The 72,089-nt window shown below is 38.9% G+C and overlaps 2 protein-coding genes, 1 long non-coding RNA gene and 1 pseudogene across 3 annotated transcripts; 1 reads left to right on the top strand and 3 right to left on the bottom strand.

Annotated features, from left to right (window-relative positions):
- Positions 1–16,140: 16,140 nt before the first annotated feature.
- LOC143887797 (uncharacterized) lies at positions 16,141–20,912 on the bottom strand. The gene is made up of 2 exons (XM_077391980.1): positions 20,265–20,912; positions 16,141–19,883 (listed from the first exon to the last, which is right to left on the bottom strand). Exon 2 carries the CDS (start codon positions 18,630–18,632, stop codon positions 17,427–17,429), a length of 1,206 nt encoding a protein of 401 aa, XP_077248095.1. The 5' UTR covers positions 18,633–19,883; positions 20,265–20,912; the 3' UTR covers positions 16,141–17,426.
- A 6,679-nt stretch (positions 20,913–27,591) lies between these two features.
- LOC143888701 (uncharacterized) lies at positions 27,592–44,294 on the bottom strand (annotated as a pseudogene).
- A 6,959-nt stretch (positions 44,295–51,253) lies between these two features.
- Positions 51,254–53,113, top strand: LOC143888700 (protein FAR1-RELATED SEQUENCE 5-like). Its single transcript, XM_077393128.1, has one exon. It carries the CDS (start codon positions 51,254–51,256, stop codon positions 53,111–53,113), a length of 1,860 nt encoding a protein of 619 aa, XP_077249243.1.
- Positions 53,114–55,303: 2,190 nt separating this feature from the next.
- LOC143887164 (uncharacterized) lies at positions 55,304–56,454 on the bottom strand. The gene is made up of 3 exons (XR_013254087.1): positions 56,128–56,454; positions 55,850–56,010; positions 55,304–55,769 (listed from the first exon to the last, which is right to left on the bottom strand). It is a non-coding gene; the product is annotated as an uncharacterized LOC143887164 (long non-coding RNA).
- Positions 56,455–72,089: the final 15,635 nt, after the last annotated feature.

Here is a 72,089-nt window from a genome sequence, read left to right as displayed (position 1 = left end):
AGAGTGTACGCATGGCCGTATATGTAATTAATCATCTTCCTCAACAACTACTTGGTTATGAGTCACCTTATCAAAAGCTTACTGGTAGGAGGCCGTCAGTTAGTCACTTTAAAGTATTTGGTTGTGTTTGCTATGTGCTTGTACCAAAGCAAATGAGGACAAAGAAGGAGAAAATGGCAGTTCGAGCTATGTTCATTGGTTATGATGAGCAAAGGAAAGGGTGGAGATGATCCATGTAAGAAAAGGGTCTTTGTGTCAAGAGATGTAGTGTTCGATAAAGCATCATCTTGGTGGTCCGTGGAAAACACCGCAATGCCAGACTCAACGTATTTGATTAGCAGTTTGAAAGAGAGATTGAATTTGATTGTGCTATCACAGGAAAATCACGGTGTAGCAAATCTGGGTTCCATCCAAAGGGTGAAAAGAATAGTTGATCTCTCACAGATGGATGTAGATGTGTTAGAGTCAGAATAGGAGGTGCCATGCAAAAGTTCGACGGCAACCCCACAAAATGTCAATTTGACGAGCAAGAGCTCTAGTCCATGGAAGACTGGAAAAAGTCTGTCGCGTGAAAAAGATGCTCTGACTTCACCAGAAGAGTTGCGACCGTCGTAACTTGAGGATCTTGAAGAGCAAGAGATTAGTGTTTCCAAACTGCGGAGATCGACGTGTATTCCAAAGGCGAATCCGAAGTTCACAAATTTGGCTTGTTTTTGTAAGGCGGAGGATTCAACATTTTTTGTAGATACAAAGGTCGTCAAGGAGTGGCAAATTGAGAGATCGCGAAAATTTTCTCAAAGGGAACTTAGTGTGGCTTGTGGAGAGTTAACGCTGAAGGGGAGTGCTAGAGTCATCACTGATTCGTGCACGATGTCGGTGGGGCCGGGCCGACGGGTTTGAATCTTAGTTGGTTTGAAGAGTATGAGTCACTGCTGAGGGGGAGAATTGTGAAGTCATCACTGACATACTAGTGCGTATCTTTTTAGAGTGCTTTCTTTTGTGGTTTCATAAACGTGTGTATAGGTTAGTAGAAAGAGTTTGGCTTTTTCTAGAATAGTTAAAATTATTAGAGTCCATCTACTGTGGCTAGAAGAGATAGCTCTCTTACTGAGATACCTAGAAGATTTGATTTCTATATGCTTAGGATGCATGAGTTTGATTTTATCTAAAGTTTCTTTGAATTCTTATATTAGGAAACCTAGAGAGAGTTTACAGATACCATTGATCATATTGTTATACGTCCTAGCATTAAGCAACAAACCTTTGGCAGGAATGCTAGAAAAAAGATCCTTCACAGCTTTGAGTTTACCAGATTTACAGAACCCATCAATAAGGATGCGCTCAAAATTTGGGCATTAGCTTAAATTTATTGATTGTTTTCTATAATTATCTATTTCTATTTTCTTTATTTATCATTATTAGTTTGTAATGTTTGTAAGTTCGTTAGTTATGGAAATTGAGATCTGATTTTTGCTTACAATTTGTTTTGGATTTTTTTTCCCGGTATTTAAATCATGCCTGCCTATAGTTCTTCACCGATTAATTCGTATATGGATGTTTTGAATGTAGTTTGTGCCTTCTTTTGGTGGTTGCAAATTATGTTATTGATCACTATGTCCATTCTGCAAGCAACCTGATTTGAAGATAGGCAAAAGAATTGGGTGAATGCTGCTTGAATGTAGTTTGTTCCATCTTATGGTATACGTCACTTGAATATAGTTTCTTCTGTCTTTTGGTGGCTACAAATTATATTAATTATTAATCACCGTCTCTCTTTTGCAAGCAACCCGATTTTAAGATAGACAAAAGAGGTAGGACATTTTTTGTTTGATGTTTGAAGCTTCATTCTGAAGAGGATGACTTCTGAAATTAATCAAGTTTTGTTATATTTTTATGCAATATTTTTACATATAGGTGTTGTTGCTTTTCATTTTTCTTCCAGTGTTGTCAATGTCATTCAAGTTCTAATATACTCTGTCCTACATGATGCCATTTTGGTCATTTTGTTATCAATTAGTAACACTACCTAGAGAAGTATCATGTTTTCAGCAACGAGTTTGGAAATGTTCAGTATGCAGACCACCCTGATGCAATTCGTAAAGATAGATCTTACCACATCTCTCCTCCAAAATATTCCTTTCGATTTTAAGCCATGTTGTTATTGCTTACAAAATTATTGGGGTTATCATGATTTTAGCATATCTCCATCTCCATCTCCATCACGATTTTATCAAGATCATAACCTTTTCATCGCATTAATGTGGGAAGCTGAGGCTGTGCCACGTGTCACGCTCACATTCAGCTTTACAACGAATTTCTGTTTATAAGAAGAGAATTAATTAAAAATGTCTGCAATCTATATACACCGAATTTCTGTGTATAACGCACATTTAAGAACGCATTAAGGTGATGTGGCACACTGTTTCACACGTTTTCCTTTATCACACGTAATTTAAAAACGTTGTAAGGAGATGTGGCACCCGGAATTTAAAACGTTAATATGGAAAATGTTTTTTTTTGCTTTATTTTTTTAAAACTTTCCTATGCATTGATATCCCTCTAACATGATTTATTGCCTATTTTTCATGGCACTAAATCCAATCAAATCGTTTCCTCATCCAATATATTTTCCTAAAATATTGAAATCCTTATCATATATCTTATCTCTATCCAAATCTACTCTAAAATCAAAGATTCCAATCTCTCTCTATTAAATAGCCTAAAATGAAATGAAAAAAAGGCCTAAAATCAAGGATTACAATCTCTCTGGATTAAATAGCCTAAAATGGAATGACAAAAATGCCTAAAATCAAGGATTACAATTTCTCTATTAAATAAAGCTCTCTCTCTCTCTCTCTCTCTCTCTCTCTATATATATATATATATATATATATATATATATATATATATATATATATATATATATATATATATATATATATATATATATGAGAGAACATTTCCTACACACTTGTGTAGGTAAGTTACCTACACACTACCTTAAAATACAGTGGGGGCCCACATTGTTTGGGTGATCCAAACAATTCATTTGAATGGTCCTCACATAGATAGGGTGTCCACACAAAATCAGATCCATAGGATCATCCCAACCCTACGATTTGTGAAGGTAAAATGGACGTGTATAAACCTTCACAAATTAGTCCATTTTTTGCCTCCATAGTTTGAATGGTTAGGATGATCCTATGGATCTGATTTTTTGAGGACACCCTATCTATGTGAGGATCATTCAAATGAATGGTTTGGATCACCCAAACAATGAGGGCCCCCACTGTATTTTAAGGCAGTGTGTAGGTAACTTACCTACACAAGTGTGTAGGAAATGTTCTATATATATATATATATATATATATATCTTTTTTAGTTATAAATCTTTCTTTTTTGGGTCGCCCCGTGCATCGCACGGGATTGCAACTAGTGTAACAATAATCCTAAACATATTTCAGTTAATAAAAAATGCTTTGGCTTTTATGGGAGAGACTCTAAAATATATTTAGAGAAACTCTAATCAAGGGCCTAGAATCATCCGATCAAGCTAATTCTCAACAATATTTCGAGGGAGCAGATAAAATCGCCCCCTGAAAGCCCCTATTCGCCTCCTTTACACAAAGGCACACATTCTCATAACTAATAGGTGGCACGTTCTCATGAACCCTTGGCAGGGCCTAGTGATTCTACATATAGAAATCTTTGTTGAGAATAGCTTGATCCAACAAGCCTTTGGTTTTATCAGCGCCCTCATACCTTATTTAATTCTTGTTTTGATATTGACATCACTCTTTATTTTGGATAACCCGTGTATTTGGATTTGAGATTTGAAAATATGGGCCCTTTTTGAATACCTCATGCATTTGTATTTTGATTTGGATTTGAGTTTTGGATACAAAATACATCAATCATCTTCATGATCATGTTTTGAGAGAGAGAGAGAGAGAGAGAGAGGGATGGCTCGTTGCTATTGGAGCAACGTCGAAGAGCAGCGACGGTGAAGGAAGTTGCCACAAATATTGATTTCCAAATAATGTCTCGCAGAATAGATTTGAAAATCGGAATCTTTTGCACTGTTGTAGCTGATTTGAAAATCTAAAGATCTAATCCAGTTCAAAATATCAACTAAATTCAAATCTAAATCTTGTAGGTATCCAAACGTGGCCTATGTGAATTTGAAATCCAGAATTTATAAATCCACGTTGTAAATGTTTTGTTTGGATGACTATATGAGGATTTGATTTCCAAATCAAATATTTCATATTTTGTCTTATCCATGAAGGGCCCGTTTGGATACCTGATATTTTGTATTTGGATTTGGAATTGAGTTTTGAATACAAAATGAATAGATCTACCAGCTCATGTTGAGAGAGACAGAGAGGGAAGTGTGTAATTCCTACTGGAGGGGAGAGGTTGAGGAGCAAAGAGGGTGAAGGAAACTGCCAGATCTGTGGATTTCCAATTATTTATTTCCACGGTATATTTGGAAATCTGATTTTTTTTTTCACTGCCAGTCGCTGATTTGGAAATCAAAGGATTTGATCGGGATCCAAATCACAACACAAAAAGGGCTGCTAATGTGAGAAATCCAAATCAAAAACTTCTCGGCATCCAAACGGGCCCTAAATTCATCTGAGGTGGCTGCTCTCTCATGCAACAGCTGGTCCGCGAAATGCTTTCTGCGATTATCCATAGCAGGTACCTTGTTTTAATAGTGACACTTCTCTGTGTTTTAATTTTCAAATTCATGGTTGGGGCTCTTAAAATTGGAAAAGAAAAAAAAAAAAAACGCTGTCAACATACAATCAATAATGGATGGGAAAATTACCAACACATAAGATTTGCTCATAAATGTCACTTGATGTCTCAATAAATTCATAAATTTTGGTACATGAAAATAAAAGGTCTTATGGTACCAACTTCAAGATATTGTCAGTCCTTGGAGTAATGTATGCTGGATCCAAAAGAATATAACATAGACTTTCTACAGCAATACGACATCAAGGGTCTCACAGATCATAAACAAGGATCATTTGCATAGGGAAATGATTTCTGCGCTCAAGTGTTTTGATAAACATGAGCTCCACTTGTCTGTCGTGTAGTATTTAAAGGGATGTCAGAGGATATGACGGTTCTCAAAAGGCTCTTACAGCCCTTTAAATGCTACACGACAGCATGTTTATCAAAACATTGGAGAGCTGGAATCATTTCCCTTTGCATATATTAAATCTGGAACATAGGCAACATACTAGTCGAAACATGGAGCCAACAGATAATCCAATTCATCATCACAAGGTATAAATAACAGAGGTAAGTAGCTTTGTGTCCCTGAATTCTCTTTTATGATGGTTCATGTGTAGCTCTTGTATGATGATGTTGATGATGGAGATTGTATGTTGGAGGAGCGACGACCGCCATTAAGGTGGCATATCATCTCGAAAGTCGAAACATCAACTCTTCCAATTGCAGCCATCTACTTTCCATCTTCAAATTGTTTGTTTGAAATCAATTCCGACATCTTATTCAAAAAAATAAAAAAATAAAACAAATCAAGTCTTACATACCATGATGTTGGGATGGAAGCCAAAGATGCTGAGAATAAGAAGATGACGATGATGAAAATGACATCAGTACAGTTACATCTTCCTCCATGCATGGAAATACGAGCAATAGAAACATGAATATAAGAAAAAGAAAGGAAATGAAGAAGAAAATAAAAAGAGAAAATGACCAAAAAAAAGGGCTTTGATACGACAATGATCTGTCAAGGGGCGAGAGTTGTAAATGACCAATGAAGAGTTTTACGGACGAGAATGCCCTTAGTGTATGTTTTTCTCTCTCCCTCTCCCTCTCTCTCTCCCCCTATCAAATCAAATTACAGGTGATAAAGACTACTATTCACCCACTTGTCTCTCTCTCTCTCTCAAATCAAATTGCAGGTGATAAAGACCCACATTTCACCCACTTTTCACCGTCTTCTCTCTCTCTGTCTCTCTCTCTCTCTCCGGCGTTCTCTCTCCCGCCTCTCTTTCTCTCTCTCCGGCGTTCCCTCTCCCGCCTCTCTTTCTCTCTCTTCGGCATTCCCTCTCCCGCCTCTCTTTCTCTCTCTCCGGCATTTTCTCTCCCGCCTCTCTCTCTCTCCGACACTCTCTCTACCTCTCTTGCTTGCCCTCTCTCTCCCCATCACCGGCACAAAAGAGGGCGCTCCCCACACGGTGGCACGCTTCTCAGGTTGGAAAATGTATGGTTTAAACCAATAATTTCTCAGACATTATTGGTTTAAACCCCTAAATCTGTGAAAAATCATTCGTTTAAACCACAAATTTTTAGAATATTAGTTGGGAAATACCTAATTTCTGAAAAATCAATGTTTTAAACCTACAGTTTGTCACAAATTATTGGTTTAAACCACTAAGTTTTGAACTATTAATGGTTTAAACCAATACTTTGGGAGACATATCTGGTTTAAACCCCAAAATCAGTTGAGAAAACCCCTAATTTTTAAACAATTAATGGTTTAGACCAACAATTGATAACAAATTATAGGTTTAAACCCCTAGTATTTTGTAAATCAGTTGATAAAGACCTAAACTTTCACAAATCAATGATTTAAACTTATAAATTCACATACATTATTGGTCGAAACCCCTAAATTGTGAGAAATCATTGGTTTAAACCCCTAATATTTCTGAAACCATTTGAGAAAATCCTAATTTTTAAAAAACCAATGGTTTAAAACCTATGGTTTCTAACCCATTATTGGTTTAAATCCCTAAAGTTTGAGAAATAAATGGTTTGAAGCAATAAATTTTTAGAATTCATTGGGTAAAACCTATATAACAAATCAGTTAAGAAAACCCCTAATCTTTTAAAGATCAATCAATGGTATATACAAATACTTTCTCACACATTATTGGTTTAAACCCCTAAAATTTGAAAAATTAATAGTTTAAACCAATCATTTGTGAGATATCATTGGTTTAAACCCCTAATATTTTAAAAATCAGTTGAGAAAACACCTAATGTTTCAAAGAACAATGGTTTAAATCAATAATTTTTGAAACATTATTGGTTTAAACCCCTAAGTTTTGAAAAAAATGGTTTAAACCAATATTTGTGAGAAATCATTTTTTAAAACCGGTAATATATCGAAAATCAGTTGTAATTTTTCAAATATCAATGGTTTAAACCAATCGTTTCTCAGAAATTATTTTTTAAACTCATAATCTACATGGTTTAGACCACAAATTTTTAGAAAATCAGCTGGAAAATTCCTAATTTCTGAAAAATCAATGGTTTAAACCTACAGTTTGTCGCGAGTTATTGATTTAAAACACTAAGTTTTGAACTATTAATGGTTTAAACCAATACTTGGGTGAAATATCTCCTTTAAAATCCAAAATCTGTTGAGAAAACCTGTAATTGTTAAACATATTAATGGTTTAGACCAACAATTGATAACAAATTATTGGTTTAAACCCCAAGTATTTGGTAAATCTGTTGATAAAGACCTACATTTTCACAAATCAATGGTTTAAACTTATAAGTTCACATACATTATTGGTTGAAACCCCTAAATTGGGAGAAATCATTGATTTAAACTCCTAATATTTCTGAAACCACTTAAGGAAACTTCTAATTTTTTAAAAAATCAATGGTTTAAAACCTATAGTTTCTAACCCATTATTGGTTTAAACCCCTAAAGTTTGAGAAATAAATGGTTTGAATAAATAATTTGTTAAAGATCAATGGTTTGTACAAATAATTTCTCACACATTATTGGTTTAAACCCCTAAAGTTTGAAAAATCAATGGTTTAAACTAATAATTTGTGAGATATCATTGGTTTAAACCCCTAATATTTTAAAACTCAGTTGAGAAAATCCTAATTTTTCAAATATCAATGGTTTAAATCAATAATTTCTCACATATTAATGGTTTAAACCCCTAAGTTTTGAAAAACAATGGTTTAAACAAATATTTGTGAGAAATCATTGTTTAAAACCCGTAATATATTTAAAATCAGTTGTAATTTTTCAAAGATCGATGGTTTAAACCAATGGTTTAAACCAATAATTGTTAAGAAATCATTCGTTCAAACCCTTAGTATTTAAGAAATCAATTGAGAGAACCCTTAAACTTTGAAAGGTCAACGATTTAAACCAATAATTTGTCAGAAATTATATGTTTAAAGACATAATATTTCTGAAATTAGTTGAGATAACCTCTAATTTTTGAGAAATCAATTGTTTAAACCTATAATTTGTGACACATTATCGGTTTAAATCCCAAAAGTTTAGAAAAAACAATGGTTTAAACCAATAATTTGTGAGAAATCAGTTGTTTTAAACACTGAAGTTTGAGAAATCAGTTGAGAAAGCCGGGAATTGTTAAAAAATCACTGGTTTAAACCACCATTCCATTGCTTCCTTTGTATGGGGCATAAACCACCATTCGATTGGTTCACTCCAAAGCATCATTCCATTGTATTGCACCAATACTAACCTCCCTTCCATGGAAAGGTATGTAGTTCCCTTTCCATTCTCATCTATTTCCATTTTTAGCACGTTTAAATTGCTTTAAACAACTTCTAATCAGTGTTTAATTTTGTCTTTACAGGAGAGAGGAATGAAGGGCTTCTTTTGTCTTACACGTCGACGGCATTCCAAAGGATGCGGTATCATTTGAATACGTCGACGGGAAGAAATTGCCTCTTATTGTGGGTCGGAGAACAAAATATAGAGATTTTGACAATCTAATTCATAGTAAAATTGGGACAAATTGAAGTGAGGTTTCTCTATCTATAAAGTGTCGATATGTTTTTGACCCATCTCAGATCATCTTATATGATATTCGAGATGACGACGACCTTGATCTGGTAATGATGCTCTTTGATAGTATGATCATTAACACTTTAAGCCTATATGTAACTAAAGAGTTCAAATTCGGAGGAAACAATTCTCCAGACCCTACGATTCCTTCCTCATTTGCAGAGGCTTCAAGGCCGAATATTAGTACTGTCCCCGTGCTTCCTGCATCACCGAGTCTAACGACCGTTGCTCGAAAAGAGAAAAGAAAGCTTGGCAGTATTCATACCATACATCGGTAAATTATAGTATTGAACAATTGTTGGGTGTGATTAATATTCTTTCGTTTCATTTCTAAATCAATTACTTTATCTTTAATTGGCTACCGATCTGCAGGTATGAAGTGGACTTGAATCAGGATTTCGAAGATCCCACTTTGAATGAGACCGACGCGACTGAGACCGAGTTTGAGAAAACCCAACCAGGCAGAAACGATTCGGACTTGTGTAGGGATTTTGAAGGTGATATTCATGCTAATGATTTGGTTCGACCGAACGATGACAGTAATAATGACGATGAAGAGGACTTCGGTGATGATGAAGAGGACTTCGGTGACGATGATGAGATGAGTGACGAGGAGGAGGATGAACCTACTAATTATCTAGGCGATGCTTTGGGAAATACCAATATAAGGCAGCCGATGGAAGCGAATGAAATGATTGTAGGGGGTGATGAAGTAAATGTGATCGTGGGACCTGAGGATTTCACGGTCGGGGCAATGTTCCCAAATCTTAAAGTCTTTCAGAAGAAAGTCACAATGTACGCAATCCGGCATCGGTTTGTGTTTGTACCACAAGAGACAAATCCCACAAAGTACGGCGTTAGATGCAAGGATCGTACCTGACCATGGCGTATCAGAGGGACCACTTATACAGATTATGTTAAGGTAAAAACATTTATCCCTCAGCACACTTGCTCAAGCACAATGAAAGGGAACGATCATCCCATGGCCACTTGCCGCAACTGCGATAGATGGCAACAATGGGTTATTCCCGCTGGCACTTGCAGTAGTCGAGGCCGTGACGTATGATAGCTGGGTATGGTTCCTGCATTTGTTTCGTCAGAATTTTATTTCGGCAGATGTCATCATGATTGGGTCCGACCGGATGAAGGGGTTGCCTAGAGCCGTAGGGGAAGCTTTGCCAGGGTTTATCATTTTTATTGCATCCACCACCTCAGTGCCAACTTCCATGAAAAATTTAAGAGTGAAGATCTCCGGAAACTTTTTATGAATGCTGCATATTCCCTAAGGGAGGGTGCTTCTAAGGATGCGATGGAGAGTATTAAAAGCATGAGTAAAAGCACAGAGAAATGGATATCGGAGATTCCTAAACTAAATTGGGCCAGCGCGTATTTTGAAGGTTCTAGATATAACGTGCTGACAACTAACGCAGTTGAAGCTTCAATGCACTTTTAAAGGGCGCAAGGGAGCTGCCTATTGCAGCACTTGTCGAACAGACAAGATGGAGACTATCTGACTTCTTTCAGTACCGTCAGAAGGCAGGTAGCAAGTGGACGACTCGTTTGACCCCAAACGCGGAAGACTGGTTGGCCGATGAACGTATTCTAGCAGGTGGTTATGACGCACCAGTGTGGTTGGACGTATATGAGGTCAAGTCCAAGTACCACGTTGATGAGGTGGACTTAGAAAAGAAAACATGTACATGTCGTTTGTTCCAAACGATGGGAATGCTGTGCTCCCATGCGATAGCAGCCATGGGAGTGGACCAACGAGACCCATACAGTTACTGCGAGGAATGGTATCATGCCGATACGTGTCGGAGGACTTACGATGGAGGAATTTATCCCACGTTAGACCGATCGCAATGGCCGGAGCCTACCCATTCTTTGCCGTTGGTATTGCTGCCAAAATCAAGACGACAGCCAGGCCGACCGAAAAAAGTGAGAACGGAGAGAGGGATGCAAAGAGGAGTGCACCATAAGTGCGGTACATAAGGTCAACTTGGACATAATAAGAGGTCGTGCAAGAATTCGCCCATCGTAATTCCTCAGCCAAACACGGTCCCAATCGGGCCTTCCGCACCAATGGGAAACCGGTATGTAATTTTTTGACTTGTGTTTTCTCTTATATTATGATCCTTGATACAATCCGTGCCAGCTTTAAACTATTCTTGGTAATTTTATTGCAGGCCCGGCCTATCCCTCCTGCCTCCGTTCTTTTAAGTGTGATTCTTTTTTTGTATATTTGGGATCATTTGAATTGAAGGGACTTGGATTTTGTTGAGAGAAACTGTTTCGAGGTCTATCCTGCCTGCCTCCTGGTATGTAATTTTTGTTTTCTTTTGAACCATTAAAAGGTGAATTTTTCTCAAGACCATGCATAAAATGAGATGAAACATTTAAACAACTTGCTGGCGTGTTGAATTTTCCATGTAGGTGACCTGTTTTTGCACCCAATACAGTTTCAATGTTAGATTTCTTCAAGAAGTCCGGGGTCGTCAATTAGACGCGGCTCCAAAACTTATGGACTAGGGAGCAATCAACCATTGAGCAATTCAACCAGTGAGGATTCATCTGAAGATTATGAAGTTATATGGGAATGGCCTAGCATTATGTGTAGATATGCAACAATGAGAAATTTTACTGTTTTATACCCTGTAATGTACAGGCTTTAATTTGTACCCAGAAAATGGTTGATTATATAACAGCTCCGGCGTTGGATTTGCGCGTAAGAAAATTGTTTACTCTCTCTATATTTCTCTCCATGAATGAAGTTTGCAACACATGTTTCATTTTAGATGCTGAAAAGAAAACTTTCATGCCATTTGCAAATAACTGCATCCATCTACAAAGAGACTCTGAATATAAAGCTAATACAGCCCAAAACATCCACAAAGAGACTCCGAATATAGCAAAGGAGTTGGAGCCAAAAAAGAGAGCCATCAGTAAATAACTGCATCCATCTACTGCTCTGGAGGAGGTGGTGGCGGATAAGAAGAGGAACTGCCCGGGTGCTGACTCGATGGACCACCAGAGAGGTACTGATAAAGGGTAGAGAACTGGGCGTCAACATGAGTGGAGAGCAACTGGAAACGAGTAGAAGGTGCCCAGAAGGTAGTATGCTCGAATAGCCACACCTGGAATGAAGACAGACAATATTTAGAGAACAAATAACCAAACTTACAAAAGACTAATATGTACTCTTTACCTGTAGCACAATAGCGCATCCGGCGATATATCTCATCTTCCCGTTTTTGGAATATGCATCCAATGACTCTACCGGGAAGTCGTAGACAGGGTATGCCCAAGCAACTCTTCCCACGGTCTCTGCTCCTAAGTAGGGGAAGAGGCAAGATTTTGTCCTGTGATCCATAGGGTCAGCCCGGGCAAAAAGCACAGAGCAGCACAGGAGCAGTAACACATGTCTCACTGTCGCCTGGATCAATGCAATCTCATCCGATCTGGACTCTGCCCTGATAACATCTGCAATCTCACCAAATCTCGCCCAAGCGCGGGCAAACCTCCAACCTTCGACCTCCTCTGTCGAATGCCAGTCTATCTGTATTCTATCCCCTATAAGGCTTAGGCTCAATGCTAATGCTAAATCCCCGACCTCAAAGGAGACTAATATGCCACCTATTTTAAATGCCCTCGACTTGGGTATATAGGATCGCATGAGGACGGTCAATATTGCCTTGTGCAATTTGACACCTTCAAGATTAAGCAAGGCCTCAAATGGGCTTTTCTCTAGCATATCTGCTTTCCTCAACTTCAGGGACTTGAAGAAGTCGTGAAACTTGGAGGGGCAGCATCTCGACGTAGCATAAGACGCCTGCAAAACAAAGAATTATCAGATATATACAACATTTTCACTATATGAAAAAGATGGAACACAAAGCTTAAAAGAATAACCGGAGGCATTACCATGGTTTACGAGATGATCACTATGTGGAAAAGATGGAATCCAATCCAATTAATCAGATTTGGACCTGTTTAGACAGAATTTCAAAAAAAAAAATTAACAAAGTTTCTACCAAAATTCTTTAACAACCAGAATTTTACCCTTTTGATCCATTAGGGATGAAAACCCAACATTCTTCTTAGCTGTGATGCCAACCATATAGAAACTAGGTTTTTCAAAATATAGAGGTTTAAACCAATAATTTTTGAGAAACTATAGGTTTAAAGCATATATTTTTCAAAAATTAAGGGTTATAGACACTGATTTCTACCAAAATATTGGTTTAAACTATTATTTTTCAAAACTTAGGAGCTAATTTCAAAAATAGTAGGGGTTTAAACCAATGATTTCTCACAAATAATTGGTTTAAACAATTGATTTTCAACATTTAGGGATTTAAACCACTAATATGTGAGAACTTATAGGTTTAAACCATACATTTTAGAACAATTAAGGGTTTAAACCAACTGATTTCGAATTATTAAGGGTTTAAACCAATGCTTTCTCACAAATTATTGGTTTAAACCATTAATTGTTCAAGATTTAGGGATTTAAACCAATAATTTCTGACAAATGGAGTTTAAATCAATGATTTCTATCAAATTATTGGTTTAAACCAAACTTTAGAGGTTTAAACAAATAGTTTGTGAGAAATTATTGGTTTAAACCATAGATTTATACAAAAATTAGGGGTTCCGTTGTTGATTTTTTCAACTATAGGGTTCAGTCAACTGATTTGGGAAAATATAGGAAAAATTTTAAACGGATTTTCTCAAAACCCTAACTTAAAACTGAGAGGGAGAGAGTGACAGTGTTAGAGAGGGGTTTAAACCAATGGCTTAAACCAAACTTTAGAGGTTTAAACCAATAATTTATGAGAAATTATTGGTTTGAACCTTAGATTTATTAAAATATTAGGGGTTTAGTTGTTGATTTTCCGAAATATAGGGTTTTCTCAACTGATTTGGAAAAATATATGGTTTTGCTAAACTGATTTTCTCAACTTTAAACCAATGATTTCTAACAAATTATTTGTTTAAACCAAACTTTAGGGGTTTAAAACCATAATTTCTGACAAATTATGGGAAAATTAGGGGTTTAAACCAATCTTTAGGGGTTTAAACCATAGGTTTTCTAAAAAAATTAGGGGTTTAAACCAAACTTTAAGAGTTTAAACCATAGGTTTTCTAAAAAAATTAGGGGTTTAAACCAAACTTTAGGGTTTTAAACCATAGGTTTTCTAAAAAAATTAGGGGTTTAAACCAAACTTTAGGGCTTTAAACCTTAGATTTCTAAAAAAAATTATGGGTTTCGATTAGGGGTTTGATTACTCTCTCTCTGATTTTGACAACTGAGAGAGAGAGAGAGAGAGAGAGAGAGAGAGAGAGAGAGAGAGAGTACCAACCTAACTTATTTGTTTGAGTCTAAACTGATTTTTTCAAAACCCCTAATTTTTTTTTCTTAAACTGATTTTCTCAAAACCCCTAATTTTTTGTTTCTAAACTGATTTTCTCAAAACCCTAACTTAAAATATCAAAACACAACTAAGAGGGAGAGAGTACCAACCTGTGAAAAGGAGGTCCTCTCAGAATCAGAGGTTGCCGGAGAGACAGAGGGCCAGAGAGAGGGGGAGAGAGAGGATGCCGAAGACAGAGAGAGGGCTGCGAGAGAGAGGGTCGGAGAGAATCACACCAGAGAGGGGGAGAGAGAGGGTGCCGACGACAGAGAGAGATGGCCAGCGAGAGCGAGTGAGAGCCGACGAGAGAGAGAGAGAGAGAGAGAGAGAGAGAGAGAGAGAGAGAGAGAGAGATGTAAAAACACTTGAATGACTTTAAGGGTAGTTTTGTCCTAAACCTACCCAAACCAGTCACCATCACTCTGGATTGGTCATTTCCAAGTCTCCCTGTAACGACCCGATTTCCAGAACCAAGCCGTTACACCTATTTAAGTATTATTTTCTTTCGGTGGAATATTTAATTATTTATTTTCGTTCGGTGGATTATTCTTTTCGTCGGTGGAATATTATTATGGTCCAGCTGACGTTGGTCCCGCTGGTGGTAGGACCCGCTTGTGTGGAGCCCGCTGATGTGGGACCTACTTGTGTATAGTACTTGGTGGGTCCTACTGTGAATAGTAATTATGAATAGTCTTATTCTGAATAGTACTTATGAATAGTAATTTGCATAGTAATTTTGCATAGTATTTTTAATAATGAAATCCATTTAAAATTTTAAACTCACTCTGTTCTAAATTAAGGACCTAGCATCCCAAATAAAATTTATTACAGTCCGAAATTAAATACTTAAACTGAGTCTAAATACGACAGGTGACCCATCTGTCACTCCACCCTCTCTATTTATTTCCCATTCCCGCTTTATTTATATGTCTTCGTTTGCGAAGGCTCCCTCTTCTACTAATCCTGTGGAGGGAAATGTAGCAACGTAAGAGCAAGGAAAAAGGCTCACGACATAAAAGAAACAGTACAATAACCATAAAAATTTCAATGATCAACATTAGAATCCATTTTAAACTATACAGTTTTTCAAATAAATCAAATTTGGAAATAAATCAAGTAATATGAACTCTCATCCTTACTGTGATTCCCAATATGTTCTCTCCCCCAATAGTCATACGGTCATTATGGCCATTATGGCAATTCCCCAATTACCCTGACTCTGGCCGTCAACTATTGACCATCAAGGAACCTCCGCCCCCTAATGAGACGTGCTCCTTTCTAGGATTTCCTTTGGGTCACCTTCCACCCGAGGATTTTCTTTGGGTCACCTTCCACCCGAGAATCTCCCCAATAGTCATACGGTCATTATGGTCATTATGGCAATTCTCAATTACCCTGACTCTGGCCGTCAACTATTCTCTCACCCTTCATTTCAACCTAGAATGGCATGCAGAATTTATGCAAATTTTGCTTTCTGAATGAATATGAAACTTTGCTTTCTGAAATGAAATTCTAAAGAAATATGGTATTGAAGATACTTTTACCTTCTAACACAGTCACATATCAAATAATCATAGGAATTACACTGAATTACCGTTATGAAGCGAGTCCATATTCACTTGCCTGAATGTACGTGGAAAGGATCGTGCAGATGAGAATTTCACGAAAGCAACGTGAGAAGTACCCTTTTCAAATTCTGATGTTTCCTGTGTTCAGTGTTCTTTCTATCAAATTCCTTTCTGATAATATTCCCTGTGTTCTTTCTATCAAATTTAAGATCATGTGGGCCCCGTATGTTACTATTCATGTGAGCCCCGTATGTTACTATTCATGTGGGCCCCGCATATTATTTATGTGGGCCCCGCATGTTACTATTCATGTGGGCCCCGCATGTTATTATTTATGTGGGCCCCGCATGTTACTTATATAGGTGGTAGAACCAACCATTGCTTTATCTATATAGGTGGTAAAACCAACCATTGCTAAAAAAATAATATAGGTAGGTGGTAGAACCAACCATTCTATATGAAAGAGATTATTGCTAATATAGGTGGTAGAACCAACCATTCTCTAAAAGAAAGACTTACTTGGTAGTGGATTTCCTTCTTCCCTCTCTTCTCTTTCTTCTCTTTCTTCCCTTTCTTCTCTTTCTTCCCTCTCTTCCCTTTCTTCCCTCTCTTTTCTTTCTCTCATTTTCTTCTTCTTCTCTTCGGCTATTTATAGTCTTTTCTCTCAACAGTATTTTGCACTGTTTACTATTAAATTATTATTCTCGTCAACTACGTAACAGTGAAATGAATATTAAATTTTACGTGTAACAGTATAATGAATATAAAATTTGTCGAGAATAGTAACGGTTGCTTGTGAATAGTATTAGGATAAATTTTTATTTTTGTGAACAGTGAGATGATTAATATTATTTAAGTATTATTTTCGTCATGATTAATATTATTTAAGTATTATTTTCTTTCGGTGGAATATTTAATTATTTATTTTCGTTCGGTGGATTATTCTTTTCGTCGGTGGAATATTATTATGGTCCAGCTGACGTTGGTCCCGCTGGTGGTAGGACCCGCTTGTGTGGAGCCCGCTGATGTGGGACCTACTTGTGTATAGTACTTGGTGGGTCCTACTGTGAATAGTAATTATGAATAGTCTTATTCTGAATAGTACTTATGAATAGTAATTTGCATAGTAATTTTGCATAGTATTTTTAATATATATTTTTACCGGTTATTACATTCTACCCCCCTTAATGAAAATTTCGTCCCCGAAATTTACTATTCTAGAAGAACAAGGAAATGGTGCGTCGCATAGGCTATCAATTATCATAGCTCACAAACTTGAGCTGAATATGGGATGTTCTTGGTCTCTGCGGTTTCACTCTCGGAGTCACTATCTTCTATTATGATGACCTAAAGTTCCTGCCTTTTAGTTCCTGCCTTTTTACCCTGAGTGACTCCTGAACAGATGTCCCAAAGATTTGCATCCTATCACTTAACTAGCTTCTTTCCCCCCTTACAAATCCTACCATCTCATATTTAACTTTTCGCAGGCTTACTTTTCGCAGGCTTACTTTCAGTCATGCTCTATGAATTTTCATCCTAAGTCACCCATTCCAGAATGTAGGCCGTAAGTCTTATGATTCCCCATTCCAGAATGGAGGCCGTTCAGTACTATTTCAATACGAAGCATACCTTGAGTTTTATAATAAAATTGTAAGGAAAATAGTAATTAAAATCCTGACCTTTAGTTATCGCAGTAGATGCCTTAGCACTGTCGTTAACGAGTGCAAAGAAACGATTTCCTGACCCTCCTTGCGCTTTCTCATTTTGACTCAGAGGGCGATATTGGTTTCTCTTCTCTTGATTTTGCGACTGGTTCTGATTACCCCTCCACTGGTTCTGCTGAGGAGCAGACTGTCTTAGAGTTTGAGGCTGATGTTGGGATGGGGTCCCATTTTGCTGTCTGCCTAACCTAGGGCAGTTGTATTGTTTGTGGTTAGGGTCCCCACAGTAATAGCATACATCCCTGCCCCTCAAGCATTGACCCGTATGTCTCTTTCCGCAAGTTGGGCATACTGGAACAGTATAACTCACATTCTCATTCTCATTCTCCGACTTCTGCTTCTTTAGAGGTGGTGGTTGATTTCGGTTCGCAGAGGATTGTGCCCTTGCAGCCGAAACAATTCTTTCGCTTCTCTCTGCGACTTCCGCCTTCGCACAGGCCTCTGCTAAGGTCTGAGGATTAAGGATAATAATGCTGGCCATAAGGGTGGGGCGGAGCCCGTCCACAAACTTTCTTACCCTATCCTCCTCAGTAGCGGCATAACCTGGGGCATAGCGGAATAGAGTCCTGAATCTTGCCCCATACTGGGCCACCGACAACCTTTCTTGCTTCAGTGCTGCGAATTCTTCAGCCAGTGAGTCCTTTACATGTGCAGGAAAGAACTGGGCATTAAATCTCGTCTTAAATTGGCTCCAAGTCTCGGTGGTCGCCGTCGGGTAATTCTGTACAGTGGTTCTCCACCAGACTCCTGCCTCGCCAGTGAAAAGAAATGAGGCCAACCTAATTTTCTGTTCATCATCGCACGCCATGACATCAAAGATGCGTTCCACGCTCAAGATCCAGCTGTCGGCTACCATAGGATCTCCCACCCCAGTGAATTCAGGAGGGTGATAATCCCTGAACTGACGATGGAGTTTGGTAGGATCTTCCCTTGGCTGGTGCACGGCCAAATTTGCCGCAATACTTCGGAGAGCCTCTTGACTCGCTGCTTGGGACTGCACTTGACTCCTAAGTATCTCCGTAAGCATGTGCAGAGGGTCTTGCTCCTCTTCCTGCCCATCCCTCCTAGCTCCTTTTCTTTGGTAAGTATTCATCTTCTGCCAAGACAAGCCTACAATTAATTTACATTTTCAGGGTATGTTGGAAGATTTTAAACCCCTTCGTCCTAGCGACGATTTGTCGGTAATAGGAAGGTACCATAACTTTTAATTATTTAGATCTTCGTATCCCATCTTAAGACGTACCCAAGACTCGTTCACCAGGTTCCTCACAGCCTAAACCTGGCGCAGCTCTGATACCACAACTGTAACGACCCGATTTCCAGAACCAAGCCGTTACACCTATTTGACAAATTCACCTGATGTTCTTTATGAGCAGCGGAAGTATTCTCAATAATGAAATCCATTTAAAATTTTAAACTCACTCTGTTCTAAATTAAGGACCTAGCATCCCAAATAAAATTTATTACAGTCCGAAATTAAATACTTAAACTGAGTCTAAATACGACAGGTGACCCATCTGTCACTCCACCCTCTCTATTTATTTCCCATTCCCGCTTTATTTATATGTCTTCGTTTGCGAAGGCTCCCTCTTCTACTAATCCTGTGGAGGGAAATGTAGCAACGTAAGAGCAAGGAAAAAGGCTCACGACATAAAAGAAACAGTACAATAACCATAAAAATTTCAATGATCAACATTAGAATCCATTTTAAACTATACAGTTTTTCAAATAAATCAAATTTGGAAATAAATCAAGTAATATGAACTCTCATCCTTACTGTGATTCCCAATATGTTCTCTCCCCCAATAGTCATACGGTCATTATGGCCATTATGGCAATTCCCCAATTACCCTGACTCTGGCCGTCAACTATTGACCATCAAGGAACCTCCGCCCCCTAATGAGACGTGCTCCTTTCTAGGATTTCCTTTGGGTCACCTTCCACCCGAGGATTTTCTTTGGGTCACCTTCCACCCGAGAATCTCCCCAATAGTCATACGGTCATTATGGTCATTATGGCAATTCTCAATTACCCTGACTCTGGCCGTCAACTATTCTCTCACCCTTCATTTCAACCTAGAATGGCATGCAGAATTTATGCAAATTTTGCTTTCTGAATGAATATGAAACTTTGCTTTCTGAAATGAAATTCTAAAGAAATATGGTATTGAAGATACTTTTACCTTCTAACACAGTCACATATCAAATAATCATAGGAATTACACTGAATTACCGTTATGAAGCGAGTCCATATTCACTTGCCTGAATGTACGTGGAAAGGATCGTGCAGATGAGAATTTCACGAAAGCAACGTGAGAAGTACCCTTTTCAAATTCTGATGTTTCCTGTGTTCAGTGTTCTTTCTATCAAATTCCTTTCTGATAATATTCCCTGTGTTCTTTCTATCAAATTTAAGATCATGTGGGCCCCGTATGTTACTATTCATGTGAGCCCCGTATGTTACTATTCATGTGGGCCCCGCATATTATTTATGTGGGCCCCGCATGTTACTATTCATGTGGGCCCCGCATGTTATTATTTATGTGGGCCCCGCATGTTACTTATATAGGTGGTAGAACCAACCATTGCTTTATCTATATAGGTGGTAAAACCAACCATTGCTAAAAAAATAATATAGGTAGGTGGTAGAACCAACCATTCTATATGAAAGAGATTATTGCTAATATAGGTGGTAGAACCAACCATTCTCTAAAAGAAAGACTTACTTGGTAGTGGATTTCCTTCTTCCCTCTCTTCTCTTTCTTCTCTTTCTTCCCTTTCTTCTCTTTCTTCCCTCTCTTCCCTTTCTTCCCTCTCTTTTCTTTCTCTCATTTTCTTCTTCTTCTCTTCGGCTATTTATAGCCTTTTCTCTCAACAGTATTTTGCACTGTTTACTATTAAATTATTATTCTCGTCAACTACGTAACAGTGAAATGAATATTAAATTTTACGTGTAACAGTATAATGAATATAAAATTTGTCGAGAATAGTAACGGTTGCTTGTGAATAGTATTAGGATAAATTTTTATTTTTGTGAACAGTGAGATGATTAATATTATTTAAGTATTATTTTCGTCATGATTAATATTATTTAAGTATTATTTTCTTTCGGTGGAATATTTAATTATTTATTTTCGTTCGGTGGATTATTCTTTTCGTCGGTGGAATATTATTATGGTCCAGCTGACGTTGGTCCCGCTGGTGGTAGGACCCGCTTGTGTGGAGCCCGCTGATGTGGGACCTACTTGTGTATAGTACTTGGTGGGTCCTACTGTGAATAGTAATTATGAATAGTCTTATTCTGAATAGTACTTATGAATAGTAATTTGCATAGTAATTTTGCATAGTATTTTTAATATATATTTTTACCGGTTATTACACTCCCCCCTTGACAGGTGATTGTCATATCAAAGCCCTTTTTTTGGTCATTTTCTCAAATAAAAATCGACATCAAAATCAAAAGACCTGATTGTGATTAGTTTGGAAAGGGCTATCAAGAGACTGGAGATAACAAAACCCATTTGGTTTGTTAACCTGATCTTCTCTATGGGGCTGCTTTTTGGCTTGTCTAAATTGCTTTTCTTCCCCTTTCTAGGTGACCCAGATCTTCCATCTCCCAAGCTAGTATCACCAAAATAGCTGCTGCCCATCTCCCTTCTCATGAAATTCACATCAAAACCAGCTTCTATGACATACCTGTAACTGAGAAAGAGATTCTGTAGTTTGATGTTAAATCTGTAATAAATAAGAACTACAACATAGAAGATATGGCATTATTTTGAGGAGAAAAACAAAAGGGGTGTAAAAATGAGTTCATTTTTAGGAAAAAAATGGGCAAAAGGGGTGAAAAATCATTCCCCATTGTGAAAAACACAAAATTTTGGCGGATCCTTTCGGAATGGGAGTACGGGAATACTTTAGAAAGTGTCAGGTAAGTCCACCTGACATTATAGAAGGAATATAGCAAATGGAACCTGCAACTGTTGTTATAGAATAGAAAGTTTGAAAGATCTATACCAAGACATTATAGAAGCTGGCTATACGGTTTTTGAATCTCTGCACTGGTTGGAGATAGACAGAGATTGCTGTAGGAGAAACCTAGTGTTGTTAGGAAATGGTCGGAATTTACCATCTCCCCGGTCTATGCCGAGAAGCCCCTGTGAACACGACTCATTGGCAGGGAACAGAGGCGAGAGGATATTAGAAACTCTTCCGAATCGCAGAAGGCAATCAGGAAATTGGACTGAAAATCAGGGTCCACTTCATTCAGATAATTGGATTTGCAGAAACTGCGAATATTACAATTACGTACTCGTAATAGATGTCAGAAGTGTGCCAAACACAGAGACAAGGAGCTGGCGAAAGAAGGAAGAGTCATACCAACACAGGGTAAGAGCGAGGTATCAGTCCCTTTTGACATGGGAGCTATGGTGAAATACCCCGAAATTGAAATATCACGCAAAGATGTGGAATAACGCAAAAAGGAGCTTAAAAATGCTTGATTGGGTGCACGAATATCGGCTCATGGGACCTTAAAGAGGTATGGCGGTGGGCCATGAAAGAATGGAATCTACCATTACTACCAAAACCACTTGTCATTAACAATCATGAGGTTTTATTTAGATTTGACTCAGAACATCAAGCACTGCGGATTCTACGTAAGGGGGGGATGCCCTGGGTCCTACTATATCTTCCTTGCATTCATAGAACCCGGCAATACATTCAGGAGCCAAAACAGTATGCTTAAGATTTTATGACATTCCTCTTCATGCATAGTCATTATCAACTGTTGAAACTTTGGGAAAGCTATTCAGTCAAGTGATTCAAGTTCAGTTATAAGGGAATCATGATTATTGCATGACCTTTGCCTCAGTGAAAGTTCTAACTGAGTACAAGAAGTCGGTTCCACCATATATTAAGTTAAAAGTAGATAACAAAATCTACTTAGTTCAAGTGAGATGCATGCATGAGGTGGAAAATGAGGAAGCCTCCTCTCAATCGACTAGCCAGCTATGAAAAAATATCACCGGCCTTCTCCCTCCGGTATCGGATGAAAACATAGTCGGGGAAGGGTAATTCCAGGCAGCTTGAGGCAAGGACAGGAGGGTCAGAAGGAGCCGTTGAATTCAAAATTCAAATTCCCACCTCACCAATCTGTAGCTAAGACTTCACTAGCTGGATCCCTTAGGCTAAGGATAGAGCCTGCCAAGTAGACAACATTAAATGCCTTAACACATGTAGCTCCCTTACAAGGCCACTCAGACCCAGATGGTCCAAATCGTAGCGAGGTAAGGCTCAATTCTCATAAAGGTGCTGCCCCTAATCATAAGGGGAGTAAGGATTTCATGCTAGAATAAACTCGAACATCATGAAGTTTGGTTTCAAAAAGTCTTTCCACAGTCGAGATCCCAGAGCTTTTGAGAATAGCCACCTCGTCTGGAGAGTTGTAATTGATTGGAAATTGCACAGTTTCCGTGCGGATAAAGTATCCTCTTTAAGCCGCCTCGATAAGACCACAAACTATTACCATCCCAGAGAAGTTAAGAAAGGTAGGTCGCTTTTCCCAAGAAATGGCAGGGAAGAAATCTCTCAAATAGAAAGGACCAAAAAAGGAAACGTTTTGTTTCATCTATATCAAAAATGCTAAAAAATTATGAGCGATCGGGTGATCCGATGCTCTCAGAAGAGGAGGAAGGAGGGGATAAGTATAATAAAGGGAGGGCACATCAACAAAGAGGTAGGGGAGAAAAAAGGGGAGCTTTCATGATGTATCCTCGTTGAGAAGCGAGATTGCAAAAGAATTCAAGAAACTCCAAATCTCAAAACTGAGGCAGGTACCCACGGCTTCCGAGGACAGAGGAAAAAGTACTGGAAAGGAAGGTTGCAGCACACTGCCTAATCAACAACATGATAAGGAAAATAATTGGCAGGAAAGTAAGGATTGGCCGGAGGCTAATTGGGCCGGAAAAAGGCAAAGGATAAGGAAATAATTCCCCAAGACGAAGAATCCAAATTGGCAAGAGATTCACTGGAAGTGGATCTCAGTGGAAAAATTAAGTCTTGCATGGAGAGGGGAGATCAGCTATCAGTAGAAGGAGGGATGGAAACCTCTGAGGAAGAAGAAAAGGCGTTGAATCCTACGAAAATTTTTAGAAGAGGATAGGGAAGTCGCGTTAGACGAAGAGGAAAGTGTATTCTCTGAGAAGTTTGACAAAATGTCAAGAATGGGAGATCATCTAGGAATAGAATACCTGTAAAATATAGAAGAAACAAAGAAAATGTTGGTAGACATTGAAAAGAGGGATACCGGGCTGAAAAAAGGCAAAACCCGAGGAAGAGACAGTAGGGAGCTTAACGCTCTCAGAAGCTAGGGACCGGCTCCTCTTTCTGTTGGTTCCTTTGGATCAGAACTGTATTAGGTTGTTAGTCTGTTTTGAGCAGGACTGCTTATTGTTCTGGGTACTGGTGTAGGGAACTGATAATGCGGCTGGCCTTACCTAGGTTGAAGGTCTTTGGAAGGACTTAGATGAAGTTAGCTCATAGTGGAGGGAGATTCAAGTGCTATGGCGATTATCCATGAAGAATAGGATAGACATGGAATCCTATCAGGGGAGATACACCTGGCTTCTGTGGAGCTTGTTTTAGTGTTTGTAGAGTTTGTTTAGTGTTTTGGAAAGAAAATGTAAAGGAAATAGTGTAGCACAAAGGAAAAGGCTCGTAAGCCTTAATAGGACCCAAGGGTTCCCTCCCTGGTCTCATTGCGTTGGTCACATAGGGGACTCCTGGTCCCCTTTCATATAATCCTCGTAAATTATTAGTAATATATTGTCACTTCTCAAAAAAAAGATATGGCATTATCTTATTGTCAGCGAGCGTTATAGTTGGTTTGTGAAAGATGCATAATATAAGCATTTTTTAAAGGTTTCAGAAAGCTAATGCCTTTTGCCTTTGCCATAAAAAGTATTGAATAGGAGATATGGAATGTAAAAGTCATTCAAAAGAGAGATATTGTAAGTTTTTGTAAGATTAAAAGCAGCCTCACCAAATCAAACGAACCTTTTATCTTTTTAGAAAATAAAATCAAAAGAAAAGAATAAACCCCATTAAACAAATGTTTTTACTTATCTGTTATTAAGAAATCCCCATAATTTCTGATTAAAGGTAATATTTTCCAGTAAAAATTGAAGAAAAAATGGTTTAAGTAATAGTAGAGAAAGAACTAGATAACAAGAATTCCTAGGCCCTGTTTGGATTGCAAGAAAAACATTTCTGACCGAAAAATTTTCTTGGAATTTTTTTCATTCCACCCTATAGAGATCAATGATATGATCATAGTTAATTACCTTAATTTAGAGGGATATTATCATAAATTGAAAGTCTCTCCAAGTAAAATTTGAAGAGGTTGGTTCAAGTCATCTTTTTCCAGTCTAAAATTAAAAAGTAAATTTTAAAATATTTTTCCTTTACAAACTTTTTCAGAAATTTCCTTGAATCCAAACAGGTCCTCAACTCAACTCAACTCAACTCAACAAAGCCTTTGTCCCAAACTAGTTGGGGTCGGCTAAATGAACCCTTCAGAAAAAATTCATGAAGAAGGTAAAAGGAATCTACCCGGCTCTAATCCTAGTTCTATTTGGGTTCTTCTACATGGATCATTTTCTTCCATTCTATCCTATCCTATCCAAGGTCATGTTCTCTGTTATGTTCCTAACTATCAAGTCTTTCCTCACTGTTTTTACGCAAGTTATTTTCAGTCTACCCCTACCTCTTTTCCCCCCATCAATTTGCCACTCCCTAAGTTTCGAATATCGTACCCACAATGGGGTGTGTAATTTGTAATTACATTAGCCATGAGTAGAAAGATACAAGAGAGTGGGAGTGATTTTAGGTATGCAGGGCATCAAAAGAATAGAAATAACTCTATTAAAGAAACAATATTCATACAGTAAGGCAAAGATGAAGCCATCAATTTGGACAAAAAATAAGTAAAATATTGTTGTCCAAGTAGTCCTTGGTGTATTGGCTAGTTGATCAAAGAATCAACAAGCCATAGCCGAAGTAGTACCTAAGTAGCAGAGAACCATTTCAAAAAAAAAAAAAAAAAACAGGTACCTAAGTAAGCAGATTACAAACAAAATAATAGTCAAGAAGCCATATGTTGAGCACTATATCAGTCACAGAATACTGTGATAAACGGATAAGTAACACGAATGCCAAGATCACCAAGTATGAAAGCCACACCAGTTCAACAATAGTGATTGTGAGGGTCTTAATACTTAGCTTTAGCACTAGATCAAGAGATTGTAGGCTGCTTTTTGTAGATCCATGAGAGCAAATTGGATCCAAGAGAGACACAAAACCCATTAGTCGACAATTGCATCGACTGTTAGGACCGCCAACCCAATCATCATCATAAGCAGCAAACAGTGAGAAGTCTAGTCGTGAGAGTGAGGCCATAGCCAAGAGACCTCCAAGAAGAATTCGTTTTACATTGCTATAAATGAAGCATCGTCAAAACATGCATGAAATGACAAACATGCTTAATTACATAACAAATGGATAAACAAAGTTAGGTATTGCCATTGGAGAGCACCAACAATACTACAGTACTTACTAGAAAGATATAGGAAATCTCCATCAGTGGCATGCATTTTGGAGTAGGGAGATATAGGAGTTGAACACAATTTACAGTCTAGCATTTTCATCTGAGAAAAAGATAAAGTTAGTATGGGTAAACGAAATAGAGGAGTCACCTCGATGGACCTCAATACCAAGAAAGAAGTGTAGATCATTGAGGTCATTTTAAAGCAAGCTAACTATTCAAACAAGTAACAAATGTTTAAAGAGCGAGAATAATATCATCAACAAGCAGAATAATGGTCAGTGGAAGAAAAATGTCTCTTAAATCAAGTAAAGATTGAAAATATTTGCTCCTTTTTGAAAATTTTCCTATATTTCCAGAACAGACCAAACCTTTCAGATAAATAGTCAGAGGTTTTATCAAAAATATCTTATAAACCAATGAGATAGGTATGATTTCAAGAAAATGCCGATGATTCTAAGAGGAGTCTGATGCAGAGTTAACTGGCCACGGCACAACCAATAAACTAGTTTATTATTATTTCTAAAACCAGCCTAAAAAATTGTTGAATTAAAATTTTAGTGCCGCATTTCTTCCAAGAGGTCCCTACAATCCTAACCATATATAGGAGACAAACTTCAAGCCTGAAGGACTGTAGACACCTCATTTTGTTCCTGCCTGACCTTAACTTTAGTCAAAACCTTGAGGTCATGTGTTCCAAGATGATCAGTTCTCTCATGAATGCGCAAAAGATCTCTTAACCCATTTTCAAACGTCAATCAAGTTTTAAAAATAGCTCTGTCACACTACACGATGTTGGGATCTTATTCTCAATGGAAGAACGCAACTAGGTGTATCAGTTACAACATGAAGTAGCAACTCTTTGACAGGGGGAGGAGAACAGATAGCTAGGAATGGGAAAACTCTAATAGAAAGGGGCAGCTATAAACATTCCTCAAAAACTGTCTTCGAAGGACGAAAATAAGGCAGCGTCGAAATGCCCGCCCACCCCAGGTAATGGCAGATACTCATCTTCAGTTAATCAAGGACATATAATATTTTATTATGAGAGAAGGTCCGAATTATCCACGAATCTGACCTAGATTAATGGGAGCGGACAGCGACCCCCTTTCCTAAGGGCTCCATACCTTGTGATAACAACCGCTCTTGTTTAAACCCTTTGCAATCACCTCCCAAGCCTCTCGGAGAGAGTTTAGAGATGGCTGAGTTAAAAATGATGCATCATAGTTTTTAAATTAATCGCATTTCAACGCCATTTAATAGCCAACCAAGTGGAAGCTACAGATAAGGGAGAATACTGAAGCCTCAAATGTGACCAAACTGGCAGGGCACTAATATACCTTATCGCATTATAAAATGACCGATGAGAACAAAACGACTATATACCAGTGTTTTCACGTTATAAAATGACCGATGAGAAAAAAATGATAATATACAAGTGCACTCAGCAATAACAAAATAATTCTTTAATTTATTATGCAAAGAAACACAGATTCTCTAACACCAAAGAAGAAAAAGGATCATCCGCTGACCAGGGAACTATTCTGTACCCTACATCAATGCCAAATATAACGAGGTAACTTACAGTTTGCTACAAGCACCAGAGAACTCAATTGGATCTAAGACGATTGGCTCTTAGAATGAGCTTACTATTGGCTCTGCATTCAACATAATGCCTTTCCTTTGAAGGAACTTCTAAATCATGTCTAGAAATTCATCATCGTGTCCACCTGATTTGATCACATCCAATAACATGGATACATCGTATTCATGTGCTGCAAAGCCTCTCAACCATCGCAAAGCAACCATTGCTTAAAGCTGCATTGCTTTAAGCATTTCATTTTTACGAAGAAACCCTCGAACTATGATATCATATGTGAAATCAGTTGGCAAGAAACCATTTTCTTCTATTTGCAAAAACAATTCATTAGCTTCCTTCAACATCCCCTCTCACAAAGACCATTGATCGTATTATTATATGTCCTAATATTAAGCAACAAACCTTTGGCAGGAATGCCATAAAAAGATTCATGGTGGCTTTAAGTTTAAAAAATCTACACATGCTCTCAATAAGGATGTAGAAAATTTGGGCAAAATATTCAACTCCATTGCTTTCCATGCCATGAAAAACCTTCACCGCCAAATCAAGACACCGGTTTTTGCACAGCCCATCCAAAAATACAGTTTATGTGATGATGTCAAGGCTTTGATCATGAATTTGCATCTCATTGAAGAGATTTTGTGCAGCCACAACTCTCCTCATCGGAGAGAATCCATCTATAAGAGTGTTGTAAATAGCTATTGTGGGTTACAATCCCTTGTGATGCATTTCTCTATAACTATTGGCTCTGCATTCAACACAACACCTTTCTTTTTTAATTTTGGAAGGAACTTACGAATCATTTCTAGAAATTCATGATCTTGTCCACCTGCCTTAATCAAGTCCAATAGCATGGATACAGTGCAGTCATGTGCTGCAAAGCCTCTCTCAACCATTTCACGCAGAAGCTGCACTGCCTCAAGGGTTTCATTTTTACGAAGAAGCCCACACACTATGATATTAAATGTGAAGTCATCTGGCGAGCAACTCTTTTCCTCCATTTGCAAAAACAGTTCATTTGCTTCCTGCAACATCCCCTCTTTACAAAGACCATTAATCATATTGTTATATGTCCTAACATTAAGCAACAAACCTTTATCTGGAATGGCATAAAAAAGATTTGTTGCATCTTTAATTTTACCAGATCTACACATTCCGTCAATAAGGATGTTCAAAATTTGGGTATCAGGATCAACTCCGTTGCCTTCCATGCCGTGAAAAAGCTCCATCGCCACATCAAGACACTTGCTTTTGCAAAGACCATTCAAAAGTACGCTGTATGTGACGATATCTGGGCTTTGGCCATGACTTTGCATATCATTGAAGAGATTTTTTGCAGCCACAACTCTCCCCACCTGGCACAAGCCATCTATAAGAGTGGTATAAATAGCTATTGTGGGTTTCAATCCCTTGCGACGCATTTCTCCAAAAAGCCGCATTGCCTCATCAATCTTAAACTTCTTGCAATAGCCATTGATCAACACAAGGTAGGTAACAACACAAGGCTCATGACCTCTATTCACCGTGAAATCAAAACGGTTCACTGCCTCGTCCATTTGGCCTATCAAGCAATACCCATCTATCAATGTGCTGTATGTGACAATGTTAGGCTGCTCACCTCTCTCAATCATCACCTCCAATAGTCCATGTGCTTTTGTGACCATTCCCTGTTTGCAAAGAGCATTGACAAGTATGCTGAAGGTTACCACATTCGGATAAATCTCTCGAGCCACCATTTCATTGAACAACCCTACGGCTTCTTCCCACATGCCACTATTGCAGAGGCCATGAATCAAGGAACCATAAGTGATAACATTTGGAGAAATGCCCTTACTAATCATTTCTGAAAAGAGGGTCATTGCCTCGTCCACTTGGCCCACCAAACAGTATCCATCCATCAATGTACTATATGTGATAACATTGGGGTTCTCGCCTCTTTGAATCATCACTTGCAATAGTCCATGTGCTTCTGTGACCATTCCCTGTTTGCAAAGAGCATTAATAGTGTGCCAAAGGTTACCACATTTGGAGAAATATCTCGATCCAACATTTCTTTGAACAACCCTAAAGCTTCATTCCACCTGCCTGAATTGCAGAGTCCATGGATGAGGGAACTATATGTGACAACATTCGGGCAAATGCCCTTACTAAGCATTTCAGAAAAGTGATTCAGGGCCTCTTTAATTGGTCTCACTTTGCAGAGACCAGCAATGACTGTGTTATGAAGGACTACATCAGGCCTACATCTTCCCTTCTCCATTTCTCTGAGCAACCCAATTGCTGAACCAGTATCTCCCATCTTGCAAAGCCCGCCCACGAGAGTGCCGAAGGTAAAAACATCTGGTTCATGACCGCATTTCAGGATGCCGCTGAAAGTAGCGAAACCTAAGTCTACTCTATTCAAACAGCAATAACAATTAACCAAAATGTTCAACGTATATAAAGAGGAATCTATTCCAACAGAATTCATCTTTCTGCACAGAGAAACCACAGTGGAATAATGTTTCATTCTGGCAAGAACCCCCAACAGGTGATTAAAAGTTGAAATTGATGGGAAGGGTTTGATGGCCACCAAACGATCGAACAAACCCAATGCATCCTTTAAACTAATCCCAGACCTCGATTTGCATTGATTCTTCACGAAAGTTTCGAACTGGGTTTGGCTCCAGATATCCGAATTTGATTTATCATGATGTATAATATGAGAATGAGAGAGTGTAGAAAGAGGAGAAAGCGTACCCTTTTGATGAATCTGAACAACAAAACTTCTCCTTGCAGATTTTGTGGAAGATGAAAAAGCAGCAGCGGAAGCAGCTCCAATCCTCATTAGTTGTAGAGCATTACTGTGCTATTTCTCTCAATAATATGTACATAGTAAACCCCCAAAACACACACACACACACACACACACGGATGAGAGACGTTCAAAATGAAGAGGATGTGTCAATATCAAAACAACAAGTAAATAAAGCTAATTGAACTTGCAGTGGGGTCCTTGATCAATAGTTTATGGGCATTATATCCTCGAGATTTTATTTCCATGTGTCCACTTGCATAATTGGGGAAACAAAAGTGTTTAAGATAGAGTCTTAATTGGCTTGCCTTGACCACTTCTTTAATTTTCTTCTTTGATTTGTAGCCTGCAATTTTGCATCCAATACAGAAACAAAATTTCAATTCCTTCATCTTGTTTCTCCTACTTTCACCATTTCTGTCTACACAATTTGATCATTCAGCATACCAAAATTTCCCAACACTCCTCTCTAACTCTCTCTATCTCTCTCTATCTCAGCACCATTATTTAGTTTATTCTTTGCACTGATAAAATTGCCCGCATACTAGTTCACATTCGCCTCCTTTTAGCTGTTGTGAAGCCCGCAACAGTCACTCACTCACTCACTCACACACACTCTCTCTCTCTCCTCCTTTTTAACACGAACCCTTGGTGGGGCAAACAATTGAATTATTTAGATCTTTAAAAAAAAAGTAGGCCTCACCGTATTGTTTAAAAAATACATGCATGCAGTATATAGGGTTTTTAAAAAATCACTTGGGTCCACCTTGCTTGATTTTACGTAGGCCTTACCCATAAAATCATCACCATAGGATGATCCAAACCCTCCTATATGTAGACGGACAATACCATATATAAACCTCTACAGGTCGGAGAGTTAGGATCATCCTATGGAGATGTTTTTTGGGGAAAAAGCCTATTTACGACTGGGGATCAAGAAATGAAAGGTTAGGATCTTCGAACAAAGTAGGCCCAAGTGATTTTTAAAAAAAATATATGCATGTTATATGAGGTCCACAAGGTTAGGTGCACATGTTTTCTTTAAATAGAGTGAGCCCTACATTGTTCAAAGATCCAAACAATTAAGTTGTTGGGCCCCATTGAGGGTTCATTTTGAAAGAGAGATGGGAGAGAAAGGGCCTCTTGGTTATGTGAATGTTTACCTTGTGTGAATTTGAAATCCAAAATTTATAAATCCACAACTTTGTAAATATTTTGTTGGGGCTGATCTTTGAATTTGGATTTGAAATCTCACAAATCCAAATAGCCCTATCTTTGTTTTAATTTTCAAATTCATTGTTGGGGCTCTTAAAATTGAAAAAAAGAAGCTATCAACATGAAATCAATAATGGATGCGAAAATTAGAACACATAAGATCTGCTCATAAATGTCACTTGATGTCTCAACAGCTTCATAAATAGTACATGATAATAAAAGGTCTTATACCAACTTCAAGATATTGTCAGTCCTTGGAGTAATGTATGTTGGATCCAACAGAATATATCCTAAATTCTCTATTGCAATACTGCATCAAAGATCTCACAGATCATAAACAGGGATCATTTACATATATTAAATCTAGAACATACTAGTCCAAACAGGATCACTTTGGGAATCCTAATATTATCATCAGACGACATGGCGCCTACGAGACAAGGTACAAATAACAAAGGTTGGTAGCTTTGAGTCACAAGAAAATTCATGCAAACAACCCTTTCTTAATTGCTTTTCATCTTCTTGATTAAAAAGAAAAAAAAGAAATCAAATTGGATGGAAGCCAAAGTAAGATGCTGATGAATAAGAAGATGAAAATGCCATCTCTACAGTTACATCTTCCTCCATGGAAATGAGAGCAACATAAACATGGATATAAGAAAAAGAAAAGGAAATGAAGAAAATAAAAACCAATATCAAAATCAAAAGACCCAGTTGAGATTAGTTTGGAAAGGGTTCTGAAGAGATGGGAGATAGCAAAATCCCATTTGGTTTGTTAATCAGATTGTCTCTAGCTGAGCATCTCCAAGACCTCTATGGGGTTGCTTTTTGTGTGTCTGAAATGCTTTTCTTCTCTTTTCTAGATGGCCCAGATCTTCTATCTCCCAAGCTAGGCTCACAAAAAATAGCTGCTACCCGTCTCCCTTCTCATGAAATGCACATCAAAACCAGCGTCTATAAAACCAACCTCTATAAGATACTTGCAACTGAGAAAGAGAAGTCTCCAAGACCCCCTTTAAGCAGTTTGTTCCTAAAGTAATTATTGCTTTGGGGGATTGGATTCATGACGGTTTAGTGAAATATAGTTATATCTAGGGGTTTTTTTTCCGCTTTTGGGTGATTGAAAGGAGTTCTGTAGTCTGATGTTAAATCTGTAAGAAGTAGTAATAACTTCCTTTGAATCAGGCCTCGGGAAAGCTAATGGAAAGGTCAAAAATATTGCCATACCAGTTCCTTGTCTCGCTAACCTTGATAAACCCGAGGGCCTTGCTGATTCCTCTCCCCTCGAAAACTTAGTCTCACCTTGTGCAGGATCGGATCCTTCCAGCTGCATCTTGCCCCCAAAAGCAAATGCAGACAAGCTTCCCTGCAATGGAAAGTGGGCTTCTCTTTTTTCTCAAGATGAGGCTATCGAGTAGGACACCACTTTGGACTATTTTGATCAAGAAGATGAAAGTGAAGATCAAGAAAAAGCGATTCTCAAATCTGATGACTTTGAGGACGTTGAAGATAAATGGAGTAACTGCCTTATTGGTTTCTTCCCTGGTAGGAGGCCGTATTTCGTCGCCCTCAAAGATTTCCTTCACAGGAAATGGAACTTAAAAGGTGATTTCTCTCTTTTTTGCCCTTAATAACGGCTTCTTCCTCTTCAAGTTTCTAAACAAGGAAGACTCCACTAAGGTTCTTGAATCTCCCCCCACCACCTATGGAGGTAGAGTTCTTGTCGTTCAGAAATGGACTCCGGAATCGTCAATGGAGAGAGTAAAGCTAACCGAAATTCCTATTTGGGTAAAGTTCCCTGGTCTTCATCTAAAATTTTGGACTCATAGAGGGCTCAGCAAAATTGCCAGTAGATTTGGGAGACCCATGTATATGGACTCCCATACAGCAAACTCGACCCGTCTAATGTATGCCAGAGTTTGTGTCATGGTGAATGTGGAAAAATCCTCCCAGATTCCATCAAGATAGAAACTCCTACGGGGATACACATCCAACCGGTGGAATATGATTGGAAGCCTTCGGCCTGTAAAAATTGTAGAGATCTTAGCCATGGGACCGACAAATGCAATTATTTTTCAGAATCTCCGAGAACTTCTAATTTGCCTCTAAAACAAGTTTGGAAACCCAAGCAAATAGCAAAGGATGTCCCAAAAGTTCAAGTTGATGGATATAGCAATTCTAAATCTGTCCATGGTGATAAGGAAAATATAAATTTGGTTGGAAAAAGCAAAGAACCCAAAACCTCTAGTCCTATTGTCCCAATCCATGCTAACCGATTTGCTGCTCTAGATCATATGGTCTCTGATCCCCACGCCATTGGAGAGTGTAGTCATCAAGATGTTCAGGAAGGAAATGCCTAGGCCCCGGATCATGACTCGTGGCAAAGGGTTCATAGGAAAAAAAGCAAACCGGCCCTTCTAGCTTTCCTATCTCCTCCTACGTGTGGGATCCCTCACAAGATGCCCTTTGGGAGGAGCATATGACTATGTATTGGTGGTTGCTTGAAAGGATTCAGCTTCTCTTTCTGAGAGTTATCTTTTTTTGTTGTTGTTTGGTTTGCTTTTATTCTGATGTTTGTCTGTTTTGGTCTTCTTTTTTAGCGTGTCTGTGCTTCCTTTGTTGTTTGTTCTCCTTTCCAAGTTCTGGAAGGGTTGCTTTTCGTTTCTCATGTATATCTTATCCTTCTTTTAATATATTTGGTCGGGGTCTTGCCTAACCCCAGCTTACCTATCAAAAAAAAAAAGTAGTAATAACTACAACATAGAAGATATGACATTATTTTAATGTTAGCGAGCGCTATCAGATGGTTTATGAAATATTCATAATATAAGGATTTTTTAAAGGTTCCAGTAAGCTACTCACAAGAAAGAAGTAATTAAAAATAATAACAATTCAGCAGAGACAAGAGAGAAATCAGATGATGACTAATAATGAATTGAATGAAAACTAAACAAAACAACTACATTTTCTGGCAAAAGAGCTCACAAGAATGCAGAGTCTATAACAATAGCAAAGTTAATTCTCTACAATGCAGAGTGGACCTCCCATTCCATCAAATATCTTTTCTTTTCTATATTCTTATCTTTCCATACATTTTCATACAAGATTTAAGCATCTTCATATAATGGGCAACCAAGTGCCCATGCCCCCCAAGATCATGCCAACTAGTTGAATAATATATGAGAAATATTGGACTTGTGTAGGACATAAAACCATCATTGAAACATATAGCAGGTCTAGATGAACTAGCACGAGAGGGTGTGCAAAGACTGGAGATTGTAATTGGACACATTTTGATTATGGTTGTTAGGGTAAATTGTTTTGAGACATTAGAAGGGGACAATTCATACCTCTCTAGTTATTCTTGGTTGTAGTCTTCATATACTCTATTGATTCTTTTCTGCAACTACATATTAAATCCTACATTTACGCACTCCATGTGAAACACATTGGGAAAAAAATAATATCCAATAGATATTTATGTAATCCATAGTGATACATGTCATTTGGACATTGATTATCACCTTATCCTATAAACTAGCCCGATAATGATCTAAAAAGAGCAAGTGAAGGACTTATTGTGAGAAGGTCAAAATGAGGAACCAAGAAATTTAGCTTAAAAATGCCTTTAACAGTGATCATACAATCCACACAGATGATTTAATAATTCAAGTTCTTTTAATTCTGGATTTTGATCCAGAACTAATATAATATAAATTTTAAACCAATCACTCTTTGGATTCAAGTTCAATTTAGTTTTAGTTTCCCTAATATAAAGATTATACACTTTCATAACATGAAGATCGAGCACGTGGATGAAAAATTTTCCCAGCGTAAAAATATTTTTGTTCCTTCAGCTATGTTTATCCTATTGGTAAGTTTCTTCATGTGCTAGGATTTGTTCTAGAACTTGTGGTACTTTGATTCTGATTTGTCTATTTCTTCTAGATGAGGATCTATGTTATGTTCTTGAAAAATTTTCTTCAGCTATGTTTACCTTATAATTACTTTTTCTTTCAGTTTTCTTGAACGCGCATATTTTACATTTAGGCTTTAATAATACTGTCTTAGGTTTGTTCTCTTCAACTATGGTTGTTTTAGGAGGACCTATGCTTTTCTACATTGGATAACTTATATTGTTATGATTCTTAATTGGTGAAGCTTGCAATGATAATTTTTTTCAGCTTTATTACTGATTAGTGTGTTCAATCACATCTTTTACCTTCCTACTTCGTGGCTGCCTTATTTGAGTGGATGGCTTTTGCATAGCAATCTTGTCGATTTGTTTTGTCCGCTCCTTTTGAAGTGATGAGCCTTATTCTGTTCATCTTCTCAACTAAATGCTTCTTGCTTGGATGCAAGTTTTGTACTGCATATCTGTGGTCCTTTGACTTATATCCATTTAGTAATTTTGTACAATACATCAATTGAAATTTTGGCCATTAGTGCCAGCTATTTGAGATTGTCAAGCTAGGGAGTATGCATAGCTGATACGTTTTGAACTATGATTCAATCTACACAAATGTTTCAAAAACTTTCTCATATCTAATCCAAAAAATGAGCTTACTTACTGGAGATGGGGAAATCTCAAGCACCTATTACTTTCAAGTTATTACCCATCAAGTTACACTGTGTATCCAACTATCCATCTTCTTAATCCTATTCCATTTCCTCATTGGCTTTTCCCTTGCCAATTTTGTTGTCAACCAATTCTGATTGAGCTCCATGTTTGCTGGCCATGTTGTTGGCCTCGCCCATGGTGTTGCTGCGGGATGGGCTAGTAATGCGGGTGCTTAAGAGGGAAGAAGAAGAGAAATTATAAATCAAGAACACAACTTAGAGAAGAAGAAGAAAATGGGAGCAAAGCGCAACTCAATTGATATTCCATCAATTACATAAGTTAATCAACATCCAAAATCCCTCTAAAGATGGTTTCTAACTCTTTAAATAAAAGAAAAGCAAAGCAAATTCGTTCAAGCTCCTCCACCAGTTAGCTTAGGGACTAACATAACATTAATTGCATTGGAACTCACTAACTTTGACTGTTTTGGGAACCCACAGACACAGTCCACTAAAACTGCCATAACTTTCTACCTTCTTGTCCAATTTTAGAGCACAAATACTTGTTGGAAAGATCTCAAAGAGACCTACAACTTTGTAGTTTACTACTTTCCATAATTTTGCCATTTAGAGGTCCAAAAAAGAGGTTCAAAAACAGGCCTTCAACATTACTGCAGGAATGCACCTTGGAGCTCCACCAAAACCACCTAGGCATGACATGGCTGCCATGTTGGCACTGCATCATTATCTCCGAGTGAGAAAGAACTTGCCCACGAGTTCTCATCAAGATTTCCATGATAAGTTGTCAAGTCTTTAACATTGAAGTTGGGTGAGCATTGATATTTGGAGAGAGCTCAACCTTGAATGCATTATTCCCAATTTTCTTAAGCACTTAAAAATGGGCATCCACACGATCTTGAAATTTGTTAAACTTCCTTAGTTCAAGAAAACTTGCCCTCGAACCTTGAAGTATCATCAATTGAAACTTCCCAAGATCAAACTCCGCTTCATAATCTCCATGAAGAAGTGATGTTAAATATCAACTATGAGCTTCAATGTAGGATCAATGTAATTGGATGAAAAAATCGATGTAATATTTTTCCATTCACCCATCACTTCAATATCCATCGGTTCACCTAATATGCAATCAGATCCAATTTCTTTGGTGATGAATTCATTGAATTGCCGTTGAAGTTCCTCGTACTTCTCGTTAGTTTCAACAACAAGTAAAGCATCGAATTTATCATTATCATTGGTCTCTTGATCAAATTCGTTCTTGGAAAGAAAAAAGTTAGTCTCATACCCTTTCTTGAACCATGCAATCCGATACGGCTTTGGATGTTGTTCGGTTTTGAGCTTGTGCTTGTTCACAATTTTATGAGATACGATGTTCTCACAACTCCCACAATCGATCACAATGGAGCAAACCTTGTCATGAGATTCGCATCGAGTCTTGAAAATATCGGAACGAAGCCAATCATCATCGGATTTAACCTTTAGTGTAGCAAGTGCTCTTTGGATCACCAAACTTTCTCCTTCTTCGGATTCGATTTCTTCATTTTGTATGCCATCTTTCTCATCATATATGGGTTGATTTGAATAGTCAATAAGATCCTCATCATATATGGGCTGATTTGAATCATCAACAAGATCCTCATCATTTTCTTCATCACCGAAGGCAACTACTTGCCTCTTTGGATAATCTTTGAAACGATGGCCAACTTGACCACACTTGAAACAAGCATTTGAATTGTTGGGACAATTGGACTGATTTCCAACTTGATGTGTAGAGGCTGATTTTGTAGAATTTTTGTTGAAATATTCGGACCTTGACTTTGTACCTCCACCATGTGAAGATTCACCTTCAGAAGAAGGAAAGAGATTACGAACATCCACATACTTTTTAGCACCACGACAAGAAAGCTTAGCCTCCACCTTCAAGGCTAGTTGATAACCATCATTGACGATCAATGATTGGTGCATTTCCACCTCATCACGAACGGAAAACTTCAAACCATCAACATACATTGCCACAAGTTGATCTTCACCCTCATTACGAGCCATGAGTTTGTAGAATTCTTCGGTGTAGTCCAACACACTCTTGGATTCTTGGCGTAGGTTGTTGAATTGAGAAAAGATAATTTGGAAAAAGTGCAACAGAAGAAATTTCTCCTAAGCCTTGACTTCATTTTGTCCCAAGAAGAAATCTTACGCTTTCCTTTCCGGATTCTCATTTCTTGAACTTTATCCCACCATATTGAAGTGTAGCCACGAAGCCTTGTACCCACAAGCTTGACACGTTGGCTTTCGGGTGTTTCCTTGTAATCAAAGAACTTCTCAATGGCACTAAGCCATTCAAGAAACTCTTCGGGTTGTAGACGACCACAAAACTCCGGCAAGTCAATCTTGACGGTGTCGAAATCACGATAGAACCTTCCCAACCTAGCCTCGTCACGAGTATTGGCGAAGAGATTCACATGGGATTCATCACTGGAACCTCCACGGCTTGATCCACCACACTCACTACCAGCCTCTCGGCGTTCAAGACACATGGTAAGTTGTTCAACTTGTCTTTGAAGCGCTTAAAGTTCATCATCTCTTTCATCTCTCAAATCTTTCATTATTTTGTTACCACGCCTTCCTCTACCTCTTCGTGCTGCCATGGAAATCAAATCGAAGCTAGCCTAAGAGAGTATTGTTAGCTCTGATACCAGATAATACGGATGCTTTAGAGGGAAGAAGAAGAGAAATTAGAAATCAAGAACACAACTTAGAGAAGAAGAAGAAAATGGGAGCAAAGTTCAACCCAATTGATATTCCATCAATTACATAAGTTAATCAATATCCAAAATCCCCTCTAAAGATGGTTTCTAACTCTTTAAATAAAAGAAAAGCAACGCAAATTCGTTCAAGGTCCTCCACTAGTTAGCTTAGGACTAACATAACATTAATTGCATTGGAACTCACTAACTTTGACTGTTTTGGGAACCCACAGACACAGTCCACTAAAACTGCCATAACTTTCTACCTTCTTGTCCAATTTTCGAGCACAAATGCTTGTTGGAAAGATCTCAAAAAGACCTACAACTTTGTAGTTTACTACTTTCCATAATTCTGCCATTTAGAGGTCCAAAAAAGAGGTTCAAAAACAGGCCAGCAACATTACTGCAGGAATGCACCTTGGAACTCCACCAAAACCACCTAGGTATGACATGGCTGCCATGTTGGCACTGCATCAGCTAGCATTGTTGTAATCTGAGAATTCAAATTGCCGGACTTAGAGCAGCGAGCTTTGGCTTGGTAAATTTGATTTCTAGATAAAGGTTCATCTTGGGGAGTGATGGTTTGGGATGAGGGGCAGGTTGCATAGCTTGTAGACAGTCCAGGGCATTGCAGAGCTTCTCTGTGTACTGCTTGGCCGGGTGAATTCACTTGGTTGATCCGTTGTTGTGATGTTTGGGTTCTCTTTGTTCGCTCAAGCTGCTCCTGGCTGACGTTTGAGGTGGTTCCTTTTGCTTCGAAAAGGTGAAACCTTGTTTTTTTTTTTTCTAATCATATTCACAGTGTGATCTGCTTTAGACTTCTTGTTCGATGACTGATAGTTATAACTGAAAAACAGAGTCAATTCAATATCAAATTAACCACGATGTCAGGTTCTTCGTGTGGGACAAGATTCAATTTCTTCTCAGAATAAGCGTTTACAGTTTGTGATTCCCAATTAGATGAATGCTACAGATAATCCAGATTGTATGAGCAACCTATTGTAGCAATCATAACATCCTAACCACATGGGACACAAGGCTTGACACCAATTGCTACATATCTATGTGGTAACCAAATCAGTTGCCGATGCTTTATTCTGGTTAATATTTATGAACTTGATAAAGTACGCATGACAAATCGTAGATTCAAACTCGATCAAGACTTTACATGTTAAAAGGTAGCTCAGTTTTCTTAAACCTAAAAACTTCATTGAATACTTACAAAAATCAACTGAGTACTCGAAGGCTTTGAAATTTGGACTTCAACATATTATTTTTAAACTCGAAAAATTTCAGTCAAATACTCGATCAAATCTCAAGACTAAACAAGGCTGAGTTAAATTTTCAATTTTTATACCTTGAATTTTCTGGGGGAAATTGAACTGGCGAGCTTAAAATCATATTCATTGTTTACTAACTGCCACAACCCCTCTTGCCATGCTTTAAACTTTGTCTTTATTTCCACTCCTTTCTTTCTTGTTTAACACTGGTGCTGCTAAAAACATGTTGCAGATCCCTATGGGTAATTTTTGGAATGACAGAAAGTGGTGAAACAGTGGGTGCAGTTGTAACTCAACTTTTACTCTTTTCTGGCCCCAAATAGTCAAAGGAAACAGGCATCATTTTGGATGGTTAGATATGGATTATATAGTTAGAAAAGGAAGGCTAGGATGAGGGTAAAATATCCATTTCAAAGTGCCAGAACAACAGAAATGAATTTTACATAACTGGCTTTGTACCTCAAATTTTATGGTAAATGGTAATCCTCACTTCAAAAGAGTTGGCGCAACTGGTTTAGGAAAGAGTTGACAAGAACATATTCTTCCAATAAAATAATCAAACACAATCAGATTATCCAGAAATACATACAAGCACTGTTCTGATCCACAGTAATGTCAAATATAAAGAGGTAACTTGCAGTTTGTTGCATGCTCCAGAGAATTCAGTTGGGTCCAAGATGATCCTTTAAGTATTCCACTGCTGACTACATCACCATATAGCTTAAAATGAGGTGACTATTGGCTCACCATATAGCTTAAAATCAGGTTACTATTGGCTCTCCATTCAACACAACACCATTCACCTTGCCTTCAGGAAGGACCTTCTGAATCATTTCTAGAAATTCAAGATTGTGTCCACCTGACTTAATGAAGTCCAATAACATAGATACATTGTATTCACATGTTGCAAAGCCTCCCTCAACAATTTCACCGAGAAGCAGCAATACTTTAAGCATTTCAATTTTACGAAGAAGTCCTCGTATTATTTTTAAGATGCGCTCATATTATGATATCAAACATGAAGTCACTTGGATAGCAATTATTTTCTTCCATTTACAAAAACAATTCATTAGCTTCCTGCACCATCCCCTCTTACAAAGACCATTGATAATATTATGACAAGTCCTAACATTAAGCAAAAAACCTTTGGAAGGGTTGGAATGTCATAAAAAAGATCTGTTGTGGCTTTAAGTTTACCAGATCTACACATCCATTCAATACGGATCAGATTCAAAACCACTAATTTCCATGCCATGAAAAAGCTCCATCACCCCATAAAGACACCGGTTTTCGCACAACCCATCCAAAAATATGATGTAAGTGACAATATCTAGGCTTTTTCTGTGAATTTGCATCTCATTGAAGAGATTTTTGCAGCAACAACTCTCCTCACCGGGAAGAATCTATCTATAAGAATGTTGTAAAGCTCAGTTTCAATCCCTTGCGATGCATTACTCTAATACTATTGGCTCTGCATTCAACACAACACCTTTCCCTTTGCCTTCTGAAAGGAGCTTACGAATCATTTCTAGAAATTCATGAGCTTGTCCACCTGACTTGATCATCTCCAATAACATAGATATAGCGTAGTCATGTGCTGCAAACCCTCTCTGAACCATTTCACTGAGAAGCTGCAATGCCTTACGGGTTTCATTCTTTTGAAGAAGCCCACACACTAAGATATTAAATGTGAAGTCATCCGATGACTAACCCTTTTCTACCATTTTCAAAAACAATTCATTAGCTTCCTGCAGCATCCCTTCTTTACACAGACCATAGATCATATTGTTATACGTCCTAAGATCAACCAACAAACCTTTGCCAGGAATGCCATAAAAAAGATCCATTGCGGCTTCAAGTTTACCGGATCTACACATCCCATCAATAAGGATGTTGATAATTTGGGTATCGACTTCAAATCCGTTGCTCTGCATGTCGTGATAAAGCTTCATTGCATCATCAAGACACCGATTTTTGCAAAGTCCATCCAAAAGTACTTTATATGTGACAATATTTACGGTTTGACCAAGACTTTGCATCTCATTGAAGAGATTTTGTGAAGCCACAACTCTCCCTACCTTGCACAATCCATCTATAAGAGTGTTGTAAATAGCTATCGTAGGTTTCAATCCCTTCTGACGCATTTCTCCAAAGAGCCGCATAGCGTCCTCAACCCTAAACTTCTTGCAATAGCCATTGATCAACAATAAGTACGTACCAACACTAGGCTCATGACCACTTTTGACCATGAAATAAAAAAGGTCCATTGCCTCATCCATTTGGCCCATCAAGCAGTATCCATCCATCAATGTATTGTATGTGATAATGTTAGGGTTCTCGCCTCTTTGAATCATCACTTCCAATAGTCCATGTGCTTTTGTGACCATCCCTTGTTTGCAAAGAGCATTCATTAGTATGTTGAAGGTTATTACATCCGGAGAAATTTCTCGACCAACCATTTCATTGAACAACCCTAGTGCTTCTTCCCACCTGTCTGAATTGCAGAGGCTATGAATCAAGGAATTATAAATGATAACATCCGGTAAAATGCCCTTAGTAACCATTTCTGAAAATAGGTTCATTGCCTGATCCATTTGGCCCATCATGCAGTATCCATCAATCAATGTACTGTATGCAATAATGTCAGGGTTCTCGCCTCTTTGAATCATCACTTCCAATAGTTTATGTGCTTTTGTGACCATTTTTTGTTTGCAAAGAGCATTCATTAGTATATTGAAGGTTATCACGTCCGGAGAAATTTCTCGACCCACCATTTCATTGAACAACCCTAGGGCTTCTGCCAACTTGTCCAAATTGCAGAGGCCATGAATCAAGGAAGTATAAGTGACAACATTTGGCGAAAAGTCCCTACTAATCAGTTCTGAAAGGAGGCTGATTGAGTCATCCATTTGGCCCACCAAGCAATATCCATCTATCAATGTACTGTACGTGATAATATTGGGCTTCTCGCCTCTCTGAATCATCATTTCCAACAGCCCATGTGCTTTTGTGACCATGCCTTGCTTGCAAAGAGCATTCACTAGTATGTTGAAGGTTATCACATTCGGAGAAATATCTCGACCCACCATTTCATAAAACAACCCTAGCGCTTCTTTCCACATGCCTGAATTGGAGAGGCCATGAATCAAGGAATTATAAGTGATAACATCCGGCGAAATGCCCTTACTAAGCATTTCTGAGAAGTGATTCAGGGCCTCTTTAATCAATGCCTCTTTGCAGAGACTGGCAATGATTGTGTTATATACCAATATATCAGGCCTACATCTTCTCTTCTCCATTTCTCTGAGCAACCCAATTGCCAAACCAGTATCTCCCATCTTGCAAAGCCCGCCAACGAGAGTGGTGAATGTAAAAACATCAGGTTCATGACCGCATTTCAGGATGCCGCCGAAAGCAGCGAAACCCAAGTCTACTCTATTCAAACAGCAATAAGAATTAACTAAAATGTTGAGTGTATAAATATCTCGACCCATTCCTGCAGAATTCATCTTTCCACACAGAGAAACCACAGTGGAATAATGTTTCATTCTGGCAAGAGCCCCCAACAGATGATTAAAAGTTGAAATTGATGGGAAGGGTTTGATGGCCACCAAACGATCAAAGAAACCCATTGCATCCTTTAAAGTAATACCAGACCTTGATTTACACTGATTCTTCACGAAATTTTCAAACTGATAATGAGAGAGTGGAGAAAGAGGAGGTGAGGGTGGAGAAAGCTTACCCTTCTGATGAATCTGAACAGCAAAACTTCTCCTTGCAGTCTTTGTGGAAGAGGGAAAAGCAGTAGAAGCAGCTCTCATCGCTATTACTGTGTTATTTCTCTCCGTAGTTAAACCCTAAAAGCAGACAGAGAGAGAGAGAGAGAGAGAGAGAGAGAGAGCTTTGTTCAGCTTTGCCCCACCAAATGAACGGTGCAGATCAGTCTAACACCGGTGGGCCTTATTACTGCCTCTCGAGAAGATCATCCCCGAATATGAGTTCAAAAGAAAATTAATAGGGCCTCCTTGTTCCCAGATCCAAAAACCACTATTTACTCTATAGGATTATCCTAGTCCACACATCTGTAGAGATTTTTATAATGTGCAATCCCACTACATATGAGATGGTTAGGATCATCCTATAGAGATGATAGTCTGGGCCCACTGTATTTTTTAAAAAAAAATACACACTTTGTAATTTCCAACGGTGGACAATTCAGGCAGCTAAGGCCTTGACTGTGGCTCTCACCGGGTCCAATCAAAGGTGAAGACTAGCAAAGTTCATCATGTAGTGCTTGGTTGTTCATAGAAAAGAAAGCATCACCCATCCAGCCAAGGATGGAGCCAGGAATTTGCCCAAACAAAGGTTGTTATTCAATAATCAAGAGGAATGCTAGATTCGAAGGCGTCTTTGCAAGGAAAAAAAGAAAAGAAAAAGGGCATAGGGCGCCCCAATTGGTCAAATTCCATTTAAGATGGACAAAAAAATTAAGATCGTAACTGTCTTTAATGCAATTTGACCAATAGGAGTGCCCTTTTTGGCCACGCCAAAACATTATAAGAGTCTCCTATGATTAGCGGACCAAGATTCGATTTTGCATACCATCTTAAACTGCAGAGTACTGCTCTTGCTTCCACCTCATTTGCATCGCAGATACCAGCTAGACCCGAGAAGGACATTAATATATTCTACCACAGAACTTGGGACGACAAGTTCCGTTTTTGTAAAGATGAGCTATACTAAAAGGGCATTTGCCCGCTTTGCATTAATTTGGTAAAACAGGGGAGGGGAGCAAAGGGTAGTTTGGCCTTCAAATCAATGTAAAGACAGAAACCTAAGGAAAACCTAGAATGAGGCTCGTTTTTTCAATTTTCCCTATTTGGTTGCTGGGTTTTTTTTGTTCCCAGGATTTATGTGGGTAAAGGTTTAGTGGTCACATCAGCTTTTTCTTGCTGACATCAGCAAAATCTTGTCTTGAAAAGGGTGTTCTCTCTTTCTCTCTCTACCCTCTCTCTCCACTCATCATAATATCTTTCTCTAATTAATGCTTGTCCCCTCTTTTGTCTCCTACCTTTACCCACATAAATCCCAGGAAAAAAAAAAACCCGTCATCCAAACAGAGCATAAATGAAATTTTGGAAAGCAAGTTCTGTTTTTGTAAAGATGAGTTTTACGAAAATTGCATTTGCCCCCTTTGTGTGCTATCACACTGCCGCTCTTCTGACATCCAACTGAATGATCGAATGCAGGTTATTAATGAAGTAATCAGATTTGTGCAAATAACCCAGAAATTTCATTGAATTATTTGCACAATCCTAATCAAGCACAAAATTTTAAGAGTAAAAAATTCGCATCAAGCACCCACAAAGTCACAAACTACAGAGAAATAATGTGCAATAATAAACTGGACATGATGTATGATGCTTTCTTCAAAACTTCATGATGATGAGTCTCCAACAACATATGTGGGTAAAAAACTTGGGGTGTGAGGATCACAACGAATGACGTGGGCTTTCCCACGGGAAGCACCTCCTCCATAACAACAAGCAAGAAAGAAACAGACAATCCAAACCAAGACGAATAACAAGAGATAACAGAATAGGTGGGCAAACTAGGATATGCGAAGAAAGCTAGACGCGGCTCCAAGAATGACGAGTATCGAAGAAGTATGGAGGGGAGCCGCAAAGACAAACTAGAATCAAAGTAGGGTAAGAGATGAAGATCTAACACATAATAACAGGGAGAAAAGAGTGGTAGGGTTTACCAAGGGATGAAAGGAAGAGGAGGGAAAATGATGTGGGTTGAAAACTTTGGGGTGTGAGGCTCACCAACAAACCTAGCGAAACGCAGCCCTGGAAACTTAGTCAGAAAATATTTTCCTGGAAATTTTTTGGTGGGTGCAAATCCTCGGTCCTGGAAAAGGTTTTCCGAGTTGGTGAGAAAATATTTTCCTGGAAAGTTTTGCGTGGGTGCAAATCCTCGATCCTGGAAAATTTGGGGGGGGGGGGGGATACAGGACCAGGAGCTATGCGCAGGGGAGGAGAAATGTGGCGGGCGGGAGGGACTTCTCAGGAGGAAAGAGACAGCGTGCCAGTGTGCCTCGGATGAAACTTGGCCCGGAGTTGGGTTTCACGGCGAGAGGGGTGGGGGTGGCGGAGAAGATGGAGGCTGATAGAGAACCCTAGGGATCAGAAAACCCTAAGACTCTGATACCATGTTAACCGAAAGTTTAGACAGAGAAAATAAATGAGTTAGGGTTATCTCCCCCTGACTCATATCTTTATACTAAAACATAAAGGAATGTACAAAGTCCTAAATGCCCTTAGGCAAGTTACATATTCCAACAGAATTAAATCATGAGAAGCCATACGATTTAAAGCATTACTACCAATGTGTCATAATCTATAATCCCAGATATATGTCATGTCATTTGCATCAATCACATAAGCAGAAACAGAAGCATTCTTATTGATACTAAGCAAGTACATATTGTCCTTAGCATAGCCTTTCCCAACAAATGATCACTTTTTGGGAATCAAATACAACCTTAAACCCATGATCATCAAGTTTCTTAACAGACACAAGACTCTTCCTAAGACCAGGAATGTGATAAACATCTTGAAGAGTTTACACTTTTCCAGAAGTAAGAGGGAGTTACACAGTCCCTTTGCCAACAACAGCACTTGTGGAGGAATTTCCCATGAAAACAGTCTCGTCTTCATTGATTTCATCATACTTCTTAAAAGCAGATTTGAATGGAGTCACATGGCATGTTGCACCAGAATCAACCCACGAGCTTTCTTCCATGTTGCCCATGAGAACCTCAGTGAGCATTGCAGCCATATCGTTTTCAGCCACCACATTTGTCTCAACATATTTCAGCCCTTTGCGATGACGACAAACTTTAGCCAAGTGACACATCTTTCCACATACAAAACAGGGACCTATCTTCTTCTTATTTTTCTCATTTTTCATGTTGTCTCCTCCTCTCTTTCCCTTATTTGAAGAGCCTCCATTTTTTTGAAACTTGGGTTGAGGTTTAAAGGAATAAGATGCAGGAACTTCAACATTAAGAACTTTATCTTTCTTTCCTTGATCAATAGATATTTCTCTATTGGGAGCCTCATTCTCAATTTGAATGTATTGAACCAATTGATCCAAATTCAGAGATTTTCTCTTGTGTTTTAAACATTTTTGGTAATCCTTCCAACAAGAAAGCAATTTACCAATAATAGTTGAAACTTGAAAAGTTTCTGAAATTGGTTCCCCGGCATCAGCACATTCAGTTGCAATATCGTTGATCAATAATAGGTTTGGAATCAACCATTTTGAACTCAACATATTTGTTAACAAAGAAAGATTTATTTCCGGCATCTTCATTAACATACCTTCGCTGAATTGCTGCCCACAATTCATAAGCAGTAGAGTGCTTGTGAAATACGTTGAAGAGCGAATTCGTCATAGCCTGCAGAATGGTGAATCGACAGATATAATAATCTTCCAGCCATTTCTTTTGCCCAACATTAAGTTCGATGGTACTTTCTCCTGACTGATTGTGCGGATATGCCGTGCTCAACACATAGGCAACCTTTGCAATCGTGAGTTGGTAGAAGATCTTCAAACTCCAGTGTTTGTAATTCAGACCATTGAATTGCTCAAGCCTTTCCACATTCTGAACTTGCGTTTTGACAATTGCAGAATCCATGTCGGAATAATTACTATCTTAAAATTGTTGTAGATAATTATAAGACAGAACATAATGCAGAAAATAAAACAGTAGAATTTGTTGGGCAAGGCAGTTCCAGGAAGCTATCTTTAAGATAGTAATTTCCCACGTATAATTGCAGATGAACTCTTGAAATTCTATCTCCAGGATACAATGCCCAAAGTGAGAATTTAACAAGACTGATCAAAACCCACTCAGAAAAACTCTTAAAACTAGTATGAAAGACAGAAGAGAAAAGACAGTAGAAATTCCAGAAGAAGAAGAATATTAATAAACTCGAATCGAGTCTTTTTCAAAGACTTCGAATAAGTGCAAAGACACCCTTTCGAAGAGACTCAGAATCGGTGCAAAGAACACCGTATTCCGAAGAGACTTGCACCCTCTAGAGAAGAGGCGCAACTCTTTAAATATAGCCGTTTAATAGAAAATTGTTTCGGCATTTAAAATTTAAACTCTTTTGTTAAAATGACCGTTATAGCCGTTAGGCCTAACTGTCTTTATATTTCTTCTTCTTCCCTCCTTTCTTCTTCTTCTATATATATATTAATAGTTATTAAGTATATTATATTACTAATAATGTATTTTATATTATAAACTATGTTATATTAAAATAATGTATCTGAAGGGAAAGTCAAAGTTTTGAGACTTGTGCAAGTTCCCTCCATTAATTTGAAAGGAAATATCAAAGTCTGGAGAGTTGTGCAAGCTCCCTCCATCTTTTTCATTTTGGAATCTTTTCAACTGTTTTGGTGGGAATTATTTGAAATTGTTGAATCCCACATGGAGATTTGGGATTCAAACCCCTTCACTCCTTCATCTATAAATAGAAGATGGTTTCACTCATCTTATTCAAGTTCTTTGGGGCTATTTCTCTTTGAGAGAGCACCATGAAAGAACTTCAAGTAATAATAATTTTATATATATATATATATATAGAGAGAGAGAGTTAAGTGAAGCTACACATACATGTAGCTAACTTAGCTACACCAACGGCTTAAAATACAGTGGGCCCACATTGTTTGGGTGATCCAAACCATTCATTTGATAGACCCTCACATTGATAGGGTGTGCCCAAAAAATCAGCTCCATAGGATCATCCCCACCCTTCAAACTATGGAGGCAAAAATGGGCAGATTTGTGAAGGTTTTTACGCGTCCATTTTTGCCTCCACAAATCGTAGGGTTGGGATGATCCTATAGAGCTGATTTTTTGGGCACACCCTATCTATATGAGGGCCCATCAAATGAATGGTTTACATCACCCAAACAATGTGGGGCCCACTGTATTTTAAGCCGTTGGTGTAGCTAAGTTAGCTACACGTATGTGTAGCTACACTTTTCTCATATATATATATATATATATATATATAGGAAAAGGATTAGACGGTCGAGCGTACGTAGGTGAGGTGCGGTAGAGTGTGAAAATGTGTTGGGCCCACGCAATAGTCGCGCGTTTGAAGCAAAAAAAAAAAAAACCCACCTTCGTTCGTCGACAGAAGCTTTTCTACAGAGAAGAAGAAAAACCCAAAACCCGTACGTACTGGAGGTGCGATTTTGCCGCCTCCTTCTCCGGGCGCCACCTCCTTTTACGAAGGGCGCCACGTTCGTACACCTCACAGGTATGTTTTTCCTTTTTTTTTACAGAGAAATACCTAATCTAGGGTTTACTTTTTCTTCCACAGATTGTTAGGCTTTCTTTTTTTTTTCTTCTTAGGGAGTCGTTTGATGCCATCGAGGGTTTTTTTTTCCGCTTATTTGTGGATGTATTTCTAGCTAAGGATTCGTGCGATTTTGCCGCCTCCTTCTCCGGGCGCCACCTCCTTCTACGAAGGGCGCCACATTCGTACACCTCACAGGTATGTTTTTCCTATTTTTTTTTTTGGATTATACCTAATCTTTAGGCTTTCTCTTTTTTTCTTAAGGTGTCGTTTGATGCCATCGAGAGTTTTTTTTCGCTTATTTGTGGATGTATTTCCATCTTTTTTTGAGTTTTTATGAAAACCTGATTTTCATAAAATCAGGTGTGGAATGAAGAAAATTTTCATAAAATCAGATTAGAAATTTGTATCTCCATCTTTTCTTTATGTAGAATGAAAATTTTCATAAAATCGGTGTGATGTTATAGTTTTATTTAGGATGAAATCAGTGTAATGGGTTTTTCCCTCTATGAGTGGTTTTTGTGTGCCACTTTCCATGAGGATCGTATAAAAAAAAAACTTCCTGATCTACCATCATACTAATCCAATGGTCAGATCTTCATGCATCTGATATAATATATTCTACCACTGTGGAATGAAGAAATTTGTATTTTGTTTTGTTGAAAGTGGTTCATTTCAACATCCGTATTTAGGATGAAATCAGTGTGATGTTATTTTGTTGATTTGGCAGTAGGATGAAATCGTTTCAAAAATCTGTTGTTGTGAGGTTTATTTTGTTGATTTTGTTTCTTTTCAAAGTCTGTATTTCGAATTTGTGACATCCTATTTATCATTTTTTCAAACTGCTATGGGTTTTTCAATAATTTTTCAAAGATTCTTGTATGGATATATGGATTTAGGGTTCTTCCATTTGATTCTTTAAATATGGATTTATGGTTTTTCATGTTGTTCTTGAATGATATATTTCTCAAATCTCAAATTTCCATGTTTTTAGGTACCTAAAATGGATCCAATTTCTTCGCAACCAAGTGGGGTACCTATTGAGCGAGGTGATGGTAGACCATGTGGTTTGGTTGACGATGCTTTGTCGCAAGCATGCGGCCTAGCTATTGAAGAAGTTGATGCTCATGGTTTACTTATGGTTGATGGTGTAAATCTGGATGAAGATCATCTTGAATGGGCAGAGACAGATGTGAATGACATAGATGAGGTTGGCAGTGGTACATTTAGTACACCCAAAAAGGTTGATGGTGAGAAGGGTGTTGTGAATACGCCTTTTGTGGGACAGACGTTTGATAGATGGGAATCTGCCTATCATTTTTACAATGATTATGGACTGGCCACTGGCTTTGGGATACGGAAGTCCAGTACATCCTCTTCGATGAAGACAAATAAGATCATATCAAGGGCGTTTGTATGTGACAGAGAGGGGCTGAAAAGCGAAAGGGATAAGGGCAAGATAGATAATGGCAAGAAAATGAGGGAGCGTCGCATTGTGTGACTAAATTGTAAAGCTAGGATGATCATCAAACATAGAGATGAGAAGTGGATAGTGAAAACTTTTGAAGACATCCATTCTCATGAGCTGACCTCCCCACTGAAAACCAAAATGCTTCGTTCCCATAACCGATTTCATAAGAGTGAAGGTACTAAGGCTTTGATAGATTGTCTCAATGAGACACAAATGCCTAAATCTAAGATCGCAAAGGCCATTAATTCGACCCACGATGGAATAACAGGTGGGCTCTCAACAAATCAAGTTATTGCTCATTTGAGAGGAAAAAGGAAGAACAATTTGGGGCAACAAACAGTCTTAGTGGCCAACCATCTGCAAAAGAAACTATCGGAAGACCTAAACTTCTTTTTCTCGATGGAGTTAGAGACAGATGGGACCTTCCGATCCATGTTCTGGGCTGACACTAGGGCGAGGGATGCGTACATGACATTCAACGATGTCATTGTTTCTTATCTTACCTATAAAACAAATAGACTCTCTTTGCCATTTGCACCGTTTATAGGATTGAACCACCACAAACAGTCAACCCTTTTCGGATCTGCACTGCTAGCCGACGAGACGGATGAGACATTTTATTGGGTATTTGAGCAGTGGTTGACGTGCATGCATGGTAGAGCTCTGGGTGTAATAATTACTGATATGGACTTGGCTATGAAAAATGCAATTAAAAGAGTTTTTCCAGATACACGCCATAGGTTTTGCGAGTGGCACATATGGAAGCATCTAGTTGAGAAAGTTGTAGAAATGCGGGATATCGATAGTGATTTTTACCGTGATTATAATCGGTGTTTTCATTCGAAAAAAATAGAAGAGTGTGAGGACAAATGGCAAGATTTGGTGGTCAAATATGAAATTTGTGGGAATGAATGGTTGTCTAGGATGTGGGAGCAACGAGAGCATTGGATGCGGGCATATTGGAGAACCACTTTCACTGCAGACATGAAATCAAGTCAGCGCAGCGAAAGCATGAATTCCTTCTTCGATGGATATGTGAACAACAACACCAGGTTACATGAGTTCTTGAATGCTTATGAAAGGGCACTTGTTCAACGCCGTAAAACCGAAGCCGAAGAAGATTTCAAGTCAAAATATTCGATTCCTAAGATGCAAACGAATAGCCCATTGGAAGAAGAGGCCGGTAAATTCTATACGAGTATTATCTTTAACAAATTTCAGGATGAGTTGAAGGGTAGTAACAACTATTGGTATGATCAGTTGAGCAGTGAAGGTACAGTGGAAGAGTATTATGTAGGTCTTAGAAGTGATCAGGAGAGTAGATGGTGCAGGGTACAATATGACGATTCTGACAGAGTGACCACGAGAAGTGAGTGTGCTATGTTTGAGATGGAAGGGATATTATGTCAACATATCCTTCATATTTTTGACCTTAAGCAATTGAGAATGGTCCATGAGCATTACATGTTAAGGAGGTGGTCTATTGAGGCTAGATATCGAGAGGGGGGTGTATTACCTACAAGCACACAAGAGAGTAATGACATGAATCCTTTTAAGAGGTGGTGCCTAATCTCAACATGGCAACGACTTCTAAATGGACCAGGTAAGAGGGAGGATGTAATGAAAATGATGGAAGATTTTTGCAGTGCACTTTGGGCTGAAGAAGAAGTAAGGAAGAAATATGAGTTGGGGGAAAGTGAGTTACCAGTCATTGGTAGCCAAGTCCAGTCTAACATTTGTGTCAGTCAAATGCCTGAAATTACTATTCGAGACCCCCCAGTTGCGAAGACGAAGGGCCGACCGAAGAATGCTACACGTTTGAAATCTAACATAGAGACCTCTGCAACCCAACCAAAGAAGAGAACATGCAAATCCTGTGGGGAACAAGGACATTATGCGTTGACTTGAAAAAAGAACTCCAAGGTCTGTACATGTTGCTTTTTTAAGTTATAAGTTTCTTAAACTAGTCATTAATAATAATTTGTTCTTGTGTTTGGTAATAGAAACATAAAAGAAAGCGGCCAGGGAAAGAAGATGGAGAGGAGGATGAGGAGGAGGAGGTGGAGTAGACGCCGAGTAGGTTAGTATGTGTTTCTTTTATTTCAAGTTCTTATGTGTTTTTTCCTCTCACATTATTCATGATAACTTTGCATGTGCTAGTATTGAAACAGGTGTATTGAGACAGGTTCACTATGTATGTGCTTCTATGTTATTCTAGAAAAGGGGTGCAAAAATCATCTCCCTTAATTCATTTAAACAGGTGTATTGAAAAATTTTAAGTTCCTTAGGCCTTAACAGGGGTGCAGAAATCATCTCCCTTAATTCATTTAAAAGGGGTGCAGAAATCACCAGCTATATTAAGTTCCTCAGGCCTTAACAGCCCCCTCCTCCTTATTATTTTCATTTAAGTATGATAGTATTAGGCTTCTTAACTATGCTTCAAATAGCTACTTGGTTTGAGTTGTTGACATTGAGTAACTTGGGTGATATGGATTTGATGAATGGTTTATCAAGAATTTTGGCACAAAAATTTTAGTTCAATTTTTGTCCAAGAAATTTGGGAAAGGACATATTCTCCAATTGCAATATTCATTACAGCTCTAAGCTTCCATTATTGATTCGTTTGGTTTAGAATGATTTCCATTAATAAACCGAGTGTTCAAATTTGTAAAGGAACCCCTTTCACTTGAGCATTATGTGTTGGAGGGAAAGGACTATTTTGAGACTAATTAATTCTGAACATCTAGTTACTGTATGACCTGAATTTTTCTATGTCTACTGATAATATTGAATTTTTGCTGTGACAGCTCTTTTGTATTCATTTCTGCTAATGGAGGATTGGCTAGAATTTACTACAAGGTAATTTCATATCAAAACTTGCACATGTTGATTTTATCATTAATTTATACATGCTTTGTGTATACAGCTCTTTTGTATTCATTTCTGCTGTGACATGTTGATTTATCATTAATTTATACATGCTTTGTGCTTGCAGGTTACATTGTTAAATCACAAATGATGATGGGGATCGAGGAGATGATGAAGTTGATTTTATGTAAATACTTAAATGATGAATGTTGAACAATGTTGTATTTTGTTGAGGGGACAATTTCAAAACATTTATTGTTGATGAATTGTAATTTTAAAGATATTTAATAAAAGTAGTTAACTTTTTCTTATATTCGTGTATGATGCCGTGGAAAAATGGATATTATATTAGATTGTTTGTGGAATGTATTGGTACAGTAGGTCTTAGAGAATTGTTATTTAATGGATTAAAAAAAATTGAAAAGGCTATCCCTACGAATTTATTTAGAAATTTTGTAGGGAAAAGCACCTTCTCCCTACCGATATTTTGGAAATTTCATAGGGAAAAACACCTTTTACCTACTGATTTTTTAAAATCCGTAGCGAACAACACCTTATACTTACTGATCTTTTAAAATTATGTAGGGAAAAACACCTTTTACCTATGGTTTTTTTGAAATTTCGTAGGGGAAACCACCTTTCCTTTTTAAGTATCATAATTGAGGCTGAGGTAAATTAAAGGGAAATATGTTTTGGAGATGACTTGCAATAAAGCCAAAAGAGAAGAAGGCAACATTTTAGTGTGAAAAAAACACAGACTATGAGGTCCCTTTCCAAAAAAAAAAATTCCAATGATTACAAAAAGGTCATTGGTTTTAAAACTTTAAATCCCAATTCAGAAAGCTACATCAAGGAAGTTCGGACAAAAGCAACCTTCAATGCCCATGAACTTTTTTTTTTTTTGGAGAAAATGCCCACGAACTATATGTGGCACATAAAAGAGTTGTCATAGTATGTGGATTCTATTCACCCTCTTTTTCTTACTTGGAATAGCCCTCTCTAAAAGAGTAGTCATAAATACAGTAGAGGAGGCTGTCCAAATAAAAAAAGAGGCAAATATGTACTTCTCTCTCTGCATTCTTGAATAATTGGCCCCCACTTTATTTGTCCCAGCAATTTCATCTGTTCTCTTCGGAATTTCCTATTTGCAGACCAAATCACAACCATCCAGATTCAACAAAGAACAGCATAAACAAATCACAAGCATCAAGAGATGAGGACATGACCATATGATATAAAAGAGCTTATAAAACCATCTACCTAATAGGGTTCAATATGTCTACAACACTCAAAATATACAAGTCTCTTCAAATTTCTTTAATTTCCACCAACCACATCACTTACTGAACAAGAAAACTAAGAACAAAACACCTATGACTCCTAAAACTTTAACCATGCTAATCTCATTCTTTAGATTGATGTTTTCCTTCTCCAATGATATGATGCGATCTTGAAACATCCTATTATCCTTCTCCAACTCCCTCATGCGGACTTCAAACATCATATTCTCCTTCTCCAACTCCCTCATGCGGACTTCAAACATCATATTCTCCTTCTCTAATGCTATGATGCGGTCTTTAAACATCCTATTCTCCTTCTCCAACGCTATGATGCGTTCTTCAAACATCATATTCTCCTCCCTCCCCAATATGGTCCTGTCTAAATCACCCCAAAGGAAATACCCGCACTTGCCTCCCTGTATTTTATTTAAAATGTTAGAAATTCGACAAGTTATAAAGAATAGGACTACACAACAATTATTTATTGTTTACTTACTTTCAGTCCCGCACAACTGTAGTAAGGGCGTCCTTGGTTACCGTTTTTGTTACTTTGGGTAATTCTACAAACTACGGGCACCTGACAGGAACAGTTCTGGAAGTTTGATCCAACGCTACCAGATGAGTGAGTTGAGGAAGCCATTACTTACTTTCTTTGAGCTGCAAAAGAAAAAACACACAATACATTCATAAGCAATATAAAACCTAACAGCAGGTTTAGGTACAGAAAATCAGTAGCAGAAAACCCCAAATTAGTGAACAAAAAGGGAGTAAAACCTTGATTATGATGGTCTCTTGTGAAAACTAAATCCTAAATCCCAGTCTTTAATCCATGCAAAATCAGTACCAACAAGCCTAAATCAATGAACAAAAAGAGTAAGAAAAGCTAGATTTTTAGGGTCTCTTGTGTAAATAAAACCCTCTTGTTACTGATTTAGGTTTTTTTTTAATTTCTTCATTCCACAACAAATCAGTGGGCATTAAACCATAACCAATCAGTGGGCATTAAAACCAAATATCACAGAAACCGTAAAGGGCATTAAACCCAAATCAATAAGATTTTTTTTTTCTTCATTCCACATAAACCGTAGAGGGAAAAACCCAAAACATTGATTTCATCCTAAATACATAATGAAGAACAAGGATTTTTTAACTCCAAACATTGATTTCATCCTAAATATAGACTTTGAAAAGAAATAAAATAAAACCTGAAAACAACACAGAAAAGAAACCCTAGAAACAAAAGAAACAAAAGCAACAAAAAAAAAGACAAAGATACATCCACAAATAAGCGAAAAAATAAACCCTATATGGCATCAAACGAAACCCTAGAAAAAAAATAAACCCTTTGCAATCTGTGGAAGAAAAACAAAAACCCTAGATTAGGCATAATCCAAAAAAAAAGAAGGAAAAACATACCTGTGAGGTCTACGAACGCGGCGCCCTTCGTAGAAGGAGGTGGTGCCCGGAGAAGGAGGCGGCGGCGGCCCGAAGAATGAGGCGGCAAAATCGCACCTCACCTACATACGGGTTTTGGGTTTTTGTTCTTCTCTGTAAAAAAAAAAGGAAACACATACCTGTGAGGTGTACGAACGTGGCGCCCTTCATAGAAGGAGGCGGCGGCGGCCCGGAGAAGGAGGCGGCAAAATCACACCTCCCGTACGTACGGGTTTTGGGTTTTTCTTCTTCTCTGTAGAAAAGCTTCTGTCGACGAACAAAGGTGGGTTTTTTTTTTTTGCTTCAAAAGCGCGACTATTGTGTGGGCCCAACACATTTTCACTCTACCGCACCTCACCTACGTACGCTCGACCGTCTAATCATTTTCCTCATATATATATATATATATATATATATATATATATATATATATATAGAAGAAGAAGAAGAAGAAATATAAAGACAGTTAGGCCTAATGGCTATAACAGTCATTTAAGCAAAAGAGTTTAAATTTTAAATGCCGAAACAGTTTTCTGTTAAACGGCTATATTTAAAGAGTTGTGCCTCTTCTCTAGAAGGTGCAAGTCTCTTCGGAATAGGATGTTCTTTGCACCGATTCTGAGTCTCTTCAGAAGGGTGTCTTTGCACCTATTCGAAGTCAAAAGACTCTATTCAAGTTTATTAAATATTCTTCTTCTTCTAGAATTTCTACTGTCTTTTCTCTTCTGTCTTTCATACTAGTTTTAAGAGTTTTTTTGAGTGAATTCTGATTCGGAGAATACAAGAAGTGCAGTCTTGTTAAAATTCTCACTGTTGGGCATTGTATCCTGGAGATAGAATTTCAAGAGTCCATCTACAATTATACGTGGAAAATTACTATCTTAAAGATAGCTTCCTGGAAGTGCCTTGCCCAACAAATTCTACTGTTTTATTTTCTGCATTCTGTTCTGTCTTATAATTATCTACAACATCGTCAACATCCAATTTGAGTGGGGATCAAGTGAGGATGAGTCCCACCTGTTAATAATAATGCCAATCCGATCTAAACCCAAACCTCACTCCATTTTTCAAATCGGAGCAGGTTGTTTGAGGTTGACCGAGGCATTTTTCACTTTCAATTATTAGCACTATCACATTTTCATAATGGCACTTGATTGGCTGATTTTCATGGTTTCGTATCAATGACAATAATTAACAATCTCCTTGAAGAGAAAAAAAAAAGACAAAATCCATAAAATATTGTGCAACTACATCCCCCTGTTTTAAATGTGTCCATATAATCGAGAAAGCGCAGTAGTTGCCGCCATTGCATTTATGTGAGACCCACAAAAATGAATTACTAGACCTGCATATAAAAACAAATTACAATTTTGGAGGAATGATAGATGCAATGACCCTCTTTATGGAAGAGCTAAAGAAGGGCTCTTGAATAGATCCACATCATTAAGTGCAACCGATCGAATTCAGTTTCTCAACCGACTTTAAAAATCACGTGGATCTATTCAAGGGCCCTTCTCCGGCCCTTGCCTAAAGAGGGCCCTTGCATCTATCATTCTTCAAAATTTTGTCAGTAGTATCAATATCAGAAAACTGAAAATAACAGTATACTCTCAAGTCCCTCGACCAGCAAGTCCTTTCATTTTTACCACAAGCCTGCAAATAACAGTATCAGCAAGTCCCTTGGTAATAAAAATTTTAGAACAGAGAAAAATTGATGAATCATTATTCTTCTTGGCATTTCAATCAACAAGTTTATAATAGAAATAGCAAGATACTAATGCAATGATCATAGTTATAATCTGAAGGATCCATTTAGCCGACCCCAACTAGTTTGGGACAAAGGCTTTGTTGAGTTGAGTTGAGTTTTAACTTCATTAAATATAACAGTTTTTATCCAATACATTCAGGCCCTATTTGGATTGCAAGAAAAGCATTTCTTAAGGAAAAATGTTTTCCTAAGAAAAAAATTTATTCCCACAATTTGGAGGTAAATAATAAATTTTAGGGATATCATAATATATTAAAGGTCCCTGTAAGATTGTAAATAAAACATGAACTCCAGTTGTTCAAGTCACTTTTTTCATGTAATTAAACAATGGAAAAGCATGAAATTCGGGTTAAGTTTTTCTTTTCCCAGCTTTTCCAGAGAATTCCAGCAATCCAACAGGGCCTCAGGTTTAAAAACATTCCAGACAAAACAAAGAGGTACACACATTACAGAAAATCTCAATATCAGCCAACAATAAATACAAAATGTAACCAAGTTCATTTTCACGATTGAAAACCAAAATCAAGGGGATGCTATAGAACACAATTAATAGATTCAGAGTCCAGTTCTCCAGTTCCCTTTTAACAGATTCAGAGTTCAGTTCTCCAGTTCCCTTTCCACAGCTAACATTTTGGTGAATGCCTAATGAATAAAGAGGGTGGCATTCATTATGCTTATGCCTAATGCCTAATGCCTAAGGAATAAAGAGGGTCACATTTCACATTCTTCACATTTCACATTTGGTAAAGGCAGATGTCCGAAGCTAAGATTATTTGATAAAAATATAGCGTACAAAGCCTCAAAGCTCTTGGAACATGAAAAACAAAACTATAGAAAACTTGGAAGTAACCGAAAAATTAAAAAAAAAATCCGACCTTAAAAATGATTCATATTCACAAACCATAACTTGCAAGAGCTTGCAGAAAAAAGAATCCAGAAACATGAACATGTTACATAGAGAAGAATTAAAATTCCAGACCAGATGCATACTCAACGTATAGAAAGAAGTAGGATAAAAAACTGAATATGAGAAATCAAAAGGTTTTCAATTTTCATGTCCAAACTCCAAACACAAGATTTCCTGAAACCAAACAAGTGGCTGTTCATAGAAAAAAAACAATCACCCAAAGATCTCAAACTCACCTCAAATAGACGATGATGTTATGCCCAAAAAGAGAGGACAGGATAAAAGCCCTTATTACAAGGGTTCTGTGCAGCAAAATAACACAGCTTGATCAAAGCAGGAAAACGAAGAAAGAAACCCATTCAAAAAAAGAAGAAGAAGAAGAAGAAAGAAACGGGGAGAGAGAGAGAGAGAGAGAGAGAGAGAGAGAGAGAGAGAGAGAGAGAGAGAGAGAGTCCTGCAATCCAAACATGGCCTTAAGACGCTTTAACGGGATGCCTGAGCTCTCACAGTAAGAAACTGCCGGAGCTGAGCAGCCAGACATAATTTCCCTCCAAAGCTTGTCTTGCTATGTTTCATAATGTAAAATGGGAGTAAAACAAATTTTACGCCCATTTTACGTTAAAAGAACCTTAGCTACCTCCCCAATACATCATCTTGGAGCCTTGCTGCCTTTATACCCTCTGGCCCTTATTAGTATAGTTTGCTTCAAAAAAGAAAAAAAAACGAGTATATTTTGCTTCAAAACACCATAATGACATGCCCTCCCATTAATACGTTTGCTTGTTGCTTTCTCCATTCTCAGCCAAATGACAGACCTAGAGTCCGATAGATCTAAAGGATCCGAATGTTAATGGACAATTGATTTAGATACAACGGTTAGGCTCAGACCTTGCCATTGGATCCATATCCCAAGGTTCAAAATTATTTCGGATCCAGATCCAGACAGCCAAAAAATCCAATGGAAAGCACCTATCTATGAAAATTGTTGAGAGGAAATAGAGAGGAGAAAGTTAGTTAGGGAAGACTCCCCCTCACTTATGTATTTATATAGAAGAGAGAGGAGTACAAAGACAACTATGCCCTTAGGCAAAGACACACATAATCTCTACTTCCAACACTCCCCCTCAAGCTGGAATGTAGATATGATACATTCCCAGCTTGCTAGAAATATCATTTAACTTTGATTTAGGCAAGGATTTGGTAAAAATATCTGTTAACTGGTCCACAGATCGAGTGAAGGAAACATGTATCTCGCCCATATGGATTCTCTGGTGAATATAATGGCAATCAACCTCTATATGCTTAGTTCTCTCATGGAAGATAGGATTGGTGGCTATGTGAATCGCAGCCTTACTATCACAATAAAGCTGAGCAGGAGAAGAAGAAAAACCAATCACTGACATGAGGGAACACAACCAAATAAGCTCCCCACTCGTATGGGACATAGCATGGTACTCTGCCTCTGTGCTGGACTTCGAAAGTATCTCTTGTTTCTTACTTTCCACGACACTAGATTGCCGCCAACAAAAGTGCAGTAACCCGTGGTGGATCTCCGATCTGCTGCAGAACCTGCCAAATCTGCATCACAAAATCCTTCCACGCTGACATGCCCATGCTATTTTAATAGCAAGCCTTTCCCTGGTGCCCCTTTCAAATAGCGGAGAATCTGAATCACCGCTGCCCAGTGAGAAGTACGTGGAGCACTTATAAAATGACTAACTACGCCAACTGCATAGGAGATATCTAAGAGAGTAACGGTGAGATAAATAAGTTTCCCAACCAGACGACGGTTGCCAGAGTCATCCATCAAGTCTCCTTCTTCTGAAAGCAACTTGGTGTTTGGATCCATGGGAACACCAGCATGCTTCGTCCCCACAAATCCAGTTTTCTCTAGCAGATCTAACACATATTGATGCAGATATTAGGATTTATTTCCGCATTATTTAGTTTCTGGTATTTTTATTTCCATGTTATTTTTAGGAATTCTTATTTTAGTAGGATTCTATCTTTTAGGTTGTTTATTTGCCTATATATAGGCATCTTTAAAGCTTATTTTGTAACTTTGATTGATATTGAATAAAGATTATTCTCCCTCTAATTCTAGTTTTCTTCTTCCCTCTTCTGATTTCTTCTCTTCTCTCCCTAAATTCGTCTATTCTTCTCTTCTTCTTCTACTTCTCCCTAAATTCGTCCCTTCTTCAGATTGTTTTCGTCTCTTCTTCCTCTATTCTTCTAATTCTATCCCCTTTCCTCTATTTCTCTTCACGGTGCTGCATCAATTTGGTATCAGAGCCAAAAGATCCGAGAGTTTCAGAGCCAAAGATCCAAGCGCCCCTTGCAGTTGAAAACGACACCGATAATCTCCGGCATCCACATCAACAAGTCTCTGCAGATCGGAGACCAATTAGCCCTTAAAACCAGTCCCAACCTCTTTTAGTTCAGCCATTTTTTCTTTTCTGCTACCCTCTATTAAAGCCCCACTAAAATCAGACTCTTAACCTCTGTTCCGAAAACCCTCAACCAGTCCCCTCTTAATCTTTCAACTCCCTATTTCCTGCCCCTTAAATCAGTCCTGAAACCATCACCCGAGAGATGAGTTGATCATTCCAATGAACCCAGTCCCATCATCTCTGCAAACCAGCCCACCATCCTTGAAGCTTCTTTAAAACACCCCCAATCCGATGGTTTCCACGTGAAACCCAGTATCACCGAGCCTCCAGCAGTTTGTGTTGATGATTTCAGATTCAGGCTTCAATGATATCTGCTTGCCCTGAATTCCGCAGATAGGACTCCTAGGGAAGGAGGATAACTTGCCCAACAAGTTATCACAAAATACCAAAAGAGGCAAGTTCCGTGTCCTTCTAAATCAGGAGACATCGAGTTAGAAACAAAAAGGGGGACTTTAATAGTAACCTGTAGTGTAAGGTAACTATCGAAATTAAAACTTTACCTTGCAACTTGTGGTCACAAGTAGAAAAAAAAAATCACTTGCAAGTTTTGTTTTGCTTAGAAAAGGTTACTTGTTGTGCAAGAAAGGCTAAAGTGCCAAGTATATGTAAGCCATCTCTCCACTTAGTTTGTCTTTACCTAGTGACCTACTATAGGAGGTAACTTGGAAAGGAGGCAGTTTGCAGCTTTTGGTACAGTAACTTGGCAGGTTAGGTTGTTGTGCAGTAAGTTGTCTTTTCAAAAGAAAAAGTTGCACAACTTATATTTGGTAAGTTACCTATTTTATCTATAACCCTCTTTGCTTTTTATCAGTTGTTCACGTGACCACTTTCTTTTCACAAGGCCTATTCCCCCACCCCCTCTTTCCTCTTTGGACACCCCATCCCAATTAGGAAATGCCATTTAACCCCCACTCTTTTACCACAGGCACCCCTCCCCCCCCAAAAAAAAATAAAAGAAGGACAGAAAAAAAGACAAAATAGAATTTTCTTTTCTCAACTTTCTCTCTCCTCGCTCCGTTAGTTTTCCTCTCTCCTCATTCGGACTATTTATGCTCGGAATTGGCCCGCGACGTCAACACGAAAGTTGAAGAACTTGGTTAGTAGAACACACCCATATCAGTTTCAGCTACAAACAGTGATTTTCAGCACAGTTTCGAGCAATCTCAGCCGTCACTTACGTGCCATCATCCGATCAACACTTTTCTGGCATCCTATTTGAGATCCGAGACAGGCATTGTATTCCTTTCGACATGACAAACAAATCAGACGATTGATTTCAGTTCTCGAAGCCGATCTCAATGGCTCCACCCTATGTTCCATATTTTGACGGGTACGACGATCAGTATTTTCAAGACCGCACTCCCTATAGTTATTATGAGACTTTATGTCTAAGGTGGATCAATGCTTTGGATGCATATCATGAGTATTACGGCTATGATCACCGAGCGACCATCTACCGAGCCAGAGAAACTATACGACGACAAGCCGAGAGGTTATGGATAAATTGAATCACGGACCGTCATCGCAGTTCTTACTTCCGTCGATGGGAGGATGTTCGTGATGAGTTTATGGGTATTTTCGCAATAAGGGCATATCGGTATGAAAAACAATTGATGCGTGAAGCAGCTGCTCAACTTGCACAAGAGGCTGAATTTCAAGCAACCTTGGAAAGGATAGAGCGTACCGTCATCGCAGTTCTTACTTCCGTCGATGAGAGGATGTTTGTGATGAGTTTATGGGTATTTTCGCAATAAGGGCATATCGGTATGAAAAACAATTGATGCGTGAAGCAGCTGCTCAACTTGCACAAGAGGCTGAATTTCAGGCAACCTTGGAAAGGATAGAGCGTAACTTGCATGAGATTAAATTGTTGCGCGAACAAGATGCTGAAGTCTTCGCTCGCTTTGAACGGGACATCGCAGCCCACCATGCACGAGAGGCCAAAATTGAAGCAACGACGAAATTTGCTAACACTATTGGCAATCCAGACATAGATGATGCTATTGGTCCGGCAGATGATCTTGTGGATGAGACCATTATAGTTGTTGAGCCTATGATTACGTCAGATACTGAGTCAGAGATGTCATATATAGAGCCAGAGAGTCCAGTGATTGCTAAGGCCGACATTGACGGGCATGATGATTCAGATGTTTTCCAAGCACCATCTGTCGAGCATCTAGAGAGACAGCTTGCCACTTCCACAGTCGAGGCAGATATTGTGACCGAGCCATGTGAGGTTGTTCTATTGACAGAGTTGACCAAGCACCGTCATGATTCAGCGGCGAATGCCTTGCTTGATGCGCCATTACTTGAGACGGATGTTCGAGAGCAAATTGTTGAGGATTGCCCTATCCCTGAGCCGATTGAGCGAATTATCAAGATTTGTGCTGAGACAGTGGAGCTTGTTACGCACATTGATCAGGAGGATTGCCCGCATGATATCACTATACCGATCCAGGAGGAGTACGTTGTCATCTTCCCAGCTTATTTGATTTTCAAGAGAAGTTCTCCTCTTTATGATTCTGCATGGATGATTTCTTCTGTAGTACTACGCTCGCGTTCCCTACCACTTTCCCAGTCCTTACGAGCGTTGTCCAGCATTCCAGAGTTCGGAGGATTGCGACTCATTCTACTTGAGTGGGTCGTCTACGTATTTGATCCAGGCGGATTAGAACTCGAGGGCGAGTTCTTTTCAAGAGGGGGAGAATGATGCAGATATTAGGATTTATTTCCGCATTATTTAGTTTCTAGTATTTTTATTTCCATGTTATTAGTTTCTAGGATTTTATTTTCCATGTTATTTTTAGGAATTCTTATTTTAGTAGGATTCTATCTTTTAGGTTGTTTATTTGCCTATATATGGCCTCTTTAGAGCTTATTTTATAACTTTGATTGATATTGAATAAAGATTATTCTCCCTCTAATTCTAGTTTTCTTCTTCCCTCTTCTGATTTCTTCTCTTCTCTCCCTAAATTCGTCTATTCTTCTCTTCTTCTTCTACTTCTCCCTAAATTCGTCTCTTCTTCAGATTGTTTTTGTCTCTTCTTCCTCTATTCTTCTAATTCTATCCCCTTTCATCTATTTCTCTCCCCTTTCCTCAATTTCTCTTCACGGTGCTGCATCACATATTTTCGCTGAGAAAGGGAGAGACTGGTGCCAGAATAAGCTACCTCAATCCCTAGAAAGTACCATAGGCGGCCAAGGTCCTTAGTGGAAAATTCTGCCTGCAAAAAAGGTCTCCAGTTTCTGTATACCAACTGCATCACTGCTTGTAATAATAATGTCATCCACATTGACTATAAGGAGGACATGTCCAGCATCATAATGATAACTAAAGACAGAATGATCAACTGCGCATTGCCTCATGCTAAATCGCATGATAGCATCACTGAATCGTCCAAACCATGCTCTAGGAGACTGTTTGAGCCCATACAAAGATTTGCGCAGTCTGCAAACTGAGGAGGACATCTCCTCCTGAGCACATGAGGTTGCTCCATATAAACCTCCTCAGTCAAGTCCCCATGAAAGAAGGCATTCTTTACATCAAGCTGATAGAGGGGCCAGCCGCAGTTGATAGCAAGAGAGAGAAAGATCCTGACAGAAGGAATTTTGGCAACTGGGGAAAAAGTCTCCATGTAATCAACGTCGAAGGTCTGTGTGTAACTTTTGGCGACAAGTCACGCCTTAAGGCGCTCAACGGTGTCGTCTGGTAAATACTTGATGGTAAACATCCATCTACAGCCACCAGGCTAGACCCCAAAAGGGAGGGGAACTAAATCCCAAGTATACTTGGAGTGAAGAGCAGCCATCTCAGCCTCCATAGCAGCCCCGTCAGCCCGGATGAGCAAGGGCCTTGGGAACTGACCTAGGTAAAGAAACAGAAGACAACGAAGAAACAAAACCACAAACATAGGAGTGAGATGATCATAGGAAACAACAGAAGAAATACAGTGAGTGGTCGTACGAGACCGGGTACGTGATGCAATCAGGGAATCAACTGACTCACTATAAGGAGGTAAAGGAGGTACCTGAGAGGAGGCCGGGATCTCTGGCTATGAGGTCGCTATCTCGAGCGTCAGGGGATGAACATCGCGTCGCTGATATGTCCGTGTAACAGGAGGAGAAGGAGGACGAGTAGAAGGCAGAGAAGGAAACTCAACAATAGAAGGAATAACAGGAATAGGAGGAGGAGACAAAGAAGGAGACTCAACAGGAGAAGGAATAACAGGATCAGGGAGAGGAAGGGGGGGTAAAGGGGTCATGAAAAGGAGTCACACACAGCAGGAGACGAAAAGAAGGAAGCCAACTCAAAGGTGACATCGGCCGAGGTAAAGATCCGGCATAGCCGAGGGCTATAGCATCTATAACCCTTCTGGGTACAAGAGTAGCCTAGAAATACACACATCTACGCCCGAGGATCAAGCTTATCCTGGCCGGGAGAGAGGTTGTGTACAAAACAGACACAACCAAAAACCCGGGGATAAGAAGGAAGGGATCACCCTCAGGATAAAGAATCGAGAACGGAGAGGAGCCATCTAGCACAGCACGGAGGATGGAAGGTGATTGGCAAGGAAGCGGGCTGTAAGAACAGCATCACTCCAATAAGACTTAGGAACGTGCATCTGAAAGAGGAGAGAGCGGGTAATGTCAAGAAGATAACAGAGCTTTCTCTCAGCTACACCATTATGCTGGGAGGTGTAGGCACAGGAGGACTGATGAATGGTGCCGTGACGGGAGAAAAATTGGCTGAATTCAGTATTCACATGCGTTATTAGTGCGTAGACATTTAAGGGTGCAGTTATATTGGGTATTGATCTCAGCATAAAAGGTGCGAAATGTATGAAAAACTTGAGAGCAGTCTTTTAATAAATATAACCAAGTCACACAAGAGAAATCATCCACAAATATGATAAAATATCTGTATCCAAAAAGAGAAATAGTCCTCGAGGGACCCCACACATCAGAATGTACTAAATCAAAAGGACACGAGACTTGACTACGGACCTTAGAGAGGAAACGCACACGATGGTGTTTCCCAAGCTGACAAGATTCACAATCAAAAGGTTGAAGAGGAGATGACACAGCAGGTGTATGCCGAAGCTTCTCGAGAGGGGGTGGCCAAGACGACAATGCCACATGTACAAGTCGACGGAGCTGTGCAGAGCAACACGGGGCAAAGCACAGTCAAGGCGATAGAGTCCATCCACCTCACGGCCCGAGCCAATCGCCCTCCCAGTCGTGAGATCCTGAAAAACATAGTATGAAGGAAAGAATGAGACAGAGCAGTTAAGATGTTTAGTAATTTGACTAACAGAAATTAAGTTAAAAGGAGACCTAGGGACACAGAGGACAGATGATAGGGTGAAACCAGAGTGTGGACACAGAGTACCAATATCAGTGATGGGTGTAGAGGTGCCATCAGCTAAAGTGACAGAGTGAGAAGCAGAAGGAAATGGGCAAAAAGAACAAGGGAAGATGCATTACCAGTTAGATGGTTCGAGGCCCTTGAATCAATAATCCAAGAGCTGGAGCTAGTAAGGAGAGAGGCCGGTGAAATACCTGGCTGAGCAAAACTTGCAGTAGGCGGGCGGCTGCTGAGACGAAGGCGCAGCAACTCGTCGTACTCTGCCCTGGAAATAGTAAAAGTATCACTCTGAGGGGCGAAAGGAGCGCTGCCGAGAATGGACGGTGCTGGTAGGCATCAAGAGGATCAGCAGTAGTAAGGTGGGCAACGCGGGAGGGACGGAACTCCAGGTGAAGAGTATAACAAATATCAACATGATGGCCCTCCCGCCTAAAGAAGATAACAATGAGAATAATTAGCAACCTAATTGTTTGTTGTGGTTGTATGTGCTATTTAAGACCGAATTTTCGATATACGAAATAGGTAGTAAATTACGATTTCCCACATAAATACGATCTGATAAAAAATATGGAGTTTTCGGTAAAACAATACCTTCAGAAGGTGTCATATGAGAAGTGGTGCCCGTGTTTAGGGGTACAACTCGGGTCGGGTTCAACCCGAAAAAAGGTAGGGTCGGGTCGGGTCGGGTTTGGGGTCGGCTTGACTTTTCCCAACCCGGGTTGGGTTCAGGTCGGGTTCGGGTTGAGGGTTTGACAACCCGACTTTTTTATAATTTTTTTATTTTTTTAAGCTTAAAAACTCAGGTTCGGTCGGGTTGAAGTTGGGTCGGGTCGAGTTCGGGTTGGAAAAATGGGCTCCTCGGGTCGAGTCGGGTCGGGTTGAACGTCGTCAAGATGGAAATCGGGTCGGGTCGAGTTCGGGTTGGAAAAATGGCTTCCTTGGGTTGGGTCGGGTTGGCCTCAACCCGACCCAACCCATCCCGAGTTGCATCCCTACCCGTGTCTGGATACCAAGTTTGATTGAAAGTATCGTTTACATTCATTGCAGTGAATGATATGGGTAGTTGATCAGCTGTATAGGCTTGATTGAAGCGATTTAGACATTCAAGATAAGTATGATTTGGTTTGCTACAGATCTGACAAATATCAGATTTGGGAATGGGTTGGGGAGGACAGCCAAGGATACTTACAGTAGAATTATTGAGTTGGGGTGGAGGAAAATTCTGTGGTTGCATAGAGGGACGCGGATTAAAATTGCCTCGGCCATGGCCATTAAATTGATTGCTGTTGAAATTATTGTTAGGAAAATAATTACCTCGTTCGCCACGACCACGATTAAAACAACTACCTCGATATCCATGACCACGGTTTGTGAAGAAGGCGTTATCAATTTGTGGAGATGAAGGATTATGTTGAACGACACGATGTTCTTGAGCAAGAAGAATAGGTCGTATTTGATCAAATTTTGGAAGAGGAGGTCTAACAGTTATGGCAAAGACGAAACTATCATACTCGGATGGAAGACCACTTAGAGTTTGCATCACTAAATCTTCATCTTCTAAGGGATGGCCAATGGCACTAAGAGAATCGGAAATAGTCTTGATTTCTTGAAGAAACAAATCCATAGTTTTTGTTCCCTTTTTAAGATCACTGAATTCGACTTTCAATTGAAGATATTGGGCATTTGCTTGATCATGGAAAAGTTTTTCAACTGCTGTCTAGGTTTCACGTGCAATGAGAGATTGATAGGGTTTGAGAATTTGTTTGAGAACATCTGTAGAGAGGGTTACATTAAGCCAAGAAACTACTCTATCATCTACACGTTTCCACTGAAGATAATCAGGATTGACAACAGAGATTCCTGAGTCATTGATTAAAAAGGAAGGAGGAGGTAGAGAAGAGCCATCAACATGATCCAAAGCATCATGACTGTTAAGTATTGGAATGAAAAGAGTTTGCCATAGAATAAAGTTTTCATTATCAAATGATAGAGAAGAGATTTGATGTTAGTGATTTCAAAAACTGGATGAGAAAAGGTTGGAGGAGAGGACAACAACATTGTTTCAGAAGAAGAAAGAGAGTTAACAGTATGTTGAGGAGTTTGAGTTTCAGGAATTGTTGGAGAAGCCATAATGGATAGGAAAAAGGAAAACCAAAATTTATAGAAGGAGAGAAACAAGATAAAGATAAGAATTGTGGAGGAAAATAATAAAACGAATTTTGGAGAAAGAGATCTAAACGAATTCTTTTTTTGTCATGGATCGGATTGGTTATCTGATACCATAAAGAAGATAATAATGAGAATAATTAGCAACCCAACTGTCTGTTGTGGTTGTGTATGCTATTTATATTGAATAGTATAAGTTACAAGACAATAATGCCCTTATAAAAGAGCAATATTACAAGATTACAAAATACAGATAAATACATGATATTATCGCCGATAGTGAGTAAAGTAGGAACGGACCCGCCCACCTCATCGCGGCCACCACCAAAGTCGCGGGCGCTACCACCACGACCACCACAGGCCCTGGTAGGGCCGGGCGAACTACCGCCGCGGCCAGAACATAAGCCACCATCATAGGCGGCAAGGGCGGAGCCCTCGGCTGGAAGAACAGTAGAAGAGGCACCCGAGAAACACTGCTGAGTACGGGAATAAATCTCTATGAGTGATGGAAGCGAACCGGAGCCAAGGAGCTGCTGACGAAACAGTAAAAACTCTGGCCCAAGAGACTCTAGAAAGTGAACGGCACGGAATTGGTCACGCTGACGAGTAAGAACAGTCAGATCGGTGGTCAGGGGCATGTAGGTGTCGAGCTAGTGACAAAGTGAGGTAAATCGGCTGTAGTGATCAGATAGAGAGGCATCACCACACTGAAGACGTATCCACTCAGAATACGTGGAGCAGAGCCGAGTGAGGTTATCAACCCCAGAGTAAATGAGAGAAGCATGATCCCAGATGGTCTTGGAGGTCCACAAGGTCATCAGCGGTCTATACACCTGGGGGGTCATACTCTGCCACAGAAAAGTGCGGATGAGGGCATCATCCTGTCGCTACCTATCATAGGAGGGATCAGAGGAAGGAGGAGGATCCCGCTCAATGAGAGACACCTTACCTCGAGCGAGGAGGTAGGTCTCAACAGCGAGACTCCAACTCAGGTAGTTGGAGCCATCAAGACGTTCTGATGTCATCTGTGGGAAAGAGTATTCCACCGATGGAGAGTAAGATGACGGAGTATAACTCAAAGATGAAGCTGGCGCCAGAGCGGAGAGGGTGTCAGCAAGAGAGGGGCTGGCTGACAGGAGGGGGATCTGTAACACCTAGGGGATCCATGCCAAAATACGGGAGGGAGACAAAGGATAGGAGAGGCTCTCAATCACACCAGCAAACTAAGAGGAGAAGTAAGATAGAGGAATAAAGGGAAAGGAAGTCATATGTGGGATCCAAAGAATAGAGTGCGACCCTGAGAGAGAACTCGAAGAGAGGGGCGAGAAATGCAAGCCATAGAGAAACAATGAGAGACAAGGAAGATAACCGAAGCTGCGCAGAGCGAGAAGTAGGGGTGTGCATTATTCGGTTAAAACCGATTTAACCGACCGAACCGAAATAGTTTGGTCATTTCAGTTCGGTTATCAGGTTAATCGGTTCGGTTTCGGTGTTCAAATTATACAAAATCCGGTTTTCGGTTTTCCCAAAAAATATTTCGGTTTTATCGAAAACCGAAGCTCTACACTCCTAAGAAGAGTAGTCATATTATAAAGGAGTCTGTGCCAGGTAAAACACGTGGTGCAACTATAGCACTTCCTTTCTTTGACCACTAAGATTGTGGGTCCAACTAATTAAAAAAAAAGATTGTGGGTTCACGTCACGAACGCTCGGTGGAAGTGATATACTCATTTTTAACTTGAACAGCCCCTCTAATGTATTTAATATTACTATCTCTTTACACTAAAGGGTTTGTACCAAGTAGAAAAAGGGGCGAACATATAATTAGCAGCTTTTTAATGCATAGTTGAAAAATCAGTGACAACAAGCTGTGATAGTCAAAAGTGACTGCAAGGAGTTACATCACATTATTAACTGTCCATTACTTTTCAATTTATGGAAAAATGATATCTCCACCCCCTTTTTGTTTGCAAAAAAGCATGAAAATAACTAAAAGGGAGTGGAAATATCACCTCCTTTGAGAATACCCAAACTTTTGTTGCAAGAGCTTTGATTAAAGTTTATTTTCTCTATTTGCACTATACACAAACATCTGGTTCGTTCTTGGGATTTTCTTCTTTACAGGAGGAGAAGATATGGCAGAAATAGCACAAGTATTTTTATTCCATCTTCGTGATGCAGTGTTTGGCAATCTGAAAGATATGGAAGAAATAGCACAAGTATTAAATCCATATGGGGTTTTGAGGAGAAGCTCTTTAGGGTTTGAAGAGTATAAAAAAAAGGGAAAAGAGAACCAGAAGGGGGTTTCTCATGCTCTCTCTCTCTCTCTCTCTCTCTCTCTCTCTCTCTCTCTCACACACACACACACACACACTCGATTTCGTTAAGAAGAAATAGAAGAAGAGGCTTGCCATCTCTCTCAGATCCTCCACCTCCACCATCAGTGCAAGTCTCTCTCTCTCTCTCTCTCTCTCTCTCTCTCTCTCTCTCTCTCTCTCTCGATTTGGGCTTTTACTTAGGGAAATTCCATGTCTTGTCGAAGTAAAACCGAACCAAAACCGAAACCGAAAAACCGAAATATGATGATTTTCAGTGAATTCGGTTTTAACCGAAAAACATAATTCGGTTTTCGGTTTCGGTTCGGTT

Source organism: Tasmannia lanceolata, unplaced genomic scaffold (assembly GCF_043159265.1).
Source record: "Tasmannia lanceolata isolate RefF3 unplaced genomic scaffold, GAP_Taslan_0.1 ptg000012l, whole genome shotgun sequence".
NCBI lineage: Eukaryota > Viridiplantae > Streptophyta > Magnoliopsida > Canellales > Winteraceae > Tasmannia > Tasmannia lanceolata.
Note: the sequence above shows the minus strand (reverse complement) of the source record. Positions and strands in the feature narration are given on the sequence as shown.

What these genes read in the sequence shown, in the direction of transcription:
- LOC143888700 (XM_077393128.1), top strand. Translation starts at nt 51,254, where the DNA reads ATGATCATCAAACATAGAGATGAGAAGTGGATAGTGAAAACTTTTGAA.
- LOC143887797 (XM_077391980.1), bottom strand. Translation starts at nt 18,632, where the DNA reads ATGAATACTTACCAAAGAAAAGGAGCTAGGAGGGATGGGCAGGAAGAG.